This window comes from Phragmites australis, chromosome 7 (assembly GCF_958298935.1).
Source record: "Phragmites australis chromosome 7, lpPhrAust1.1, whole genome shotgun sequence".
NCBI classification, from domain to species: domain Eukaryota; kingdom Viridiplantae; phylum Streptophyta; class Magnoliopsida; order Poales; family Poaceae; genus Phragmites; species Phragmites australis.
In genome coordinates, this window is record NC_084927.1 from 14,718,845 (window position 1) to 14,790,933 (window position 72,089).

The window sequence follows — 72,089 nt, forward strand, 5'->3', positions numbered from 1 at the left end:
GGATTCAAGGTAGCCATATTTCGGTGCCGTTGGGTACATGGGACAAAAGGCATCACTAATGACAAGTTTGGATTCATTAGCGTTGATCTCAAACATGTCGGATACAAGTCTAAACCCTTTGTACTCACTAAAGATGTTTGCCAAGTTTTTGATGTGACTGACACAACAAAGAAGAAATGTCATGTGGTTCTCACTGGGAAAAGACACATCGTAGGAGTTATAAATGTCGTTGATGAGGAGTTCAATCAATTCAAGGAAGTTCCACCTTTTGCTACTGCAATTGTGCCACACCTTTCGCTGACCGAGAAAACTCCATACCTACGCTCCGACCATAATGAAGGGATCTATGCCAAGAAAGCACAAAAATGGTGAATTTGAATGTGAGTGTCAAATCTGTAATATTAATGTCAAATTTGAATTTGTATATATTAAATTTGTAATTTTAATGTCAAATTTGTAATATTATTGTCAAATTTATAATATTAATGTCAAATTTGAATTTTAGGTTTCAAGTTATTTGAATTTGTAACATTAATGTCAAATTTGAATTTGTATATATTAAATTTGTAATATTAAAGTCAAATTTGTAATATTAATGTCAAATTTGTAATATTATTGTTAAATTTGTATTTTAGGTATCAAGTTATTTGAATTTTAGTTCAGCAAAATCTTTTTCTCTTTACCAGATGGTCTCGCGCTCTCTTTTTCCTCCTTAGTGGATCATCTGTCATTCAGATCTCTAGCAGCTCTCTCTGATATCTTGAAAATCGTCTGGCGAGTTCAATTTTATCATCATCGGATTATCTAGCATTCAGAACTCCATGGTCTGCTCAAATTGGTCCAGCGTGATCTCTGACGCTTAGTCGTGTTTGCAGTGGATCATCGGATACTGTCATAGGTGATGGGTGATACTCTTCATCCATCACCTATGAATTATTATAAGTAATGAGCGATGATCTTAGGTGACGAGTGACAGGCTTTACCCATCACCTATGACCATTATATAGTCCAAACCCTCCTCTGTGGCATTTTGCCTAAGTCCTAGCCCTAACTGGTGCCACTGTCTCCAGCCCCCTCGTCCGTGAGCCTCCTCCAAACACCAGGCTACCGGCCTCCGCCCTCCCCTTGCCGTCGCCATTCGCCCTCCACCGCATCGAGTTGCGCCTCCTCCATCGACCCCCCACACTGCCGCCACACCAAGGAGGAAGATGACCGCCGCCCGCCTCCTCGTCCCCGAGCCACCTCCGAGCACTAGGCCGCCGGCCTTTCCCCTCCCCCATGCCATCGTAGATTGGAGCCACAAGAGGATGTCACTACCGGGAGCTCCGCTGACCACCATCCACTGAGGAAGGCCGAGCTGGCTACCATCTTCTTCCTCTCTGTGGCTGGCAACCACCCCTAAGCTCCACCCATCGCCCTCGTCTCCCTGCTCCAGTCCACCTCGATCCCAGCACCATTCTCCTTGAGCTCCACCACCACATGGTGAGGCTCGTCATCCATTCCTATTCCTCCATCTCCCTTGTAATTATAGGAAAAATACATGTTCATGTGAACCACATCATTAACCTTCTTTTACATGCAATCTTTAGAGAAGCCAATTAATTTGGATGACTCCTACATGGCGTGACTATTAGAGCAAGATTTAAAATGTTACTACTCCATAAATTACCACTGAAATTAAGTTTAATTTTCATATTTTAAGAATGGTTTGTCTTTGCAGTTGTGCTATGTCCATGGTGGAGTACCAAATTTTCATTTATGTCCACTCACTAAATATTTTTCTTTCCATATATCTGATGCTTGTTATAGTATTTCCAAACCTTTGTATGTTATTTTCATGGTTGATGTTTCTTTGTACTGCTAGGAGCATACCAAGTATACTAAAATGTATATATAGACATCTTAATGAAAATTAATGTCAACCAAGTGATTGGTGAAGAATAGACTAGCCTTCTGGTATTTGTACGCTTGTGATTATATAGGAACTAATCATACTCAACCAAACCGAGCCAGAACTAAAGACAATGGAAAGTGTTTTGATTAGGATTGGATGTAAAGGAAACCAGACATGGTACTATTATAATCTTCTTTGTGCATAATATCTTGCGGGGAAAGTATGGTTCAGTTAATCCTATTCGACATAACTATTGTTCCTTATGCATTTATTTGCAGAAAAATGAATTCAGAACTGTGATTGTGGAATATGGATTAATTCAGTGGGATTATGTTGCATTCCTGAATGTAATAAATTATCTCACTATTTCAATCATGAGGATGCTATATATTTCAAGGACTTAAAAATGATGGGCATGAATCTGTGAGAATATTGTTGATTGTAGTTAAAGCATGCATATATGGGAATCCATTTAGCCAGATTGTTTATAAATTCTTAGTTTTTTCTAGGCAAACAATAATCTAGTAGTCGATTAAGTACCATAGGGAAGAATAGGACATGCACCCCTAAGAAACCACAAGCACAGATGATGTCACACAACATGGGGCGGATGCAAGCAGGAGGTCGAATAGGAACCCAAGCCCGCCCCCGTTGTCCTCCTTCGATAGCAGCGAAAGTGAGCGCTCGTGGCACAACCTGAGCCCTATTCCGTGAGAGAGGGAGAGCCAACATCGGGTAAGTAGCCCCAACTACGATCCCGTCAAAGAGGTATTGAGATGAGTCAATGCAATCATTGTTGGAATGCTTGGCTCATGCGAGCAAGCAACATTCTGTCCCATCTTCGTTGCATGTCCTGTCATCTTCAACGTTTTGTTTAAATTTTGGTGCTATCACTTTGTTCCAATTTGAATGATTCCTATTCTATTGCACTCTTGGCATCATTTACTCTTATCTACTAATTTGTATGGCATCCTATTCTACCTATATCCTTATCTCTTTTCTCTCTCTCTTTCTTTTTTTAGATGTCTGCCAACGCATCTTTGATGGCATCCTCTGTCCCATCACATGGCTATGAGGAAGCGTACTCTCCAAGTCAGACAACTGGTAGTGGTGCACGAGCCTGAAAGCCAAGGACACAAACACAGTGATCGATAGACAAGGTTACCATCACTGGAATCGATGTGGACGGGCTGCCTACAGATGAAAAGGCCTTGAATAGATTCCGGAGGGTCGCTGGGCTCATTGCTCGGGAGAGGGTGCCAATAACAACTAAGTTCAATGATCTCAGTGGCGAAGCAAAGAGGGACTTGTTCGATATTGTCATCAAGGAGTATCTGGAGTACCCTGAAAATATGAGTGAGCGTCAAATGAATGTTGCGATCAAGGCATCAATGAAAGCGACCATGAAACTTCACCAAAGCTTTAAGAGCAAGCTTGTTAATCAGTACTTCGCTAAAGGGGTGGCGCCCTTCGAGAGCTACAAACACTTGAAAGAGGAATATTGGGAAGCTCTTGTGCAGATCAAGAACTCAGAGCAATTCAAAAAGGAGAGTGAGGAGAAGAAGCAGCTTCGGGTTAGGAACAAGCACAACCACAGGACCGGCCCAACTGGGTATGTGGGCGAAATGGTAGGCAAAGGATGGAAAGTTAGCCAAAGAAGGCCGCGAGAATCTTTTGTCACAATTCTTGGGACAATCGCAGTCATATTTGCGTGCAAGGGGTGAGCTGTCCGAAAGCGGAGAAATCACATTTAGAAACAGTAAAATCCAGTAAATTGTAGAAAAAGGGAAAGAAAAGGCAGTCGAAGCTAGCCAAGGTTCTTTCACCAGGTTCTGGGAACTTGATGTTCTGTCAGCTGCGCTGGGAATCCTGGAGCATCCAGGTTGAGCGCGAGGTGTATCTAGTTCCTAGTACTGGAAATACGGCTTTCCCGAAGACCTTGGAATGTATAAGAAGAGAAAGTGGTCGGGTGCAATGGACGTGGATGCATTGACACAAGACAACACCTGGAAAGTTTATGCAAACATCATGCAAACGCTTGCAGCACGGGAAATAGATATTTCCATCCAATGGCAGCGAGCCTCAGAACTACACTGCACCGAAGGGTAGCTGCGCCTCCAAGGAGGTCGATCAACCAATAGCTGACGTGACTAAGCTGGATACAATGGATCTACTAGAAGGGTTCATGCCCTGCAGCCTTGTAATCAAGCATGGTGGGTATCAAATGGAGGTTGCAAGGGGCCAGGTGCTTCTAGACGTCTATATCTTACATACGGTCCTGATACGTGCTGGATATATCATGGTTACGGTGGACATGGTACATAGCAATGCCACCCATCACGTGTTGGAGCTCCCCCCCCCCCCCCATGATGAAATCACAACTCTGGGTAAAGCTCTTCATCAAAGGATTTAGTGTAAGAGGGGCGACATCATGGTCTCCAGTGCATCTTAGTCCCAAAGAAGAAGGAAAAGGGAGCCAGGAAGAAAGGTTCTAAGAAGCACCTACTGAAGAGTCGATGGCCATTGTACCGGCAAAGAAGTCCACAGACATTGGAGAAGCGTGAACTAGTGCCCACAGGAAATTCCAATATGGGAAGCCCTTGATGACGATAGGTAATGTAACAAGGGCGGGACAAGCACGTGTGGACCTGCATAATTATTACATGCAGACTTGTAGAGACACTAAGGCTCAATCAATAGTCGTACAGTACAAACCACATCACTTCTTAGCTGACGACGGCTATTTCCTTGTAGGTTTCAATGACTTATATGACCTCTTCAACTTTGATGCCATGGATGTATCATTATTACGGATCTTCACAGTGTAAGTCCTTTGAAACAGGACATTCATTAATTAATACCACTAAGTCTTGAATCTAACTATTTTCTTATCTGTAGACACTTGATCAAAGAAACAAAGAATAAGGAGCCCATCGGATTTCTTGGCCCTGAGGCCATTTCAGTCTCGGTCGTCAAAACGCATGGTGACTATGTTGTGGACTATGTGGCCAGGACAATACACCACTATTCCAAAATGGACTACCTGTTGGGCACCCACAACACCAGTGGTCATTGGATCTTACTAGTTATTTGCCTCAAGTGGAACTTGGTGTCGTATCTCGACTCATCAAGACTAGTAGGACCAAAAGGCAAACCTGGAGAGCATGATTACACTGCTGTAAAAGGACTCCTTGACGCATAAGTTCTGCCTAACTTAGTTTACATATTTAACTTTTCTAGTATTCAAATGTTCCCTAATCAATCCCTCTTTACGCAGGGCTTTTCACAAGTACCTTCGAGCTGATCCTGACTACATGAAAGATAGTTGTAGACTGACACACAAGACCGGGTTCGCGGTAAATACTATCAAACAGATTACCAAATGCTCTCTGTTGCTATTTTTTCATTTTGATATAACAGTAAAAAAATTCGCAGTGCTACCAACAACCACCGGGTAACGTCTGCAGATTCTATGTTGTGTACAACATGCTCCTACTCACGATCCGAGTAAAGGATATCAAATCCTCCGATGTAAGTTCAATACAAGATTATTTATAACTAATTTTAGTAATTAGTTTAATTCCATGATAACATGAATTTGGTTACGCGTCAAATTATGCAGGATTATGAGGCTTATTTTTTCGACGACGGTGCACTCCTGGGGATTCGATAACGGATCACTGAATGTCTGAAGTCATCAACCCACACGGTGAGTTCCACTGTAGAAACCCTAGGTTGTGAGGTCTTATGTAATACGAAGTGATTATAACTTTATAACTTGTGATTCTATGATGAATTGATTGGAACTTTGTAAACCTTTGCGATTCTGTAATGAAGTGAGTTCTTATATAAGTGTGTTTGTCGATATGGATATGGATGCATTGTTGTTATTTGTAGGGAGAAGACGGCTGTCAAATCCTGACAATGCTCCAGGATGCAGCATAAAAATAGGAGAAACCTGCAGGGGGCGTGGTCAATAGTGATGGGTTAAAACCATTACCCGTCACTTATGACCTACACATAAGTGTTGAGTAACCTAGACACCCGTCACTGATGTGGCCCCCAGCACATGGGAGACACACATCAGTGACAAGTGAAAACCATTAACCGTCACTTATGACCTACACATAAGTTACGGAAAACCCCATAACCCGTCAGAGATATGTTTATCCCCAGCACATGGGAGATGCACGTCAATGACGGGTTATGACCTGTCACTAATGACCTCTCATTAGTGACGCGTTCGGGGTGACTGGTGTGTTACCTTTCACTAATGACGGTTACCACTCGTCACTAATGTGCTTTTTTCACGTAGTGATTCTACATCCTGGTGCAAGTAGTGTTCTTGCTGTCATTGGATGACAGACTAAGGGCCTATTTGTTTGGGTTTCTGTTGACTTCTGCTTTTCAGAAACTAGAAGCCCAAACAAAGGGGATTGGTGAAAAGTGGTTTCTGGAGAAACCAAAAGCCTGCTTCTGAGGAAATGAACTAGAAGCTAAGAAGCTGGTTGAGGAGAGTTTTTTTAGCTTTTGGTGTGCTGAGAAGTTAAAAATTTGTTGTAAAAACCAACAGTTAAAATCCAAAAATAGTTTTTCAGAAAAGCCAAAAGTAGTTTTTCAATAAGAAGCCAAAAGCAGAAGCACGAACAAACATGTCCTAAGAATTGCTACAAAACCTGCAACCTGCAAGAGATCTCTTTTATTCTGCTAGATTCAATCTCTACTGCTCAAGTTTCAAACTTTGACACTTTTAGATCAAACACATGTTGTTAAAAATGTCCAAGGCACACATTTGGGTACTTAGATCCAAACTGTTACCATATTGGTCAACTAAACGAAGGAGGCGTATATAGTTTGGGGGTGGTACTTGTGGTACCATGTACAATACATAGTCCTTGTGTCCTCTATTCTGATATGTTATTGTAATGGAAGTTTAGCAGTTCATAACATGCATATCACTACTACAGAAACTATTTCTAGAGGCGGTTCGTAACCAGTTTTCACAGGCATTTAGCGCAACCGCCTGTGATCGAAGGCCTGTGAAAATGAACCATTTCCACAGGCGCAAAATAGACCACCTGCGGAAATTGATTTCCACAGGAAGTTATCTTAAGTAATTTCCTGTGAAAAACCGCCTGCGGAAATAGATTTCCACAGGAAGTTATCTTAAGTAATTGCTGTGAAAAACCAATACCACAGGCGGTTACTTAAATGAACCGCCTGTGGAAATATTCCACAGGCAACGCACTTTAGCGTCCGCCTATAAATAGATAAACTTCCACAAGCGGGTGACATAAGGACCCGCCTGTGGTATGTATTTCATTTAAAATTAATAATGAGCATATATTTTATTCCCTCCAGATTTCACCACATTTTTAAGATAGATTTTAACAATATTTGAATCAACACAAGTCTAATATTTAACACAAATACAACAATATTCATAAGTACAGTATATTTACGTCACAAGTCTATTTACATCACAAGCCAAATATTCAAGACAACTATTCATTCATCTCCCACTCACAAAGCCTCGGATGGCTAGCCAATTCCCCTTCGAGGTCAAAGAACGTGCCACTATTGTGAATGACTTCGTGCATGATGAACCGACACATGTCACATTGGACGTTTTGGATATCTTCGCCTTTGAGTGAGGTGTGGGTACATTCAATCATCTGTGCCTAAAATAAAAATACAACTAAAAGAGCTAAAATACTACTGACAACAGAAACATAACCAAATAAGAATGTGCAAGCGCAATGATGACTTATGTCCTCAGGGTTCGTTGTGTACCCCCGTTTACCCTAAGAAACTGGCAAACATAATATCCACAAAGAATGGTGTCGAAACCTTGCTTGTGGCATTTCAAATAAAAACACAACGTATTCGTTAGTTAAATAAGACTCTTAGTCATAAATAGTGAGATACAAGCATTAGAAGTGTGTTATTACCGAAAAGTGTGTACGGACCGTCATCGCATCCAGCTTGGCCATATCGTGTACCCCACCTTTCGTTATGTACCACTTGTAGGCCCTATTCAATGCCATATCCAGATTGATGTCTAGTTTGTCGCGGTGGAACAAAGCGTGCATGTCCTTAAAATCCACCATGAGATAGGAGTCTCCGCTTAGAAAAATGTTAGCGGGGACAGAAGCAGTGATTATGGAGAACCCCACGCGACATGCCCTCATGTACCATTCGTGGAATCTCCTCATCTCCCATGGACCTTCTTGGAGTTGAAAGAATGGCAGAAATGGCTTGCCATTCTCATATTTCTCAAGAACATCCACTCTAGGCAAGAAATCTAACTGACAGGTACTTAATGTTTTGCCGGTCTCTTTCGCAAGATCGCCCTTCGCTGGAGATTTCGGAGTGGATGATGCCTTTGCTTTGGAGGACAAAAGCTGCCTCTTCATCGGAGATGTTAGAGTCTTTCCGTATGGGGTAACCATGATAGAGACTCTTCGTGCTCAGGTGAAGGTGCCGGAGGTATAGATGCTGGAGGCGGAGATGCCAGAGTCGCAGACGCTGGAGGCGGAGGCTCCGGAGTTGCAAACGGTGAAGCATGATGTGAAGATGCCTATGGCGAAGATAATAGGTTCGGAGGCAAAGGTGCCTGAGGCGGAGATAATGGGCGCGGGGGTGAAGGTGCCTGAGGCGGAGAGGCTTGGCTCTGGCGCGGAGGTGCATGAGGCAGAGATGCTAGGTGCGAGTGTGGCCATGACGCTGGCGATTGTGACTTCTGATGGCTAAAGATGATATCCCATCTGGGCCATAGAATGAAGTTGCCAATATCCTCATCAAGAATCTCGATACCCTTAGGTGTGTTGATGTCTAACTTATACTTCATGAAAAGTGGTTGTACCGAGTCCACTTGTACCTTGGCGTAACCAGCTGGAATGACTTATTGTGAAACATACAGCTTGGAATGGCTTGGCCCGTGGTAGCCTCGATAGTGAAGTCTCCCTTGCCGATCGGAACATGTAGCATGCAAGGGGTAGCCTCTGTGATATCATCCATATGATATCTTTGGTTATCGATCTACGTGGATCCGACGCTGCTCCAAAAGCCTGGGCTGGTTGGTTGCTCTATCATCACCAATGTCGCCCTTTCCTTCACCTTTTCATTCTACATTTTCATGAACTGGACCTTAACTTATTCTTGTATCTCTTATGCTAAGGTCTTATTATATCTATTACGGGTCTTAACTGGCTCGCGGCGTCTTGGAACACATGCTTCCAGCCCACTTTTGATCCGATGCCTCGAGTGCGACCCAAGTGTTCCTTGATCCCCAAGGCCTTGGTAAGCAGATCATTCTCCCTATCGGGCTCTAGAGACCCTTCGTTAGCAATCCCTTGAATAGTCTGGGTCACTTCCATGGTCTCGGGGCTTTTGAAAGCTAAGTCTCTAGACTCGGTTTGTTCTGACCGAGTGTAGACCCAGTTCCTGCTTCGCTCATCACAATTTTTCAAAGGGTTGGGTTTCCTAGCCTGGGCAACCTCTTCTTCTTGTCTCCTCCATTCAGAAATTTTGGAGACGTACCCAGATGAGCCCAGGTGATGGTGGTACTTGTTCTTCTTTGCAAGTTGCTTGAACGATTCACCCAGTTTGATGGCCTCAGGTGTGGTCTTGTGCCTAAGAAACTCCGCCCATTGGACTAACGTAATCCTTCCGTATTTATTAAAGGGTACCAAGTTCTTCTTCACAAAGTCCTTATTCAGCTCACTCTTCCAGCCCTGGAAGCTCTTTGCCATAGTTTTCAATGCATTCTGTTTGGCGACTTCCTCTATTCCCAAGGGGAATCAGATGGTTCTCTGCAATGTTGCCCATAGGAACTCCTTCATCTCATCTGGCAGCAACCGCCAATCAGTTAATGTGATTGGGATGTACTCCTTAACAAGAATCCGCAACTATTGCGGAATTTGGCGCATGCCTCACGAGGTGCAACAAGCTCCCCTTCAACACCAACTTGCGTTATTGTATAAGTGTCGGACGGCAACTTGTTTATGCTTTGCTCGCCTCATCTTCGTTTCAGCGTACCCTTAGAGGGACCCGAAGTTTCGAGCACAGAGGGAGCGGAAGGTTTTGGCGCGGAAGGTTGTGGTGCAGATGATCGACGCGAAGATCTTTGCACCCTCACCATCTAGAGAGAAAAAAAGGAGAGTTGACATAAACAAAAACTATTCATCCATTTAATTAAGAAGTATAAAATGCATTGACTCAGCTAAATACCTCTTCGGCGGGATCGTAGTCGTTGTCACTTTCCCGGTGTCGGCTCTCCTGCTCGCACGAACAGGACTCGGGCTATGATACGAGCCCGAGCTTTCGCTGCTATTGGAGGTGGATGGCTGGTGCGGGCTGGGCTCCTATCCGACCTCCTTCTTGCATCCACCCCGTCTTGTGCCAGGACGAGCTCTATTGGGAGCAGCCTCTGTGTCGGGGAGGCCTCTATTGCGAGCGTCCTCTGAACCGGGGCGCCCTCTATTGCGAGCTACCTCTGCCAGAGAGGCCTCTATTGTGAGTGTCCTCTATACCGGGGCACCCTCTATTGCGAGTGGGCTTGGGCTCCTATCCGACCTCCTGCTTCCTTCTGGTTTTTTAGGGTAACTATCCTCTTCTGCCCCTTGGTACTTACTCGACCACTGGATTATTGTTACCTAGAAAAAACTGACAAGTATGTAATAGTTCGTCAATGAAATTTCTCGTTCCAATATGCCATTGTGAAGCAAGATGCAGTAAAGATCAAATTGCAATGAGTAATATTATTTTAGAGGAAAGAAAATGAATCAAGGTATGCGTTTTAAACTTTTCATATGGTATATTATTTTAGAGGAAAGAAAAGAAATTAAGATGCAATAAAGATCAAATTGCAATGCTAGATGAGTAGCATATCTCCTGGTATGTCTGAAAAAAGCATCAGCAGCATTTGATGCCATCACTTATGTGAAAAATTCACCTTATCTATTGACAGCAAGCGTTTAGCCATAGATTTTCTTTCTGTAAAGCTTAAAATTTCTACTTGGTTAACATATTATGTGAAATTATAGCTTTCAGTAACTGTAGCTTTTTTTGGACAGTTGGTCGGTGCCTCTAATGCAATATTCATGATGGGAGAAAAACAATATACATGCTAAATGGCATTAGAAATTAGCAAATGATTTGTCAGTGCGACTCAAAAGCTTTACTTAATAAGTTGAACATAAAAAATTAGGCAAGCATAACTCAACGTGGCCTTCGAACATGGCAATGTCATGTATCCATTCTTCTGAATCACAGGAATCGCCATTGACATTGATGTCACTAGTCGAAACTTTGCTTAATGTATGACCTGATATTCTCCAAAACTGTATGCCATTATACACAGAAAGGCTGAAACTGACTAAAAATTACTTTCAGGTCCACGCATAGACGAGAAAAGATTGACACTAGAACTCAGAATGTATCCTGAACAAGGAATTCTATTATATTTCACTTCAAAATGTACCCTGAAAGTCCGAATAGTACTGGGACAACCTTGTTCAAAGAATAAAACTGAAACTGGCACACACAGAATGATTTTTCAAGAGAAAAAGTAAACCTTAAGTTCCAAAGTGGCCTTGTCAAGCAAGATTAAAATGTTAACTAGGATAACTGAAATGTAAACATGAATATAGCTCTTAGAGTCACGATCACAAAAAACTGGACGAGAAGAACCATAATTGGCCATGATGCCTTATTATTATTTAGTTAAAAGTGCCCAATAAAAATAAGCATCCTCAAAGCGTCAGCTAGGAAAGAGGTCAACACCAGAACAATTTTGAGTTATAAGAAAGGTACAAGTGATATAGATTTCTTTATCCATAGAAATGCACAGCACGAGCATTGAACTAGTTATGTTTGTCAGGCAAAAGAGGATCCAAGGATCACTCTCACAATCTTTTCAAACTACTGTAAGAACAAGAGCACACCATACCTCTCAACCTTGATGCAACTCAGGATATTGCTGTTGCCCGTAATTCTTCCAGAAGTTTTAGCTCCTAATTTCATTTGCATGTTTGTTTTACCATTTTGTTAGCTATATGAACAACCTAGTGCACTGAAACTGTATCACTCAAATATTTTCAGTTCCAAGTGTAGATACTGAAACTACATTCATGCATGGAAGTAAATGATACTAAAACTAAATCATCCAGGTTCATTTTTCAGGGGGGAAAGGTGTATTTAATCAATCAGTTCAAAGTGGGATTGCCAAACATGAAATGAACATTTACTCACTCATATAATGTAGTTTCGAAGTGTACTGAAACTAAACTATTACTCATATACTGCATCTGAACAACCTAGTGGCTAGTGTACTGAAACTGGACTATCACTGATATACTGTTAATTCTAAGCATATGCCTGGATAGATAATGAAACCAAATTCAGGGATGGAAGTGAAAGTATACTAAAAAACCACACAGGTTCGTTTTTCAGGAAAATGGGACTGATTCAATTTCATGTAGGCACGCCAAAATCATGTCCCTTGCTGCCTGTCGTTGCTTTGTTTTCTAGGAAGAACCACACAACTTCGATGCACAAAACGGCTCTCGGCCGAGAAATGGCGATGGCAGCCACGTTCACAGTGACCACGGTGGCACGATGGCCGGACATCACACACAGAAGAAGGACCACGGGTATATACAGAGAGAGGAGGGGATGGCTACTGACCACGGCGGCGAGGTGGACAGTGTGCCTGTGCGACGAGGTGGACGGCGTGTCGGCTGTGAGTTGAATGCAAGGACCAAAGGAGGGACGCCGGACTAGGCGTGACGGGGACGGCGGCGTGAGCGGCTCCCCCTCAGGGGCGGCAGCGGCGCAGGTCGGCTCCTCTTTCGTGGGGGGCGTCGGCGGCGCAGGGTGGCCCTCCTCATCGAGGGTGGCGGCATCGCGGGGCTACCCCACTCCTCATTGGCCGTCGGCGTCGAACTCTAGGACGGCGTCAGCAGCGGACTCCGAGATGGCGTCATCGTCGGCGTCTGCGTGGGCGGTGGTGGCGGAATGGAGTCCGGAGGGAGAGAGCACGCCGCTCGGAGGAGGACTAGGGTTCGACGTCAGAAGGGGCGCAGCGCACTCCGGGACGGCGTTGGCGGTGGCGGACGGTGGTGGAACAGTGGCTGGAGGTAGAGGGCTCTACGGTGAAACGGAGGACGAAAGGGCGCGGCGGCGAAATGAGGCAGCCAGACGGCGTGGGCGCGTGGCGATGTGTTCGTCAATGGGACTATGGTTTCGGGGGCCTCGCGCTACTATATATATAGAATGCATTTCTATAGGCGGTTCATTAAGCCAACCGCCTGTGGAAATTATTTCTACAAGCGGTTTCTTAAGCCAACCATCTGTAGAAATAATTTCGGCAGGCGGTTCACGTGAAAATCGTTTTAAATATGTTTTTTTTATTTTTTCCCAGGTAAAATTATTTAGATGCATATATTTAATACATATCCTTAATACAATCCCGTATATTAATTAAAGCATTTTAGTACTCCATACATGCCCTCGGTATTAAGTTACATAACATGTATGTCACATTGGAAAAGAAATTGCATGACATGAAAATCACACTGGAAACTAAGTTACTTAGCATGACACTATTTGCCTTGAACTGTTTTTCCTACTCCATCAAGGCGCATGTGGGGCATCACAGATCTATCGAAGGTTGCTTCTACAAGTTTGATCTTTTTCAGGATCTCCGAAAGGCAGCACGTCGTCAAACTGATTGTATTATTCCTCATTCTCCACATTCTCAACTCTCACAATTCTTTGTTTTCCATCGACAACTATGTGTTTCTTTTCATTCGTGGGGTCATTTATATAGAAAACTTGTGCGACATGATCAACGAGTACCCACGGGTCATCTTTGTGGCCTACAATGCTGAGGTCGAAAGTTGTGAACCCATAGTTGTCCACCACCACGCCATTTGGGTGTTTGACCCATTTGCACCAAAAGACAGGGATATACAGATTCACTCCATAGTTGAGTTCCCAGATTTCATCTATGAACCCATAGTAGGTGATCTTTTTCTCCCATGCTGTTTCATAGGTTTTTATCCGAACGCCACTATTTTGGACCATGCTCTTCTTGTCCTTTGCTTTGGTATAAAACGTGTACCTATTAATATCATACACTTGCCATGACATAACTAAACTTCATGGGTCACAAGACAATATTTTCACTTTTTTTTTATCTACGGATTCACCATCTGGAAGGTTTTGGTTCTTGAACCATGTGGTGAAGCGACGCTTGTGCTCTTTCATAATCCAATCATGTGAGTGGCCTTGATTTTCGGTGTGAAGCTCATTCTGGTGTTGCTCGACGTACGATGCCACTATCTGGAGCTGTTGCAAGATGGTGAAATGTGCTTCTTCCACTATTTTGTAATCATGATCGATGAATCTTTTCTTTCCATTGGTCCCTCTCCCAGACAACCTCCCCTCATGTCGAGATACAGGTACATCAATCAGTTTAGCATCTTTAATGTAATCAATGCAACACTCAATGACTTCCTCAGTACTATAGCCCTCGATCATGGAACCCTCTGGGTGAGTACGATTCCATACATAGCCCTTGAGAATGCCCATGTACCACTCAAATACATACATCTGATGTAAGAATACAGGGCCCAATGCAATTATCTCATTCATGATGTGAAGCAAGAGGTGTACCATGACATCGAAAAAGGATGGAGGGAGGCACATCTCAAGTTGGCATAGAGTCTCTACCAAGTAACTATATAGAGCACCCAGTGTTTCAGCATCGATCACCTTTTGAGCAATTGCGTTAAAGAAGTGACACAACCGTGTGATGACCACATTTATGTATCCTAGCTTGATACCCCTAATTGCAATAGGGAGCATCTGCATCATCATCACATGACAATCGTGAGAATTCATGCCGATTAGTTTTAAATCTTTCATCGAGACTAGTTTCTTGATGTTGGATGAGTAAACAGTCGGGACTCTCACACTACGTAAGCACTTGCATAATGCATTTTTCTCCTTAGGTGTCAGAGAGTAGCTAGCCGGGGGAAGATAATATTTCCCAGTTGGTCTATTTTTGGGGTGTAGCTCTGGCCTGATTCCAAAATGCACCAAGTCCTTACGTGACTTGAATCCATCCTTTATCTTGCCCGGTATGTCCAGTAAGAGGCCAAGGATGCTATCACACACATTCTTCTTAACGTGCATGACATCGATGCAGTGGTGAACATCCAAGTCCTTCCAGTAGGGCAAATACTTAAAGAAAATCAGCATCTTCTTCCACAGCATGCCGATCGGTGTCTCACTTTTCTTCCTCTTTTTACCATTCAGCGGCTTCCCAAAAACAACCTTGATGCTCCTGACCATTTCAAACACTAGTGCCCCACTGCGAGGTTTTGGGCCAGTACCTTGCTCAATTGTGTTGTCAAAATGTATCTTCATCTTGCAGTATCTGTGAGTTTTGAGTAAATACTGTCAGTATCGTGTGTACACTACCTTCTGTGAGTCCGGAAGGTACACAAATGTGATTTCATCCAAACACTCTATACATCCTTGCTTCCCTTTAGCCTGTCTCGATAGGGAAAAAAGGGCGGAATAATCATTGATGGTAATGAAAATCATGGCTTTCAGCATGAAGTACTGTCGTCGGAACTCATCCCACACCCGGACCCCATCATTCCATAGTTTCTCCATATCTTCCATCAGTGGTTTCAGAAACACATCTATATCATTGACAGGTTGTTTCGGTCCTTAGATAAGAATGGACAGCATAAGGTACTTCCGCTTCATGTATAGCCATGGAGGAAGGTTGTAGATGGCCAGGACCACTGGCCAAGTGCTATGTGAGGTGCTCATGTCATCGAAAGGATTCATTCCATTGGTACTCAACGCGAACCTTACATTTCTTGGTTCTTCAGCAAAATCTGGATACATGGCATCAAACTTTCTCCATTGGCTAGCATCAGCGGGGTGTCAAAGCTTAGTTCCATCCTTCTTGCACTTATCGAAATGCCAACGCATAAGAGTCCCTAGGGTTCGAGTACAAATGCTGCAAGTGGGAGATCACTGGTAGGTACCACATCAGTATGGCAGGACTTTTTCTCTTCTTCTTCGCATCGGAAGAATTGTCTTCTTTGTCATGACCAGCATTACTCTTTGTCTTCTTCGCGTTGGCGGAAGCATCTTCGTTCTCACAATCATCATTCCACTTGTACCGACTCGCATTGCATACTGGGCATCTATCTATGGCTTCGTACTCTTTACGGTAAAGGATACAGTGGTTCGGACACGCGTGTATTTTTTTTAACATCCAATGACAATGGGCAGATAAGCTTCTTCGCCTGATAAGTGATGGTGGGCAAGGAGTTAGGCTTCGGAAGCATATTTGCCAAGAGACTCAACAGATCCGAGAAACTCTTGTTGGACCATCCATTGCTGGCCTTCAACCTTAGAAGTTCAAGCACCAAATGCAACACCGTAAACTCCTTATCATAACCCTTCGATTCCTTATACAAAAGTCCCTTCGATGCCTTCTGTAATGCCTCAAAATTATCTAAACCTCTCGTGTCCCTTAAAACATGCGGTTCTGTATGGCGCAACATTTCCTCCAAATCGAAATCAGTATCATCATCCACCATAACATCAATGTGACCTTCGACTCTCTCATCATCACCATCCACTTGATCAGCAACGATGTCGTCATTTGGTTCGCTTGTACGTTGTTCGCTGTGATTGTACCAACATGTGTAATCCTCGACAAAAACCTCTCAAGATCAAGTGTGATTTGATTATGCTTGATTTGACCCATAATTTTTAGTTCTTATAGTCAGAACATAAACAATATATTTCCTTTGTCTTCTTAGTTAAAGCGCCCTTCTCGGCAGCTTCAATAAAAACAGAAAGTCCTTTGATGTAAATTTCTCCATATCTTGGCGCATCGTACATCCATACTTTGTCCATCTTTAACTTCAACCACAAAATTAGATACATAAATAAATAAATTAATAATAAAATCATAATTAAAAAGATTTTTTTTAAATATAGAAAAAATTGGGCATGTTATGATTGTAATATGTCTATGCAATTGAATCTACATTGGCGCAAATTTATGGCTCAAAACAATGTGGATTCATTACTCTCTCTCCTCTACATCTAGATCCAGATCTAGATAAAAAAAATCCCCATTCATGATAAAACCTCCTAAAGGCTTAAAAAATCAAATTAAAGCTATATTTTTGAAATATAATGCTAGAATCATGTGAATCTACACAATGAAATCAACATTGCCACAAATTTTAGCTAATTTAAGAATCTAAATGGCTAGAAACATGAGCACTCTAGAACATATTCAAACCCTAAATAAGCCATAAATCTAAATCTATACTTAAAAAGATACTACCTTGAGATGAGATACTCTTACCTTAGATGTCTCCTTTAAAGAATTCAAAAACAAAACCTTCCACCTTTGTTTTCAAATTTCGCGGCCGCCTCTTGAGCTATACTGTTCGAACAACAGTGAGCTCGGTCTGAATCGAGCTCCCCACAGACAGATACTATTTATGGAGATATTTCCACAGGCTCTAATGTGAACCGCCCATTTCCACAGACGGTTACTTATGTGAACCGCCTATGAAAACAGATGGTTCATATCCACACGGAGACGCAGCTGAGTATTTAAATGGTTTGTCATATGAACCGTTTGTAAAAATGAAATCTAGGTATTTTAAAAATTAGTTTTTATAGTAGTGTATGCTTTTATTATTTGTATTTAGGTTATCTGTTATCAATAGGAAGGCCATGTGACATATTTATAGTAGTGTATGCTTTTATTATTCGTATTTAGGTTATCTGTTATCAGTAGGGAGGCCATGTGACATATTTATAGTAGTGTATGCTTTTATTATTCGTATTTAGGTTATCTGTTATCAATTCGAGTAACAATGGCTAGCTTTCATGGTCTTCCTCCCCCCCCCCCCATCCCCCACATCCGGAACATTGTTAATATGATTCGAAAGAGGAAAGCCATACATAGTTATGTAAATGTTGTTATCATGAAAGATGCACATGCAATCCACAATTAGAGTACTCTACATATGACTATCAGGTGTCATGTAAGGTCCACAGCACAATAAGCTAAACAAAAAATAACTAAACATACCTTGATCCTAACCAAGAAGAGAACGGAAGCCGCACACACCTATTCCATCTCCATACCACACCATTCCGATGCAACCCATGGATGATGGTTGCACTGGGTAATCAGTCATCGTCCAGCAAGAAGAGCGAATCTGCAACTGTCACCGCGAACGGCAAGAAGCCAGGAGAGAAAGTAAGAGCAACTTCAGTTGATTCTTTAAATCTCACTCTTTATATATTTATATTAAAAACATCTTTAAAAGATTCATTTTCTATTGCTCTATACGATCCAACCGATTCTCTAAATTACACTTCTAAATTCCACTCAATTATATTTTATTAATATCCTATAAATAAAAAATATTTTTAACAGCTATATTTTCAACAACTATATTTACAACAGCTATATTTTTTAATCTATATATACGAGACTTCTGGTTCTTTCTCTAAGCCATTTGTATTATTGTTTTTCCTTATCATAGTAAAATGAGTCGTCAATCTTCCTTTGAATTCGTTGTCATCATCGACGAACCTATTGTAGCAGTACTACACCTGACACATAATTAATATAAGCTAAGAAATACTCCACAACATGATAATTGTGTGCTGGACGTCAAGTAATTCATCGTAATAGATAAACTAGGCATGGGCAGTGGTGCTCGTGGCGAGGCTGCGATGGGCCCGCATCCCCCAAGGGGCGGCCCTGCTACATGAACGAACGGTCCTACCCGGCCAGAGAGAGCAGGTGCGGGAGGGAGAACGGGGAAGTGCGGTGGCGAAGTGACGAGGAACGTGGGCGGCGAGGATGGGGAGCTGACCAGCGCCCGGGCGGTGGATCCGATTGATAGCTGACTGTCACACCTGGAGCCATGGAAACCAACTGACATTGGGCCTGGAGCAAGTCGAAGATGATGACATGTGGGGCCATGGTTGGTTCTCAGTGCACGTATGCTCTATGTTGTGGCCCTACCAGGCAGTGTGCTGCTCACTTTGTTGCTCCTGTTTTTCATGCTAGCCCATGGACCGTTCGTCTGCACGGGATAATAATTTTTTAAAACATTAACAGTAGAAGTTTGTGCAGTACGTATTTAAATTTTTTTAGATACGATGAATGGATTGGACATGATCATTAGTTTCGATGTTCAACTTTATTCACACATGCTCGACCAAATAAAACAATTTTGTTCTTACGAAACTACCTGAGTTTTGGGAGGGTCTTCACGTGTTCGTTTCGGATGCATCTTATCATCTGGTTGAACCCTGCTATACATACGAAAGTTTTGTGCAAAAACATTTATGCAAGCCGGTCATCACGTCACCCATGGCGACTCCGTGGCTGGACCTTACGCCACAGGCCTATTCACCTCTCTGACCCTGTTCGCTCTCACCAGCCTACGATTCTTCAAGTTTACCGAGTTTTTCGTTTACGAAAAAGCTTACCAGGTGTTGCCGCCTTTTCCTTCTAGAGCTGGATAGGACAGATCAATCACTTCGTCATGTTATTTTAGTAATAGAATACACAAGCATATCGAGATCTCCACATCTTAAGATGCGCACAACCGTCAATTATTATATCGTTTGAGCCATAGGCTAAATGAAGCATGCTAACAAAACGAATGATCGAAGGTTGATCGAGCAACATCAAGCATTGCTAAACATTCATTCATGTTTGATGAAGATTTTCATGACAGTAGCCTTCGAAGTACAGCATGTCACTTCATTTTCTCCTTTTGAAGCAACGACCAGTAACAGATCTAACAGTTCCCCTGAAGGTTCCCTTCCAATTTCGTTTGACGGATAGAAGTCGAATTGATTTGCTAGTCTAGGATCTAAGATTATGCTCATGTGTATAGGATTATGAGGAAGAGAGAAGAGCGTAAGTAGGTATAGTAGTTCTTTTTCAGAGGGAATCGCGTGGGCATTGGACACTGTTGGTGTGACCAGGTAAACATGCAGATTTGCATAAATGTATAATTGAACCCGGATTAGTTTAGGGCTCAATTATTATCTGATTATGAGAAGGAGATGTGTCAGGCTTGAGGTTGCCTATGCGGCTCACGTGAGGACTCATTTTCCTAGTTGTTTCGTAGCAAGCTGTTCCTGTGCACAGATGTGTTCTCCTCGATTAGGACTCTTATGCAAAGTTCTATTCTATTTCTTGTCTCTCACCGATGCATGTCTCCATCCCGTATACGATTACATATTACAGTGCAAGATCCATCGGTTAGATTTTTTTTTAACTCTATTGCTCTATCCAAACCGGACATTTTCTTGTCCATCCTCACCCGGTTTTTGGTGTCTCGGATTTATGACAAGATTTGTGCTTTCGGGATTATGGTTATATGAGGCAAGAAAAATTCATACGTTTTTGGCAACCCAACATCTAAATTTTAGTTTACTGTTAGTTTATATTGAAGTTATAGTAATTTTTTATTGGAGTTGCAATCACTTTTTGTTTTAATTTTCATATAATCTTAGTGTAAATCAAAATTTGGGTGTTGGAGTCCTTGAAAATGCCCGAATTTTCACTACTACCAAGTTAGATCTAATCTGAGTCTATGATCTTAATTTTGTTTGGTTAGAAATTTGAGTGTTGGCTCCTAAAACAACCAGGTGTGCTATCACTACGTGAAAAATAGACACGGTGACGGTACAGTAACCGTCACTCCAAACGTATCACTGATGATGAGTCATTAGTGACGGGTATGCAACTGTCACCAATGATAAAAAAAAATGATAGGTAATAACGGTTACCCGTCACCTATGAACATCTCCCATGTGCTGGGGAGAAATATAGAAGTGACGGGTGACCTCTTAACCCGTCACTTATATCGTATAATAAGTGACGGGTAACCTACCCGTCACTTATAGCTTTCACCCATGTACTGGAGAGAAACATATAGGTGACGGGTGACCTCTTCACCCGTTACTTATATCATCTAATAAGTGACGGGTAACTAGGTTACCCATCACTTATAGCTTTCACCCATGAACTGGAGAAATACATAAGGCTTTTACCTATGAACTAGGTTACTCGTCACTTATAGCTTTCACAAGTGACGGGTAGGCAGTTTACTCGTCACTTATGTGTCTCTTGTCCCGTAGGAATGAGCTGTTTCCTGGTTGCATCCTGGAACGTAGCCAGGATTTGGCAGGCGTCTTCTCCCTTCAAACAATAGCAACGCATCCAAATACATATCAACAAACACACTTGTATAAGAACTCGCTTCATCACAGAATTACAAATATTACAAAGTTCAAATGAATTCATTACAGAATCACAAATGTTACAAAGTTCCGATTAACTTATAATTATATAAGACTTCACAACCTAGGGCTTCTATAGTGGAACTCGCCCTATAGGCTGATGACTTCAGACACCATGAACTTAGTGATCCGTCATCGAATATCCGGGAGTGCACCTGCGTCGAGAAACATACACTTGTATTTCTGCATAATTTAACCTGTAACCAACGTTATCATGGAACTAAACTAATTACCGAAATTAGTTACAAACAATCTTGTATTGAACTTACATCGGGGGATTTGATATTCTTTGCTCGGAGCGTGAGGAGCATGTTCCACGCAGTATAGAATCCGCAGGTGTTGCCCGGTGGTTGTTGGTGGCACTATTGAAAAGAAACTTTACTATTAGATGAATAGAAAAAAACAGCAACAGAGAATATTTGGTAATCTATTTGGTAGCACTTACCTTGTACCCGGTCTTGTGTGTCAGCCTGCGGCTGGCTTTCGCGTCGTAGTCTGGTTGAGCTCGAAGGTACTTGTCAAAAGCCCTGCATAAAGAGGGATCCATTATGGAGCCTTTGAATGTTAGAAAAGTTTAATATGTGAACTAAGACAGGTAGAACTTACGTGTCGAGGAGTTGTTTTACAACGCTGTAATCACGCGATCTAAGTTTGCCTTTTGCAGATGTTGGTCTTGACGAGTCGACGTAGAACACAATGTCCCGCTCAAGGCAAATGTTAAGTAAGATCCAATGGCCACCAGTGTTGTGGGCGCCCATTAGGTACTTCACTTTTGAGTATTGTTGCATTGCCCTGGCCACATGATTCACAGCGTAGTCGGGATGAAGTTGGATGACCGATATTGTAATGGCCTCAGGGTCAAGAAATGCGACATGATCCTTGTTCTTCATTGTTTCTTTCATCAAGTGTCTACAGTATAAGAACACAGTTAGATTCAAAACTTAATGGTATTTATTAATGAATATCCAGTATCAAGGGACTTACAATGTGAAGACCCATAGTAATGATACGTCCCGGCTATCAAGGTTGAACAGGTCGTATAAGTCATTGAAACCCACAATGAAGTAGCCGTCTTTATCACATAAGAAGTGTTGTTGTTTATACTGTACGACTATGGATTGATCATTGCTGTCTCTACAAGCCTGTACATAGTAATTATGCAGGTCGATACATGCTTTTCCCGCCCTTGCTAGCTCATCTACTGTCATCAAGGGCTTCCCATATTTGAATTTCATGTTGGCCTGAGTCCACACTGGAGCAATGTTCATGGACTTCTTCACCGGTACAATGGACTTTTACTTCGCCGGTACAATGGCCTTCGACATCTCCGGCAAGGGCTTCTTAGAGCCTTTCTTCTTGACCTCCTTTTCCTTCTTCTTTTTTGGGCCCTCTAGAGGAGACGGTATTGGGTCTGGAAGCGAGGCTACCGGATGCGGAGGAGAATGTGGTGAAGCCAGTTTTTCTGGCGGAGGCGAAGGCAGTTAAGCTGCCTTCTCAGGAAGTGAGCGGTGCGACGGTGGTGCACTTGGAGCTCGTCCAGACTGAGATGCACTGGAGACCACGATGTCGCCCCTCTTCCACTGCATCCTTTGATGAATAGCTTCACCGAGAGTTATGACTTCCTCATTAGGGGGGGGGGACCTCCAACACGTGATCGGTGGCATTGCTATGTACCATATCCACCGTAACCACGGCATAGCCTGCACATATCAGGACTGTATGTAAGATACGGACGCCTAGAAGCACCTGGCCCATTGCAACCTCGATGTGATACCCGCCATGCCTGATTACAAGGCTGCAGGGCGTGGGCCCTTCCAACAGGTCAATTGTATCCGGCTCAGTCTTGGCAGTAGCTACTTGTTGCTCGACCTCCATGGAGGCGCAGCTATTCTTCCCTGCAGCTCTGAGGCTAAAATCTTGTGGCATGGAAATCTGTATTCCATTTGCTGCAAGCTGACCCATGATGCTTGAGTAAACTTTCTGGGTGATGTCCCATGTTAATGCATCCACGTACACTGCACCCGACCTCTTCCTCTTCTTGTACATCCTGATGTCTTCGAGGAAGCCATATTTCCAGCCCTGGGAACTTGATACACCTTGTACTCAACCTGGGTGCTCCGGGTTTCCCAGCGCTGCTGTGAGAACATCACGTTCCCTGACCCCGGTGAAAGAACCTTGGCTTGCTTCGGCTTCCTTTTCTTTGACTTTTTCTGCCACTGTCTGGGTTTCACTATTTCTGAATGTGATTTTTCCGCTATCGGACTGCTCACCCCTTGCACGCAAATATGATCACGATCGTCCCGGGAATTGATTCCAAGGATTCTCGCGGCCTTCTCTAGCTAATTTCTTGTCCTCTGCGTGCCATTTCATCATTTTCCCAGCGTACCCTGCTGCGCCGGTCCTGTGGTCATGCTTGTTCTTAGCCCAAAGCTGCTTCTTCTTCTCACTCTCCTTCTTGAACTGCTCTGAGCCTTTCATCTGCACAAAAGCATCCCAATCTTCCAGTTTCAAGTGCTTGTATCTCTCGAAGGGTGCCACCCCTTTTGCTAAATACCGATTCATAAGCTTGCTCTTAAAGCTTGGGTAAAGTTTCATAATCGCTTTCATTGCTGCATTGACCGCGGCATTTGACGCTCGCTCATGTTTCTAGGGTACTCCAGATACTCCATGATGACATTATTGAACAAGTCCCTCTTCACTTCGTCACTGAGGTCATCGAACTTAGTCGTTATCGGCACCCTCTCCCGAGAAATGAGCCCAAGGCCTTTTCATCCGTAGGCAGCCTGTCAGCATCGATTCTCGAGATGGTAACATTATCCGTCGGCCACTGTGTTTGTGTCCTTGGCTTTCGGGCTCGTGCAACACTACCAGCCGTCTAGCTTGGAGACTGCGCTGCCGCCATCTAGAGAGAAAAAGTGGAGTTGACATAAACAAAGAACATTCCTCCATTCAACAAGTATAAAATGTATTGACTCGCTCGCATCAATACCTCTTCGGCGGGATTGTATTCTTCGTCAATTGCCCAACGTCGGCTCTCCCGATTCGGTGATGGGTTAGGGCTCGGGCTGTGATACTGGCTTTCGCTGCTGCCGGAGGAGGACGCCGGGTGCAGGCTTGGGCTCCTATCCGCCCCATCTTGTGCCAGGGGGCCCTCTAGTGCTAGCGTCCTCTGTGCTTTTGGTTTCTCAGGGGTGACAGTCTTCTTCTGCCCCATGGAAATCAAGTGTAGTATATTCTGTTCTCAATAGAGGAAAGAAAAGGAATCAAGGCTAATGTCTAAAACAATGATTGAGCAGCAGGTTGATATTGCAAATGAATTGCTCTCAGAACACTATAGCTGGCCCCAGGACTCAGAGTTCCTGCTCCCTAGCTATTACATAGACATATCATCGACTAGGCATGCATCTAAGTTCTCAACTACTTTCCAAATCCTGAACATAGCTCTCTAGAGATAAAACATCATGGAAGCTCACGGGAGAATAAACTCAACATGATTTCTAGGTGCATAGACACACAACAAGTGAACACTACCAGTTCATCTCGAGGAGCTGCCAAAGCTAACTAAAACCTTAAGAGTAATCAGGCCAAAACTATTGTACTTAGCATGACATGCCCAATCTCATATCAACAATTCATCATCGAGTAATATAGTGCTCACAACCATACTGCTCAAATCGGAAATCAAGTTTAGTATATTATTTACACATGACATGGAAACAACATATGAAACATATATGAAATTGCTCAAAGATCTAACAGTAGGTATGAAACATATACGAAATTACTCCCAGACTATGTATAACAATTGGCCCCAAGACATTAAATGTCCTGCCCCCTAATTGTTCTGTTGAACTCATCACAATTGAGCTATTACCTAAGTTCTCAACTAACAAACAGAGCTTGGATAAAAATCAAAAGAGTGTCTGGACAATGCTGCTATGATCCAACAGAGGGCCCATAACTAAGCATACTTAGCCAAGACAAAACTGACAGTAGCATATATCGAAAACAAAACTGATAGAGCATCATCACAAGCCTATATCTGAGCCCAATTTTAGTTCAACTACATCATCACAGAGCAACACTCCAAAAAAAACTCAAAATGTATCACCAACACATGTCCAGAGCAACCACTCAGGGCTAAATGCTATTGTGCTTAGATAATGAGCTCAATTTTAGTTCAACTACATAATCACATAGCAGTACTCTAAAAACAACTCACAGAAGAGAGCACCATCACAGAGCATCATCACAGAAGAGAGAATCATCACAGAGCATCATTGTAAAGAGCATCACCACAGAGCATCATCGCAGAAGAGGAAAACTCACTGAGCGGGGAGGAGATGGCTGGGGAGGAGGTGGCTGGGGAGGAGGAGGTCAGCGCGTCGGAGAGGAGGTGGCCAGGGAGGGGGAGGCTGTGAGGACCAGACCAAACAGTATTCGAACTAATCATCAGGCGGATCATTAACATAATCACAACCTCGACGATTAATCAAAATACCACTCCGGCAGTCCTGGCACGTGTTTTGTGCCCAAGAATCGGAACACATGCCTTCCAACATATGCATCACAACATAGTTTAATAAAGCGCAGGTAATTAAACATTTATATTACAAGTCTTTAAACATGCAGCTGTTTCCACAATTTACATCAAAAGGAAACAACAACTACGCAGCGGAAGAAAACCATACAACAAAAGGGTATGGAGCCACATGCCCTTAGGCTCCACACCAAAAGCACCGAGTTCGGAGTAGAATGTGCTACTCCTGCCCGCCACCCTGATCGGCAGGCACCCAGTAGCCAAACACTGCCTCTTCCTCTCCATCCTGAGTAGTACCTGCATCAACTTAACGGTAGCACCCTGAGTACGAAGGTACTCGCAAGACTTACACAATATAGGTAGTATAATATCCCGATTCCAAGGATTATGCATTGAGCTGGTAGCAAGATCAGGCCACAAGGTTAAGTGAAACATATATGCGGTAAGCAACCTAGACATATATGTGTGAGCACCCGAACTTAACCAACAATAAGTACTTCTACCCTGCAATACTCAACTGAACATAAATACATCTAAAAAGTAAGTAAGCATAACTGTAACGAAATCATAACCACCTCGACCCAACTTGCCAACCATCTCGACCACTAACATCCACTCCCAACATACCACAACCATAATCCACAAGCGAGAACTCTATGACCGATACGGATGAAACAATAGCATGCTCATGACCGAGAGCGCGGCATTTCGAAATGTTTATACACCCTGTAGGGGGATACTCATGGACCCACACGACACGAGAACCATACGGCTTGTGCCACCCGCTAAAGTGCACACAAGGGGGTACTCGTGACAACCTTTCCCAACCAGCCCCAATCGTGTGCGACCTGCAACGCTCGGCATGGCAGTACTAGAACTACTCCCGGAGCAAACTAGTACCGCTTACAAGCTCGCCCGCTCACACCGTCGTTGTTCAGGCCCCACGAAGCCACATCTGCGAAGGTATTCAGCTCGCCTTACCATTAGATCAACATGTGGTGAGTAAAGTAAGTGCTAAAGCCAACAGTACCGATGGACGACTTTAAACGATGCAAGCGGTCTATGGTGCTCAGGTTTCCTCTCCTGACCTTCCCCCTGAACTTTCCACCGAGGCAGATGACACCCCTAACACCGCCCAAATCTCGTCTCATACTCACCACTCACCAACCAACATCATCGACCCAACATTGTAATCATTGTGAAGGTAATTAACCTATAGATCGCGAACGATGGGACGTTCCACCGCTCGACTTCTACCGAGGACCTATGCATTGCTAAGCATCTCACGTCACTTTTAAGTTAGACCTTAGCATGATTAAACCCTGGCTACAAGGATATGGATCATCAATACATCAAATTAGAGACAATGCAATTCAACATAGGATCTACCCATCAAAACCCAACATTGACTTCCTATACATGCAAACCTATACATAAGCATAATTTATTAATATTTAGACTTCATTCAATACGACAAATGTGCAATATGATAGATTGTTGCCTTGCTGCCCTGGATCAGAAAGGTGGGGTGCCTCCGGATCGCCCTCACTCATCGGAATCATCAGATCGGCGTTCTCTAAAAAGAATAACACGTGGAATGCCATAAGTATGGATGAAATGCAACAATGCATGCCATAAGATGCGCAAAACATGTTACAAGTGCAAACATACGAGCTAGAACAAAATTGGGATTTAATCCAATTTGAAAAGTTGCTGAAAGTGTGGAACCTCCAGACATATGCGGACTATCCGTAAAATTATGCGAAACAGCTGGACATTGTGCAACTTAGGGATTCTCTGGACCTTCCGCATTTATGCGGACCTTCTGGACACTCTGGACATTGACAGAAAATGTGTTTTCGCCGATTCGTTGATGATTCAACTTGAACACTAGACACACTCTACCTAAACATGGTCGTACACTATATAAGGGGTTTAGATTCAATTAATTATGAAATGTTAAAGATTGAAACCATTTCAATGACTCATTAAACCTCAGCGTGTATTTCATTAACCAACGGAATTCAAACACTCATCTCATGGCTCATAGTATTTTTAATGTGTATAGCATGTTAATACAAGACTAACAAAAGTGGTTTTATAATTTTAGGACATGGCAACAACTAACCGTGACCTAAACAAGACAAAACACATTTAATTAACTCACTAATTCTCAAAAATATTTTCTGGAGTTGCAACATTTTTAACACTTAGTTCACACTCATACAAAGCTAACGCAACTTGTCTCACGTCGTTTGGAGTTGGGATGAATTAAATATAAATTTTACAATCCTCAACGCGCCTGATGAATAGTAACTACGGACCCTCGGCACTTTTATGCGGAACCTCCGCATTTTGGCAGACTATCCGCACTTTTTCGCGGAGGTTACAAACTGCGGAACCTCTGGATAATTTTTTTGGAGGTTTCAGACTTTTCAGAACTACTCCTATTTGAGGGGAAACTTTGCCAAATTGATTTGCGATCTTTTTCACTCCAAAGGGGAATATGTTTGAGAAAGTTTAGAGAGTCTAGAACTTAACTAACCACCTAGCAACTCAATTCCTAAATCAAATCTCAACCAAATCCATAATTCACTCCTAATGCTCAAGAACGGATTGATTTCACAAAAATCGATCCAAACCAAAATCGATCATCCAAATGCGCGTTCATGCCATGGGAAGCATAAAGGACTCATCAAGGATGCTTTTGCCCCGCTTTGTGACCTTCGGGAAGAAACAAAAAGTCCAGGACAAAGAAGAACTCCGGTGCTCCAAACACTTCAACCTAAACACCGAAAGAGATCAACACCGGCTTGAATCCTTCAGAAAAACGAAAAAGGATTGGATGGATGAGTAGCTCTTGAACGTGTGGTCGCGTAGGTACCACATACGTACCTCGGTTTCACTTGTAGAGGCGGGAACCAAGGGGGAAAGGGAGGGAGCTAGAGAGAGAGGGGAGAGGGAGTGAGCTCCTGTGGGGTGGCTGGCCAACAAGAGAAAGAGAGCATGTAGGGAGTGGGAGGGAGAGAGAGAGGTGGCTGCCCCTTTTGAGTGAGATAGAGAGATCTTTTCCACTCAAATAGGCCCACATGCAAGTGATCAATCCCGAATTTGCTTCTAATTCAATTTTCTCCCTCATTTTCTTTTCTCCCTCATTAATCCAAATTGAGGTGCTATTGTGCTCCGAAAATCTACAAAATTTTTATGTCATGACTAAAATCCTTAGAAGTATCTGATCACAAATTCACAATTCAAATTTCAATCTGGCGATCGAAAGCGTTTCAAATTCGAACTTGAAGCTAATGACTCATGTTTAATATTAAACACGCCATTACGGATTTTGGGACATGACAGAGGCCAGGGAGGAGGACGCCGGCGCGTCTGGGAGTTGAAGACCGGGGAGGACGTGGCCGGGGAGGAGGAGGCCACCGCGGAGGAGAGCTCGAAGTCGGGGAGGCGCGGGGAGGAGAAGACTGGGGACAACGATGGTCACGGCGGCGGCGAACCCTAGCTCGCAAAACCAAAAACTTAGCCAACATGAGAGTGCGCACGCGCGGGGAAGAGCTAGGGTATATGTACATATAAGTCATAGGTGACGGGTAACAAATGTCACCTATCACCTTTTACTTCGACTCGGCCACATGGGCATAACTCATAGGTGACGGGTGACAAATGTCACCCGTCACCTATGAGTATGACCCATCAAATTTTGATATTAATATTTCAAATTCAAATTTGACATTAATATTATAAATTCAAATAACTTGAGACTTAAAATTCAAATTTGACATCGAAACAGGGCTACCTTCAATCCCAAGTAGTTCAGCACCCAGATCTCCTCTATTTGACCGTAGTATGTGCCCCTCTGCATGTCGTTGTCATAATCATCTATACGGACACCACTGTTCTGGTATAAGCTCTTCTCATCTTGGGCAACCGTGTAAAATGTGTATCCATTTATATCGTACCCTTGATATGTTATAATTGTGTATATAGAGCTCGATGCCAGTTTTTTTATCAGAGCACTTGTAGGAGTACTCGATTGTCTGATTCGATCTCGAAACCAAGTCGTGAACCTTCGCATATGTTGCCTCACAACCCAAGCTTCGGTCTGCCCTGGATTCTCTTCAAGCAGCATCTGTTTGTGCTCATCGACATATGGGCACACTTCGCTCATTTGTTGCAGCACAAGGAAATGAGCTTGGTCGTAAGCCTTCAGATCAGGAGTTATTGCCATCTTCCCCAGAACTCCCACACCTGTGAGCCTCCCCTCATGGAAAGACTTAGGCATGCCAATTGGGTTATTTGGGTCAATGTAATTAACAGACCACTCCAATGCCTCCTCCGTTGCGTAACCCTGCATGATGCATCCCTCAGGAAAGGCTCGATTCCTTAGGTACGACTTGAGAACGCCCATATATCTCTCGTATGGAAACTGTGATGCAGGAACACGGGGCCAAGGTAGTGTATCTCCTTCACAAGGTGAGTAGTGAGATGTATCATGATATCGAAAAAGGATGGTGGGAAATACACCTCAAGAATACATAGAGTCTCAATGTGTCTTTTTTCTATCTCCTCCAATGAGTCTGGATCGAGCACCTTTTGTTCAATTGCATTGAAGAAAAAGCACATGCTCAGGATAGCCTCGCAAACCTTTATTGGGAGGATGTTCCTAATAGCTACTACAAGTAGTGACATCATCATCACATGGCAATCATAGGACTTCATCATAGCGAAATTCATTTTTAGCTCTTTCACCCTGACAAGTCTTGTGATGTTAGAAAAGTAACTGGAGGGAACTTTCACATTGTGCAAGAACTCACAGAATTCTTTTTTCTCCTTCCTGGAGAGAGTGATAGCTATTGGGGGTAGGTGTTTTCCTTTGTCCGTATCTTGTGCATGGAGCTCCAGCCTTAAGCCCATTTCTTCAAGGTTAGCTCGTGCGTTCTCATGATCCTTTCCTTTTCCCTTCATTTGGAGCAATGTACCGATCAGACTCTTGCAGATATTCTTCTTTACATGCATGTTGTCGATAGAGTGGCTAACATCTAATTTTCCCAATACTCTAGCTTGAATAGTATTGATTTCTTGTTCCATATTCCTAACTGTTCATCATCATTAGAGGATTGATTTCTCTTGCCAAGGACAACATTGATATTCTTAACCTGATTGTGGACATCTTCCCCACTGAAATGCATCAGAGGTAACGCTTTCTGCCTTGTGTCATCGAACAGCTTGTCCATGTTTTGGTACGGGTGCTTCCTGGGAAGGAAACGTCGATGCCGCATGTACATTGTTTTCTTTGAGTAATTCAACCTCAAACTGCATGTGTCATCTAAGCAATGGGGGCAAGCTTCACCTTTTCTTTTGCTCTGACCTGACAAGTTACGAAGTGCTGGCAGATCATTGATGGTAACGAACAACATGGCGTGCAAGGTAAAGTACTCTTGCTTGTACTGATCCCAAACCTCAACATCTTCCGACCAGAGTTTCTTAAGATCATCAACTAAAGGCCTAAGGTACACATCTATATCGTTGCTAGATTGTTTCGGTCCTGATATCAAGATTGACAACATAATGTATTAACACTTGGTACAAAGCCAGGGTGGAAGGTTGTAGATCGACAATACAATAGGCTAGGTCCTATGTGAGGTACTCATGTTACCGAATGGATTCATGCCATCTGTGCTCATAGCAAACCTAATATTTCTCAATTCTTCGGCGAGCCAACCAAATGTGGAATCAACTATTCCCCACTGAGCGGAATCTGCCGAGTAGCATATCATTGCATCGTTCTTACGACCCTCCTTATTCCAACGCACCAATTGAGCATCCTTTCTGTTGGCAAACAGACGGTTCAGATGGGGAATTACAGGAAAATACCACACCACCTTCCTAGGACCACCTTTACTTTTCTTGCCCTCGTCCCTATCACCACCGTCATTTCTACGCTTATATTGATGGGTTCCACACACGGGGCATTGATCCAGCTCTGCATACTCTCCATGAAATAAGATACGATCCTGCTAACATGCATGTATTTTTTCTATTTTCAGTCCTAAAGGACAAATTATCTTCTTCGCGTCGTAGACGCCCTCAGGCACCAAGTTCCCCTCCGGTAGCATGTCCCTTAGCAGATCCAGCAATGCTTCGAAACTCTTGTCAGTCCAACCATGAGTTGCCTTCAGCTGTAGAAGCTTTATGTTCTCAAATATCTACGTGTACTTCTCCTTATAGTTGGGATAAAGGGCCGTCTTGGAATCCTGACAAATTCCTAGAATTTAGCAAACTCACTATTGTCATGCTCGTCGTGTCGCTCGACGTCCCACACCATCTGGTCCACATTCTCCACAAAATCCTCGTGATCCTTTTCATTCAAACCTAATATGTCCTCATCCCTGAGATCATGATCCATTTCACCGGGTGTAAGTCCTTGATCCACACTATCGGCATGGAGGGCCCGATCCATCTCTTCCTTGTTAAGGCCTTCTTCATCATGTTTGTTCCAACATGTATAATTCTCTTTAAATCCACGCATGACCAAGTGTGCATGGATATTGTCTGGTTTCAGGAACTTCTTTTCATTCCTGCAGTCGCGACACGGACAACACATTATCGTTTTACAACGATCTTTCAAATCCACCGAGGCAGCACTCATGAAATGCTTCACCCCCGCTCAGGTACTCCGAACAAGTCCGGGTCTTGAGGTACATCCAACTTTTGTCCGTCATCTACAAATAATGTTAAAACATTCATTCGTCATTAACAATGACCTTAATTTTGTGGTTAAGCACGCGATTAAAAATTCCCTACAAATACACTAGATCTATGACATCTCGCGGTACATTAGGCAAATTTAATATCAAATCTAACATAAATACAACTCACTTATTCTAAGATTTTGGATAAACATGCAAATTAGTCAATTACAACTCAAAGCACCACAAATCTACCAATTAGGGTTTAGAAGAGAGGAAATGAGGAGGAAAGGGGGGAGATGCGAACCTTCAAAGACCGAGCACCAATTCAAACTTCAAATATACAAGATATTAGATAATACTAGAGGAGCCGATGAAAATCGCCAGCTACTGTGCGGGCGGCACTGTGTAGTAACTGTTCAACCACACAGTGGCTGTCCAGCTCTTAAAACAGAGTTGAGTAATAGGTAATGGGTGATAAGGTTACCCGTCACCTATTAAGAGTCATAAGTGACCGGTTGAATTATAACCCGTCACTTATAATTGACTCAGGAAGACCCGTCACCTTTGCCAAGTTATAAGTGACGGGTCATATTACTGTTGTAGGATTACCTGTCATAACATGACCCGTCACTTATTACTGTTGCAGGGTTACCCGTCACCTATGACCAAATCATAAGTGACGGTTTAGTTATTACCCGTCACTTATGTTATTAGTGACCGGTAATATTATGACCTGTCACCTGTTATTTGGTATCAGTGACGGGTCTATAAATGGGCGCGACCTGAGGTGATATAAGTGACAGGTCGCGTAATGACCTGTCACTAAACTGTGTCTCCTATATCCGTTTTTCACGTAGTGTATAGATGGGACCTTTAACTAAACACACAAATCAAGGTTAGGTATTTTGTTTTTTTTTTTTTTGAGAATTTTCAGAATTTCTTCCTTTTTTTTAAGCATACGTCTTCTAAAGATTACCAAGGAGCTTTCGAAGGAGCCTCCAATTAGTTAATATAAGATGGTCTCAAATACAGTTTATGGACCTTTCTTTTCTAACTATACATGTTAGCAAATTGCTAAGGTCATGTTGGAAGAGTGGGTTGCTGTTAATTTTTTACTAATGGTTTCAGTCTCAATCCCCTATGCAAGCAAGCCTTAAAAGTACAATAAAATATATATGCAAAATACAAAACACAAAAAAGACACCCTCACTGGATTAAGCTTCAGTTTAATTTTATTTTTACATTAAAAAGGTACAATAATGATTGTGTGGCATCCTCTTTGTTTATAGATAACGATTTATACTGTTAGAAAATACGACATGCTAAAACCTGCAAAATGCGCAGGTGTTCAACTAGTCTCGTCTAGCACTTGTCAATATTTGCAACCACAGAAGTATTATCGTGTCCTGCTTAGTTTTGACAGTTACAGGCCAACACTGAGCAATGTACCATCTACCTAGGTTCCACATCTTCAATTTAAATTTGGATGTTTTATCATGTGGGACTCGTAGTAGGACAGCTAGAGATATAGTTGTTGTTTAAGATTGTTGAGATTCGGTTGAGATAGAGATAAGTTTGGCTAGAGATAGATTCGGTTGAGGTACGATAGGTAAGAGATAATTCGGTTTAGAAAAGTTTGGTAAGAGATAAATTGAGTTAGATATAGAGTTCAACTAAGAGATAGAATGGGTTTCAGTCATGGACTCTCCATGACCTGTTAAGAATCCTATTTATAGAGGACTAGCAACTGCACATGTGTTTCACACATGTGGAATCAATCCAGGATATAGTAATCCGAAAAAGTAAAAAAATATAGTATAATAAAAAAGAGATTTGTATATATGAAATTCACAATATGATCATGTAATTTTAGGAGGGAGGAAATGACGAGTACCTGGATAGTAGGGTGGTGGGGACCGTATCGTCCAGAGTTGGCCGTCCGTAGTAATGCTTTAAGGAAGATCAAGATGGTGACCGATTTTGTGAGGGAATGAAAATAATTCTAGCTTAGTACCTTGGTGTAAAGATAGCGCGACAGAGGCAACCTCCATAGTAGTTGGTGGTGGAGGCGATGTGCGGGCAGTGGCGCACCTTCTCTAGAAATCTAACACTATAGGCAAAGTACAGGAGGCGGCACACCCTCTGGAGAAACCCGACGTTGTAGACGAAGTGTGGGAAGCGGCGCATCCTCTAGGGAAACCCGACAACAAATGTATGGAAGAGAAATATTAGATGTCTAGGTATGAAAGGTAAATATTAGGAGATTGAATGTATTTTTTGGAATGTATGGAAGGCAAATATTGGACGTCTAGGTATAGAAGGTAAATAATAGGAGATTAAATGTATTTTAGGAGAAGGAACGGAGTACAACTTTGCACGGTGACTATTTGATCAACTCAGGTGGACGATAGAGATCGATATGATCTGTCATAACTCATGCATTTTATATGAGTATAGACTAACAATCAGTTAATACAATCAGAGAATTATCAATCTATTCCTGACTCTCTATCTCTCTACTTCCATCTATTGGTTCTCATCGACCCAGCGCCCTTCCCCTGTGTTGTTCCTCCTCTGCGACCATGGCACCAAGCCGGCAAGGCTATCGGCCAAAGCCTCCGTCTCCCACGACTACGCACTTCGGTGTAGCATATGTCGTGACATGTTTATTTCTTCTTAATGAAAAATTACCTAGTTGCTGCTAAGTTGAATCTCATTTTTATTAAGATTGTGGAACAAGTTATTTGAAATACAGGAATTTGTGCGATGCAATCAAATTCCTACAATATTATGGACTAATGTCTATATTCCATAAAGGGGCTGATTATGCGTTGGTCAGTCAAGAATCAAAACAAGGTACCCAGCTTGATAGGTGGAGAATTTTTTTCTCTTCTACAGCCAAGAGTTTAGATGTCCTATTTTTTGGGTAGAGTTTTTGTCACATAATTTAAATAGATGACTTCTGTAGATATTCATTATAAGACAGGCTGTCTGATCAATAATTTTGAGGGTATAACAGGGTTAGCTTTGTTTCCAGTTGGCTACATATATGTAAATTAATTTTGTGGATATAAAAAAAAATTCACTGAGAAACCGAGCTCAGCTCAGTTTGTAGAGCCGAGGCCGCACACCCAGGCTCAAACCTAGGCACGCGCATATCAGGTGGGCATTAAGCCCCCGCCGATCTCCTAAAAAAATCACTGGAAATTGAGGAAAAATTTCTTGTTATCCTAGAACTAGCTACGAAGAGACAAATGAAACCCAGAGGAAGATCTAGATCTGCTCCGCAGAGCATAATGGCTCTACGTGCAACTTGTACAGCCTATGGTTATGTATAAATTTGGAGTTTCTGCAACGACACATTTGGAACAATTCCTTCCATGCATGCAATGGGCTTCTGTATTTGCGCTTCTTCCTACGAGAGAAAGCAGCCTTGACGTCTGAATTCTGAACTTCGTATGGACATATATATCGAGAGTGACACTATACTGTCGGAAAATACAGAAATATTTGCATAACAATGTTTGACAATGCATTTGTGATCATTTGTTGTACTAAAATCCCCTCAAACTAAATGTAGGGCGACAGTACTTTGCAAACATTTCAATTTTCAATAAGAAAATAGTGATATCTGAAGTGTACAAGTACTCCAGATGAACCTGTGTCCCATCATTTACATTGCTCAAAGGATCAATGTTACAATTTTCTTTTTCTTCAAGATGTTTTGTCCAGTTATTTATTTAACATTAAGTAGGATTATCTCTCTGGGAACTTCTTTTGGGATTCAGATTTGTGACCTGCAGCTTCTTGTGGAGAAGTAAGCATTTATGCTACTGGAGAAAAGTTATTCTAGTCCAGCACTTCAGACCTGCAAAAAAGTAATCTAGATCCATGTAGTTCAAAGTTTCTTGCGACTTAGCCGGCCTGTGAAGACCTTGTTGCAAGATGAGCACATGGGAACTAGACTTGAACCACTGTGAGTGCTGTCAGGCAATTTCAGGTCAGGCTGGGAAACACTCGTCAGTTCTAGCAGCTTCCTCTTCAGTTTCTTGTTCTCCTTGATCAGCACTTCGGCCCTCTTCTTCAGGTTCTCGCAATCTTCCGTCATCTTCTTCTGCTTGCTCCTGAAATTTGGACAAATTATAGCACCCATCAGAAAAGGCACAATTTGATTTCCTGATGAACAGAGAAATAAATGCGGGTACCGGGCCCTTCTGTTCTGAAACCAGACTTCTACTTGGCGCGGTTTTAAATCCAGCTTCTCTGCCAGCCCTTGCTTCTGAGCCTAATTTTAGTTACGAGTATGATTCTCTTAAGCTAGGAACACAAGAGTTTTCATGCATCCAAATTCTCAGTAATACTATAACATGAACTTACTGGATCAAGATTGGTTTGCTCCTCATAGACGGTTTCGAGCACTGTTAACTGATCTTCGCTAAGCCGCAGCTTCTTCCTTGCATGACCGCTACTGTTGTCATTGCCCTCATGATCTGTCTCTACTTTCAACTGATCCGACAACTTGTCATGGAACCGCACTGGTGGTTTCGGTTTGCATCCGCTGCCTCTGATGGATTTGGAGTGCTCAGCAGTAGTTCCAGTGCCAAGGGAAAGGGCAGTCATCTCCATTTCTTCCATGTGAGGGTCGTCCTCTCTTGATTGGAACAAATTATAAGAGAAGCATGTATATATTGTGCAGGGTGTGTGTGGCAGTTTTATTTGTACTGATCTTATTCATGAGAGAGGTATATTTACTATTTAGCAGTCTGTCACAAATTCACATTGACTCCATTAGGGGAGCAAATTAAGACTGCAGTTACATTGTGATTACTGATCAGCATGGCGCCGATTAATTAGCATTGGGGGATTCTTCAGAACCCATCATGCTGAAAATTTCTAGACAGGATAAGTTGCAGGGTTTTATTGTCGTGTGCCTCTTTTAAGTGTTTTTTTTTTGGTATGCCAATGGGAATGTGCCACTTACCGTGAGTTACAGAAGAGAATTACTGCAAAATTTAGAGAGGAATTTGGTGGCTATTTGTTAGGGGAGCGGTTAAAGAAGTTTCAGTTACTGGGGACCCTCATAAGATGTACTTATTACCAGAAAAAGCGTTGATTACCAGTCACTCCTGCGTATTGCCCTATTTCTTTTGACTGAGTTTACTGTGGCTCAAAGCTTTAGAAAAAGAGTGCATACTGATCTTTTTTATATGGATATGTTGGCTATAACTCTTTTAATCCACATTTTTTTAATTTTCAATATTTAAAATTTGAATTTGGAATTTTAAGTCAAAATCAATGCTGAAACTTATATTATTTTGTGAATCTCAAACTATAAAATAATGAAACTTGACTGTTTTGGGGAAAATGATTTTGAGTTCTCAATATAGGAACGACTTTTAAAATGTATAATTTAGTTGCATGAGTCAATGATAAAATTAGAAAAAAAATCAAATATCAATCTTATTCAGTTAAATTCTATGTTTGGCGCCATATGTTTTCATACTCAAGGATAATAATGAGCACACGACAACATTTCAAATATAACAACACGATAAGAAAGAAGAGTATAAACAAAATGTAAAAAATGTGTTTACAAACTAAAAAATTATAGTGGCCATGTACGTGCTCAATCTACTATCTCTTTGATTTTGTATGTTATTTTAGAGTACAGGTCAGACGTACGCGCGCGCGCACACCACACGAACGTATATACACACACATATTCATGTTTTCTAACACACGTCTAAATTAGATTGAAGACCTAGCCTCATGTAGCGCCAGAACGCGCTTTGAGCACTAAACGCATTCATGGGTGCATATACTGTTTCTACCGGAATTAATTTCAGGGGATAAGTGAGCACTTGTACTAAGTTTGGACTCGAATCTGGGTGGGCAAGATCCACCACTAGGATCCTAACCAACTAAAGTGCTCTGGATTTTATATGTGGCTTTCAACATTTATTCATATTTATATATTATGGCTATTGTCCATTTTACTGAAATGTGGAAATATTCATATTATTGATGCATGTGACGGGGAATAATTCATCCGGAATTTCACTCGAGAAATTTATACTCTAGGTGCCATGGACTACTGTGCTAGAATACTGTAGATAAATTAATTGAGGTCAACTCTACTAGAATTTTTTAAGTATATACGAGTGTTTTTCCCTAGTACAGCACATGACAAAATAGATAGGTTTATTTTGCAGGATGGACTCTACAAGCTGCTGGCCACATGATCATATTGGAACTTATCTCATATATACATTCTGATCACAGTGCATAAATCATATATGTATGCTACAGACTAATATTAGTTTTGAACTCACCTAATTGGCTTGTCTGATCGTGGTTGGTGATATGGTTTAGGTGTCTCACGATTTTTCTGAAAACAGATAGAATATTTGTAACAACTGAAAGAAGAGTCTATAAATATGTCCCTAACTTGTAGCCTTAATATGCATTATGAGCGGCACCAAATTTCTTATGTATAATAATTAATATTTCCAAAATTTTAATAGTAGTAAATGGTGGAGAAAATTTCTGAAACTAGGTAGGATGTTTTCTAAAACAGCGTCCACACAGGGACACTCTTCGTAACCGCGTCCGAGTCTGGATGCTATTCGCGGTCGCATCCCTCTCTTGGTCAAGCCGCGCTAGCCGCTCAGAGACCGATTGCTACGTCAAGGCCCTAGGCGCAATGATGTCGCCGCCGCCCTACTTCTATGTGGCCTCAGTTGGAACTTAAGTCCCCAAATAAGGAAGGCCTTCGTCTGGAGAGGAAGCCGAATGCTTCAGGGTGTGACACATATTTAGAGGGTGAAATAATCTTAATGCCTCTATCACCTCAGTTACAGTATGACTCTATTTATAGCCCGTACTCAACTACTCCACGCTAGGACTATGCAGCCTTCGACGTCCATCAGGCGCCTTCAGCTAGTCCCGGCACTGCACCGCGGGTCACCCTTCGGTCTCCACCCGAAGGTTCACCACGATCTTCGTCTATCCTAACCCCCGGCGCCGTGGGACGACCTTCGGCCTCTGGCCGAAGGCACGCCAGAGCCTTCGCCTACACTGGCATGTGAAGTCGTGGATCGACCTTCGGCCTTCGACCGAAGGCTCGCCAGAGCCTTCGCCTGGACTTCCTGAAACACAATTGCAACATTCATCAGTGCTCAGCTACCGGTGGACTTCGACTTTCCATCCGAAGGGGTACAGGAGATCATCCCCCAAAACTAGCCACCTATAGGTAAGGTTCATCTTCGAGGGGCCAAGCCTGTAAATCGGACGATATAGCTCAATGTCGTCCCATTCGGCCCGTCGAAGGCTCGCAGGGGCTAGGTTAACTTTTTAGCAGATTGCCCCCTCATGTCGTTCATTTTGACTATTGTTATTTTTATTTTTTGTTTGTATTTGTGTTGGTATGACCATCCTGCCCGTGCACAACCATCGGATCAAGGACGTTAAATGTCTTTGCTGCATGCTGAAACATCTTTTCCTGCTACAGTTCAACTTCCGACGCGTCTCGTTTTAACTGCCGTTACCCCCTGTTTTCACCGCTATAAATATGCTCCACGTGGTGGTTTAATTTTTATCACGTGAACTCACTGAAGCCGTAGCTCTCGTACGAAGTCTCTCGTGGTCTCTTAGCTTCCAAAGTCTCTTGCAGTCTCTTAGCTTCTGAAGCTCAACGCAATGGCTCCGAAGGTCAAGGCAAACCGCCTGAAGACTTATTAGATCGGACAGTCTAAGGTGGATGACAAGGTATTGGTGGGGCTTGTAAGGGAGGTCTTGATCAGTGATGTCTCGAAGGTTTGGCTCCCGGGGAGCCATGAGACGCCAGAGCCCGAAGATGACGAAGCTATCATCTTCGTCGACTACTTTCGTGCGGGTCTCTGCTTTCCATGCGACGAGATGGTCACGAAGGTTTTGAAATTTTTTGAAGTCTACCTGCATCAGCTCACGCCAAACGCTATTGTACGGCTTGGCCTGTTCGCTTGGGCAGCCCGTTCTGAAGGAGCGAAGGTGTCAGTCAGGGCCTTTGCCGCCGCCCACTGGCTCCACCATCAGCCGAAGCCGATCTTCGCCCGGAGCGTGCAGAGCGAAGCCCATTATGGATGCTTAAACTTTACTTACCGCGCTGGCCTGAGCCCGCCAGCCATGGTATACAAAAATAAGTGGCCGAAGGACTGGGCACAGTGGTGGTTCTACCGCAAAGTGGATTGGAAAGATTTTTCTTGTTTCCAAATGTGAAGAAGTGAAGGGGAACCGTGCCCCCGATGTGCAGTTGAAGGCCTCTCAACGGCCGGCACTTGAGGCCTTCTCCAGGTGTGCAAAGTATCTGTCAACTCGCGATCTTGTAGAAGAATTCGTGGCAGCCAGAGTATGGCCCCTTAGCTGGGACTGGAGCATCCCAGAGTTTTGAGGCAAAGGGCCGGAGGGGCTCTACCGTCCCCACCCTGCTCTGCAAGGTTTCACATGTATTTTCTTTTATCACGTTCCTAAGTGCATCTTGGTTGTCATTTTCTTACACTTCTTGCTCTGTGGCAGACCTAACATTGGTCGAAGTCGAGGTCAAGGCCATGATGCTACTCAGGAAGTGCACCCAGGGTGAAGCTCAAGTATGCGCTGAGCAAGGTGTCGGCCGATGGCTCAACCGGATTTTTGAGTTTCGGGGTCTTGTCTACAAGGACAGACCGAAAGTGAGAACGCCCTTACGGGTCAAAGCGAAGAGGGCTCCCCGGCCGCCGACATTGGCAGAGAACCTTCCGCTGGCAGCCAGAGGAAGCGAAGAAATGCGAACCCCTCACCGCAGGGGGGCAAAAAGAAGAAAGCACTCGCCCTAAGGAAGAGACCTCGTGAAGTGGCCTTCGACGACCTTCACGAGGAATTGACTCCCGAGGGCTCACTGGCCCTCCGAGCTGTACCCCTTCGACAGGAGCCGCCGGAGGGCACACAGGACCCTTGCTTCTCTTCGCCGAAGTCGTCCTTTTGCACGCGCGTGGACCTTCCGACACTAATCCTTAGCGACGATGAGGAGGAGCCTTCGGATCCGCATACAACCGCTGAGCCAGCGGTAGGGGAAGCTGAGGTCAAAGGGGTTGAGAATATTGAGGCAATAGCCGACTCGTCGTCCTCCTCTTCGTCCTCGAGTTCCTCCTCTGACAAGTCATCCATGGCCACAAAGCCACAAAGATGGAAGAGGAATCTTCGCCACCCATGCCCCGCCGTGGCTGGAAGGGGCTTATGAGTCTTGGTGGCTTAATCGACGCGAAGGCTATTGAATCCGAAGCGTTCAAGACTTCATCATTTGAGCCAAGCTCGGGGGAGGTTAGTGATGTGAAGAAGATTTTTAGCACCTTTGTCCTACCCGAGCTTGAGATTTCCCTCGCGCGAAAGCCTGCTACTGAACTCATCGACGCTTCAAACGTGGCCATTGCGAAGGTATTTGTATATATTTTATTATGTTTATTTATTTATTATCGCGTTGCATTGTTTCCTTTTTTACTCATTCTCATACCCCCATGCTGTCGCAGGCTATCCTTATCTCATGCGCTCAGCGCAAGCAGGCGGAGAATTTTGAAGCCCAAGCAAGAAATGCAGAGGCGCAGAGGAACATGTTTCAAGCCCGGGCGGAAAAAGCCGAAGCCCAAAAACATGAATTCACACAATGAGCGAGGGAGGTTGAGCTGTGCTTGTAGCAGAATGAGAAAGGAAGTGAGCTCCCTTCGCTCAGGCAAACAAAGCACTGAGGAAGAGGTCATGTGCCTCCAGCAAAATCTAATGGCATCCAAAGGTCAAGTTTCGGAGCTGCAATAACTCTGCACCGCTGAAACAGGTAAAACGCAGCGGCTGCGCGAAGAGCTGGGTGAGGCTAAGGTGCTATCTGAAGATGCCCTCATTGCGCTTGGAGAGCTGGAGCTGAAGGCCATTGCGGCCTGTGAAGCCATTAGCAATACCTTTGACGGGATCGGTGCTTCAGTCGTGCCTCCAATGCTTGATATTGTCGGACTGGGTGGACTTATAGGATGGATCAGCGAAACCAGCGGAAGCCTTCTGCCTACGGCCCAGTTGTACGGTGACTTCTGCGCCATGGTCTCAGCCCGGAGTTTAGTGCAGTCAATTGAAATAACTGGCTGTGACCATCATATCGCACTTCAAAAGCACACCTTCCGCTACCCGACGGACATGTCGACTTCGGCCGTGTCGAGGGAGTTGAAGGCCACTGCGCGGTCATTCACCACTAATTATTGGTGTAAACATGGTCACGAGCTCGCCTTCCGGGAAGCGGAATTCAATCACCAGCGAGTACGTGTTTTGTCTATATTTTATATATATATATTTGCCATCTGCACATACATTAAACCTTTTTGCTGCAGGCGAAGGTGAAGGAGGACCCTTCGGCTAAGGTGATGTCACACCCGGTTTTAACGGCCAAAACGAGATGCGGCTTATGTGTGCCCAGGATGTTCAACACACATAAGGACGTCACAGGTGAAGTAACAAAAGCAATACTTTTATTAAATAAACGTTAAACTCTTACAACAATTGACATATATTGTCTTATATGATGATATCTGCAGCGGAACAGAAGCACTGGTGCCCAACAACACTGCAGGCAACTGACCGGGAGACACACGCCTAGAACTCCACAACCTCATCTTGATAGTCTTCAACATCATCACTCACTGAGCAGCAGCATACATGTCGTATGGTATAGGGAAAATAGCAAGTGTGAGCACATAGAGTACACAGCAAGTGGGGGAAAGATAATGATATGCAGGCTTATGTCAAGAATAGGCTAACACATGGTATATTTGCGTAAATGCGAGTAATGAAAACATATTTGGACTCAAAAGCATTTAGCAGTTATTAAGTTAAAGTAACCCATACGGTCCAACACCTAGCATACAAGGCTCCTCATCTTGCATACCATAACCGTCTAGTACTCTCTGTACTATAACCAAAACCATTTAGTACTCCCTATACCAGAACCATAGCCACAACCATCTAGTACCCCCTGTACCAAAATCATAACCACAACCATCTAGTACTCCCTGTACCAGAACCATAATCACAACCAAACTCATAACCACAACTCTCATATCCGTGAGCACGGCTGTTATAACAGTTTTATACTCTATAGAGGTTGTCCAGCGTTCCCCACGAGTCAGCGAATTCCATGTTGCCGTGTTCGCGAAACACTTAACACACGCCAGTGGTGTGCCGCCAAGAATCACTGTATGACACTTTCCACTAACCAGAGACTAATCCAGTATGTATCTGCCCACTAGATTTCACCGCCAGGCTTTACGCAAGCAAAGCTCCTACCCAGAAGCCCCCTTTTGTGCTGACCCAACACACACTGGACATACTCTAATCAGTATACCACATCTTACCCATATCAACCTCGTGGTTGGTACGTTATTTCTTGGGTTGTCGCTCCACGAACCGATCCTTACTTAGGTTACTTGAGCAAACACTAAACCAACATCATAACCATGACAACCATCAAAACTACTTTGCTCAAGGCCTAAGGTTCCATGTTGCTAAACCATTAACAAATTAATGACCATTGTGGTATATATTCATTAGTCAAGATTATGACACTTCTTAACATCCCAAAAGCATGGCTAAGCAATCTACCCATAAAAGACACCTAACCATCAACCATCTAGGTTCCAAGGGATGATAAGGGAAAATCTAGGGAAAACCCTGACATAGGTGACTACCCATCATATTGACACTGCATGCAATTTTATAAAATAAAACATTTAAAAACATAAGTTCAAAATGATCAAGAACACTTGCCTTTTTCCCAATGCTGCTCAGTGTTGTCAAAATCTTGGTCTTGAAGTCCTTCAAACTGCTCCGAAATGTTATCGACTAATCGCGAGAACTACCGACAAACAACACAAAGGAAAACACTAAGAACAATATACCAAATATCATTAAAACACTTTAAAAACACTATGGTTGTATAGGGATAATTTTAGAAATATTTAGATGCAAGAATCACCTAAATCGAAGTTAAGATGAAAAGAGAACAGCTTTCGGAAGATGGATTAGACTGAAAAGGAAATGCTGATTTTCTTGAACTATCTTCCTATGGAAAAATTTTTATTGCACAATCACTGTGTCAGGTTTGACAACATCATTGCGCAAGATTCAAGAAGTGTAGGGCAGACTAGACTTCACTAGCTAGGCTAAGGAGAATGATGTGGCGTTGACTTGGCATACTATGCAGGTACCGTCTTGGATTAAAGAAGGGATACGCTGAGGTCTAGTATCGACCACCTATGATGGATCAAAAAGGCTGAAGGTTGCACTTCTAGGTTAAGAATATTACTGGTCACTCTATGTAGCAGTGGTCGTTCGGGTTTCGTCAGAGATGGCGATCGGGCATGTGGCCACAAACATCGATGTTGGCTTCAGAGGTGTTTCAGTGAAATGAGGGAAACATGGTGTAGAACGCGGAAAGACTAACTCAGCGGTATGGTTGGTTTTGGAAGGGGTCATCCGAGGTAGCGGCAAAACAACGATGACTGCTTCTAGGTTTGGTGGCGACCGCGAACAGATGCAAGAACGAAGACGCTCGCGTTCCAGGAGATTGGCTATGAAATTTGAGAAACCGTTTGAACAAGGATGTTCATATAACCCGGGAACACAATGCTATGGCATGGGTTTTGGTAGATTATCCACTGAGAGGAAGAACGATTAACAGAGATGAGACGGGTGATGGTTGCGACATGCTGTGGTTGGCAAGGGCATCCTGGTCGTGTTGCTACACAAACGGGGATGGGCTCCTAGGGTAACGTAGAAGACTCCATGGGTCACATATTGACATGGTTGGTGCATCCATACGGCTTTCGGATTGACAGGGAACGCGAATGCAAATCCGGTGCGCGCGCAGAACGCGTCCAGAAACTGGACAGCGGGTATGTCGACCTTGATTTCGATAGTTTGGCTAATCTACTGGCCAACCGGTTGGTGAGTGCGTGCGGAACATCATGGGACATGTACCGGTGAAAGGGCTTGGTGATTTGACCTCTGGTCGGTCGGGAACATCGATGCCAATCGGCTACAGCGCGGCTATCTTGCGGCTGTCCGCGACGGCGACGACCGTGCCGGCGTAGATCGGGCTTTGGCCGGGGCTAGAGCTTGGCTAAGGACTTAGTATGATGCTAAAACAGTAGTAAGGGAGGATAAGAAGGGGTCCTCACCTTGCTTTGATGGTCGAGGAAGGAGGATTCGCGGAGAAGACGATGTAGCGCATCACGGCGGCGGCGGCTGCGGCGAACGACGGCAATCCGGCGACGCACGGGCATGGCAGCAGCGACTTCTAGGGCTTGGGGACATGGAATAGGGTAGGAGAGGGCGTGCAACTCATATATATAGGGCTAGGGGCGGCTGGTTGAGGTGGAGTCCAAACCGAACACGAATCGGATTCGAGTTCGATTCGGTTACGATTTCCTTTTTCGCACCTCTGTATTCCGAGGATGATATATCCATCGTCCGGACTCCAAATTGGAAGTTTCTTGATTCTAAACTGTAGTAATAGAAAATATCTACAACTTTGGTAGTCATTGGAACTTCTGAAAACGTCATCTTGATTTCCAAAAATGCACCACAAGATAAATTATTTGAACTCGGGTTTCTCTACGCAGCACTGATTTCGGGGGCTATAACTCCTAGGTCCTTTATCCAAAAGGGGACTTTCATAGGTTCAAATAGAAGCTCTCGACGAGACCTACAACTTTTGTATAGTCAAGATTTGCATTTGAGGCCGTTTTCAACTCCGAAACGTCATGCGAATATGAGGCTGTCCAGGACTACGCGAAAATTTACAGATTTCGTGGATCATTTGTTGGGCCATCTAGAAGACTTGGCTAAGAGTTTAAAATTGAGCAAGATTGAGCCCAAAGACACTTTAGGTATATCTGGGGTTTAGAAAAGAAACTTTGGCAGAAAAATTTGAATAGATTTTGAATTTGAATTGAGTTCGGAGTGAATTTAAGAGAAATAAAAAATAAGGTTGAACAAGAATAGGAGTAGATAGGGAATTTGAATTTGGATTTGGGTAGAATTTTGAGAAAGAGGAGTGATTGACTTTAAACAAGAATTTGGTTAAGATTTGAATTGAGCTGGAGAAAGATCACGTATGATCAAGGATTGAATAGATGATGAATTCAAGGACTTCGAATTCCAACCATTAAGATCCTTAACTTATTCACTACTAAGTTTTATAAAAACCTTTTCAAAATCTTTTTCACTCAAAACACCAAATAGAAAGAAAAGAAAAGAACTCTAATGCATTTACCTAGCTCCTTACAAAACTCAGCATGCAATGCACACAAAATAATAACCTATATTGATTGATTGATTAAGAAAATAGGTTTTAAATCTATACTACTGTTGAAGCTATTCAATAATCTTGAAATTTTTTAGAAATTTGAGAAATCTGAAAATTAGGGTGTTACAGGTGACGACCGCGGCGGTTGAAGAACCCGCGAAGGTGTGACGAAAAAAGCACGAAGCGTCGTGTTGGGTTTTGAACATTTTGTTATCGACTGAGGCATTCTGTAATATATATATACAATTTTTGTTTGTTGTTAAATGTTTTGACTATCTTCGTTCCCTGTGCAGGTCCTCCCCTTGGACATTGTGTAGGTAGCCGAAGATGCTATTCCCATCACTATGATGCGGGATAATTTTTTCATGTCCTAGTCTTGCTGGGACTCCTTCCACCGCCGCCATCCAGCTATCGATTTCGAGAGGTATTGGAGGGCGAAGTGTAGGGCTTATGACGCGATGAATGCCAGATCCAAAGCGTTTTGAGAGTCTTTTAGCCCTTCGGGTTTAGATACCCGTAGGGCTGAGCGTGAGTCCTGTCGGATTGCCCGCAGAGACATTGAGCCTTCGCATATTCTCATCAACCCGAAGGCCGAGCTAGAAAACAACAACGATGGGCTCCTGCCCTGCCAGTTTCAATTTTGTTACCGCCGGGGGCCTTCTACGCAAATAGTGCGACATACAGAAGGCGGGAGCACTCCGATGTATCTTCGTCCACCACTTCATCTTCTTACGTTGGATCCCCATTGGACCCAACGTTGCCTTTTCATGCCAGCCAAAGCATAGCCTTTCAATTTGGCTTTAGTCAATGGTATAAGGATTTTGTTGATCCTGATGTTGATGATTTTGCGGAATTAAGGATGTTGAGACGATTACTATGTTTTGTTATTATACTTGTGCTTATCAAGTTGGGTTTTCGGCAGCACCGCGCACGAAGTGTGATCTCGACAATGCCGTCTCGCCCAACTATAAAGCCTTAGGGACGTTAAGCAGCAACGCAAGCGAAGCATCGTTCGGGAAACGCCGTCCCCCCCCCCCCCCCCCCGACTTTGGAGCCGTAGGGACCTTCGGCAGCAACGCAAGTGAAGCATCATTCGGAAAACGCCCCCCCCCCCCGACATTGGGACCTTCGGCAGCAACACGAGTGAAGCATCTTTCGGAAAACACCGTCGCCCCCCCCCCCCGACTTTGAAGCCGTAGGGTGCTTCGGTAGTAGGGACTTTGCTATTAATGGCCCGGTAGTGCATAACTTGATTTCGTGTTGTAATTGCTATTTTTCTTCCGAAGGTTTGTTTCTCCTTTGATGCGGGGGTAGGCACTCTTAGCCCCCGACTTAGCCGAGGTGCGCAGCCTTCTTTTAGGTATAGCAGCATTTTGGCTTTTTTTTCTTTCGAATGTTTGTTTTTCCTATGGTGCGGGGGCAGGCACTCTTAGCCCCCGACTTAGATGAGACGTGTGCCGCCTTCTTTTAGGTCGAGTAGCACTTCGGCTTCCTTTTTTTCTTTCAAAGTTTGTTTTTCCTTCAGTGCGAGGGCAGACACTCTTAACCCTCGACTTAGCCGAGAGGTGCGCCGCCTTCTTTTAGGTCGAGCAGCACTTCGGCTTTTTTTTGAAGGATTACAGACATTCATAACTCGATCGTAATTAATTTGCCATAGAGGCGTGGATGCCATAGAAAGAAATTTTTTTACAATGTGGACAACTTCGAAGCAACCCATGATCAAAATTTCTCCGCGGGTTTATGCCCGTCCGAGGTCAAAGGGTAAGGTGTCTTTCTTTGACACTTTGCACCTTGAGTTTTATAGCGGGTTCTTGGCGCGCTTCTTGTCAATTGGTGTGCTTCCTTGTTTTGAAGGCCTGCAACACTTCAACGATGAGTTATGCATACTCAACAAAAGTACACGCTTTCTTGGGGGTATTTTCATATATATTAATGTTTACAAAGGTCACTGCCTCATTAAAAACCTCACGCCCTAACGAAGGGTTCCCCTGTGAGGAAAATAGTACAACGCCCGTACACTATTTTGATTACATGAAAGGAAATCAAAATTACATAAATGTTGTATTGGTTCATGTGCTTCGCCCATTGATGCAAAGACTTCCTCGGTTACTACACATAGAACTTGCGAAGGTTATCCACATTCCAAGTATGTGAGAGCTCATCACCCTCTATAGTACCAAGTGATAAGAACCGGGCCTTAATGACCTCTTCACCAAAAAGGGGCCGTCCCATTAGCTTTGCAGTTTTCCCATGGTTGAAGCAGTGTTGAGTCTTCGTAGTACCAAATCCCCAGGGGCGAAGTCCTTTGGGGACACTTTCTTGTCTCTCCACCTTCTAGACTCCTCCTGGTATTTGGTCAAGTTTTTGGCGGCCTATATTCTCATTTCCTCAAGCGCATCTTTTGATGTAAATTCTTCACTTTGTGCCGATTCATTTGCGACTCAAAATGATCTATTTTTATACTCCTCTAGAGTCATTGCCTCTTCTTCGAAGAGCAGACGAAATGGTGTGAAACCAGTTGGTCTTGTTACCGTTGTTCTTACAGACCTTAAGAACTTCAGCAACTCTTCCACCCACTTTCCTTTCAGTAGGTCTTGCAGACGTCTTGCGACACCAGCAAAAACGATGCCGTTTGCCCTTTCCACAGCTCCATTTGGCTGTGGGTGAAACACAGACGTGAAGTGGACTTTGTTTCCCAGGTCTTCGCAGAATTGCCTGAATCCGTCGCTATCAAATTGCATGCCGTTATCAATGGTCACTTCGTGTGGGACTCCGAAGCGGCACATGATGTTCTGCAACAAGAATTTTTGGATATTTCTTGATGTTATATTCACCAGTGCCATTGCCTCCACCCACTTGGAGAAGTACTCTACTGCGACGACAGTGTAACGCAAGTTTCACGGGGCGGCTGGTAACTGGCTGACAATGTCAATTCCCCACCGTGTTAATGGCCAGATTGGTGGTATGAGCTGTGTCTTTGTCGAAGGCCTGTTTGATCCCTTCCCCAAGTACTAGCACTGAGTACAACTTCGGACTATATACTCCGCATCGTTGACCACCTTCGGCCAAAAAAATCCTTGCCCGAATGCTTTTCCAACGAGGGCTCGAGTGCCTACAAGCGAGCCACACAGTCCTCCATGTATTTCTCTCAGCAAGTTTTGCCCTTCTGCCTGGGATATACATTGCAGCATAGGTTCACAGACTCTCATCTTGTACAAGTCGTCCCCCACAATTTTGTAGTTCCTGGTTCTCTGGGCCATGCGCTTCGCCTCAACATTATCTTCGGGCTCATAGTAGCCGCGAAGATAAGCCATTATGGGAGAGCACCAATCTTCGCTCTCAATTATAGCGACTGAGCGTGCCTTCTGTGAAGGGACCTCTACAGCTGGCATCCTCAACTTCTGATAGAACACATCTGGCGGTATTGGCAGATTTTGTGCCGCAGCCTTTGGAGGTATTTTGTGCCGCAGCCTTTGGAGGTCATTTGCCTCGAAGTTGTCATTTCTTGATATACTCTTGACAGTGAATCCTAGGAAGTGCTTTTCCATGCTTCGAACCGCTGCCATGTATTTAACAAGCTCTAGCTCTTTTGTCTGAAATGTCTTGTCAATTTGGCTTGCTATTACTTTAGAGTCCATCTTTATCAATACCCTTTGGGCATCCAAAGCTCGCGCCTTGCAAAGGCAAAGGAGGGCTGCTTCGTACTCCGCGATGTTGTTTGTCGATCGAAACTCGAGTATGGCAGTATATCTCAACTTTACTCCCGAAGGCAAAGATAGTACTACCTCCGCACCTGCACCCGAAGCCCCCCAGGCTCCGTCACAATATGCGATCTAGACCGGGTCTAACGGTGCTTCTGCTGGAGCTTCGGCCTACGGCGTCCAATCTGCTATGAAGTCTACTAATGCCGAGACTTCATCGCTGTTCTTGCAACGAAAACTACTATAAATGGTGTGATCTCTGTAGCCCATTTTGCAATCCTCCCTGTAGCTTCACTATTTTCAAACATATCGCGAAGGGGTAGGGAGGTGGGCACTGTAATCTTGTGAGCCATAAAGTAATGGTGAAGCTTCTGCAATGCCATTACTACTGCGTAGGCCACCTTTTTAGCCCGCCAAAACCTCCAACATGTAGTATACTAGAAATTGTTGTAACTTGTTACTTTCTTGCCTTTCTTGCACAAGTACGACACTTATTGTCGAAGGGGTAGCAACAACTCAGCCTCAGGATTGGGGCTGGACAGGGCCGTGAGCTTCGTTAGATATTTCTTCAAGTCGTCGTAGGCTTCTTGCTGCTCTGCACCCCATTTTGGGTTAGAGCCTTTTAGCATTTTGAAGAAAAGTAGGCTTCACTTGGCTGATTTTGCAATGAATTGGTTTAGCGCTGCCAACCTGCCCGCCAAGCGCTATGCTTGTTTCCTGCTTTGCGGAGATCTCATGTCAATTATTGCCTGAATTTTTTGGGGTTCCACCTTGATGCCCCTTTTCGAGACTAAGAAGCCCAACAGCCTTCCAGACTGCACCCCAAACGCGCATTTTTTGGGGTACAACTTTAGGCCTGCGCTTCATAGTTTTTAGAAAGTTCCCGAAGATCTTCAAGGTAGTGGTCCTTTCTGATGCTTTTGACCACTATGTCGTTGACATATGCCAAGAAATTTCACCCTAGCTGTGAATTCAGCATTGTTTGCACCAACCTAGCGAAGGTGGCGCCAGCATTCCAAAGGCCAAAGGCCATCCTTACAAAGCAATATATGTCAAAGGAGGTTCTTAAACTTGTTGTTCCCTCATCCTCCTTCACCATCCAAACCTGGTGGTATCCAGAGTACGCATCTAGAAAACCCAACATCTCACAGCTAGCAGCGGAATCTACCAGCTGATCAATTCTTGGTAGAGGGAAGTCGTCCTTCAGAAAAGTTCTGTTTAGGTTTGTGAAATCTACACACATTCTCCACTTGCCATTACTTTTCTTAACTAGCGCCGGGTTTGCCAGCCACTACGAATGTAATACATCACACATCACGCCGGCGTCAAGCAACTTCTTCACTTCAGCCTTAGCTGCTTCTTCCCTCTCTTTTGAAGCCTTTTGAAGCTTTTTCTTCTTTGGCTTTGCATTTGGGTCAACATTTAAAGTGTGTTGAATGATTTCTCTACTGACTCCTTGCAAATCCTTCGGAGACCAGGTGAAGATATCCTCGTTGTTGCGAAGGAACATTATCAATCTTCACTGATCTTCTTCTGTGATTTCTACCCTGATAATGACTTTTTTGTCTGGCCTATCTGGACACAGTAGCACTTTCTTGGTCTTCCCTTTTGGTACATCCTTCGCATTTTGTGTACCTTCGGTTGCTCTTCACACTCCCCAAGATCCATCGAAGGTCCAGCCACTACGTGAACATTTTGCCGGCCTGGAGTAATTCCCACTTCAATCCTACAGGCCACCTGTTGATCTCCGATCACCATTATGACACCTCCGAGACCAGGCATCTTCATACACAAATATGCATGGTGTGGTATTGCTCCGAATGTATTCAGGACTCCTCGCCCAAATATTGCATTATAGGGATAGTAGATATCGACCACATCGAAGGTAATGTCCTCCGTCCGGAAGTTTGACCCTTCGCCAAATGACACCGGGATTTCTATCTTCCCCAAAGCATTGATTGTGTTTCCCCCGAAGCCTAGTAGTGGGGACCCAACCTGGTGAAGGTCACTTCGCTGCAAACCCATTCTGTCGAAAGCATTGGTAAAGATGATATCTGTCGAGCTTCCACCATCTATCAGAATTCTGTGCACTTCATTTCCTAAAATGTTTGTCATAACCACGAAGGCGTCCGTGTGTGGGTAATCTAGAACCCTCATGTCCTCCTATGAGAAGGTATTGGGCACATTGGACCATCTTTAGTGAACATAAGTTGGCCCTACACCAACGTGGTTAACCCTTCGCACATATTCTTTTCGCTGCCTCTTCGATTATGTTTCCTGATTGGATCCTCCAGAGATTACCAACACAACATTGTATCCACGGTTTACTGTGCTCACCGATCTGCTGGTCTCCGGGGGGCTTCGATCCCTGGTCTTGGTGGAGGCGGAGGTAGCTCTCCTTGGAAAGCCAACTGGCCAGCTGTCTAGTCTGGCTGGGCCAAAGTTACAGGAATATATTGTTGTGCCGGCGCAACCATTGGTCGCCACTGGTTAGCGAACATTGTGCTTGGGTTGCGGTTCTGATTGTTTTCCCACGCTTCGCCATGCCTGAACTGTGTGGCATGATGCATGATTCTTGCATGATCGAAGGATTGCTTTGCTAAGCTTTCTTTCATGGCCATGACTTGTGGGCACTGCTTAGTCCTATGACCAGCACCTTTGCCATGTAACTCATAGTAGAATGTGGCCGAGTCCTACGGAGCCCGTCCACCTCGGCCTCCTCGGCCTCGGCCTCTGACACTCCGGCCTCCTTGAGTAGCCCCACCTTGCACTTCGCTTACCGCCTAGGCGACTTCGACTGGTCCGGAGTCTATCTAGTTGACTTCTTTTTGCTTCGATGTGTACTTGAATGCTTTGGTTTTTCTGACTTGCTTCGATCTGTCTCTAGAGTGTCTAATGCTTGCTTCCCTAGCTGATGTATTTGTCTTTAGCGCTTTTGAAGCTGCAATCTCATTCTTCCTCTGAAGGTGATCTAGCTTGGACCTCGCGTACCCTCCCATCTTATTGAGGAGCTCTTGTACACTCCCTGACCTCTTACGTGTAAGCTTTCCTACTAGAAGGCCTCCTTTGATGCCCTGTATAGCGGCATCAATGATGGTGTCTTTGCTTAAGCCTTCGCTTGGCAGCGAATGTGTACAAAGCGACGCATATAACTCTGCAATGTCTCCGTTGGTTGTTGCTTCAGTGCGAAGAGGTCGCTAGCGGTAACCTTGTCCGCTCGATTTTCTTGGAAATTGCTATATAGGACATTGCGCAGTTTCTCCCATGAATAAATGGATCTTGGAGGCAACGCGGAGTACCACGACCTTGCTATCCCTTTGACGGACAATACAAAGGCCTTCGCCAGTGTCACGTCGTCTCCTCAAGCGGATTCGACTACCACCTCGAAACTCATTACAAACTCTCTAGGACCTGACTCTATGTCAAACATTACCACTCCAGGAACCTTGAAGCCTGAAGGCCATGGCTGGTTCTGCAAAACAATGAAGAGCGGTGACTCTGGATCACCAGCGCACGACCGTCACCGAAGGTCCTGCGCCGGTCGTGTTATGACTTATGACGGAGTCATGTGGCGAGCCGTTTCATTTGCACGATGCAGCATGTCAATCTCTTCTTACATTTTCTCTAGTGTTTTTCTGGCATCTTCTTCTCGCCAGCGATATTCCGCAGCCTTCCGACTTGCTGCCAAGCAATTCAGCATGCGCTTTTACTATGCAATCTGCCTCTCCAATTCTTCGGCTTCTAGCCTGGCTGTTCTTTCCTCTTCTGTTTCATCTTTGTCTTCATATTCTCCGAAGTTACCTAGGTCATCCCACTCTTCTTCAATGTGCGCCTTTGTTCGCTCTTCTACCGAAGCCTCGAAGCGGGCGCGAACATTAGCTTCTACACCCCGCACTGCTCCTGCTTCGTCTTCCTGGATGGCCTCTTCATGGCTGCCTTTGTTATCGCCCGGGGGTGCCACATCGACACCATCATGTTGCTGGCGGTCACCGAAGGCTCCTCCGGTCAAAGCATTGCTCGGGCTCAGCACCGCTAAAGGAGGTGTTTCGATCGAAGCCCCGGTTGGAGCCGGGTGCTCCGGCAATGTCTCTGATGCACCGAGTGGCTTCGTCTTCTTTTTAGGTGGCATAACTTCGCTCTGTTCAATCCCCACAGACGACGTCAACTGTTGGAACCTAAGTCCCCAAACAAGGAAGGCCTTCGCCTGGAGGGGAAGCTGAAGGCTTCAGGGTGTGACATGTGTTTAGAGGGTGAAATAATCTTAATTCCTCTGTCACCTCAGTTACAGTATGACCCTATTTATAGCCCGTACTCAACCACTCCACGCTAGGATTTACAGTTTCACCCCCTCAACTGCCACATTCCTGGCATATTCGGAGGCATTATGGTACTACCAAGTACATCTGCATAATTACAACTATACCCTGAGCGACTATGCAGGCTTCGACGTACACCAGGCGCCTTTGGCCAGTCCCAGCACTGCACCGCGGGTCACCCTTCGGTCTCCACCCAAAGGTTCGCTAGGATCTTCGCCTATCCTGACCCCCGGCACCGCGGGTCGACCTTCGGGCTCCGGCTGAAGGCACGCCAGAGCCTTTGCCTACACTTGCAGGTGAAATTGTGGATCGACCTTCGGCCTCCGACCGAAGGCCCACTAGAGCCTTCGCCTGGACTTCCTGAAACACAACTACAACATTCATCAGTGCTCAGCTACCGACAGACTTCGACTTACCATCCGAAGGGGTACGGAAGATCATCCCCCAACAGCCTCTAATGCCTTAACAGAGGAAACACCGCCGGCACATCCACTCTATGCCAGTGGTGCCCCCGCCCCTGCCGTACGCGCGCTCAGCACGGCTGTCCCACCGCCTTCCCTGTTTGCCGCAGATGCCCTTCGCAAGGCCATGACCTCCGCCCCTTCCTCGTCTGGTGGCCACCGCCACCATCCTCTCCTAGTGGCTGCCACAGCCGCCATCCTCCTCACATCATCGCTTGCACCGCATGCCTGGAGACGCTGCCGACCTCCGCGTGTTGGTCCTGCGAGCAAGGAGGCTGCCGTGTCCTATCTGTTTCACTCATATGTGGTAAGCGCCATCCGTAGCATGTGTGTCCTTTTTTTAATGAAATAACAAAGAAGTACAAAAAAGCAAAAAGAAAAATGCCCACGAGATGTGTTTTTAGAAAGAAAAAAAAAACAAGCCTACTCTCGCTGAATCAGGCGGTCTAAATTCCTCGCTCCTACAACTACTATACATCGGCCTCGGGCTTGATCTTTTGGGCAACAGAGAAGGATGGGTGCTCGATTGAATTAAAAACTATATTATTCCGCTCCTTCCATATTTCCCATGTGACAAGGATGATGAAAGATTTTAGCTCCTTTTTAGGAATGCCAAGGCACATTGCCATGTTTGTCCACCACTGGATGGTGGAAGATGGAGGCCAAGAAGTTGGCCGCAGCGCAAGTTGCGATTTCCATTGCGCAAGGTTGGCTCAGACGCGTCTAGAGAACCTGCACGACATGAACAAGTGATAGCTTGACTCCTGTTCCTTACAAAGGGGACAAAGCGGGGTGTGTGGCCATCCTCTGGCGGCCCGTCTATTCGAGGTCCAAAGCCTATTTTGGATTACAAGCCAGACAAAAAATTTGTATTTTTACGGAGGCCAAGCCTTCCAGATGAGAGATGGGTGTTTCCATTGATCTCGCAAATTGAGCTTTGCAGACCGATGATGCTGAGTAGTCCCCATTAGCTGATAATTTCGAAGAGATGTTGTCTTGGGTGTCGGGTCGTAGCTCCACCTGGTTCACGACGCTCTAGAGTTTAACAAATTCATCAATGAATTGGCTTGTGACGGCTGACTGGGAAACGAGGGCAGGCATCCAGGTCCTATTTGTGATTACATCATGAAGGGAGCATTGCTTGTCACACGATGCAGTGTAAATCCTTGGTGCGACGTCTTTTGGTTGTTGCCCATGGAGCCATGTTGAGTGCTAGGAGACCTTGCCCCCGTCACCTATATGTATGCTGGTACAAGCCACGAAGAGGAGTATGTCAGCATCGTTACATGGAAGATCCGATTTTATCCATGGTTTGTGCGGGGCCTTCCAATTTTGGCAGAGCCAACGTAGTCTCAGTGCTTGCAGAGAGATCGCAAGGTTGAGAATGACCAAATCTCCTTCTTTTATAGGTTTGTAGATGCACTTTTCACCTTGCACTTTCCACTCGTTAGGCTCTCCATTTCGGACTACAGGAAACGCCTTCTTAAGTTGTCAATCGACTTTAGGGTCTGTTTTGGGGCATTTATGACAATGAGGTAGTAGACCATGTGGAAGGTGAGCACCGACTTGACAAGAGTTAATCTCCCACTTGGGGCTAAATAGACCTTTCCAGCCTGCAAAGGTGGCAGCCGCTTTGTCAACTATTGGTTGTAGATCGGCCCATTTGAGGCTTCGGATTGAAAGGGGGTAGGTTGAGGTATTTGAGCAGAAATCTTGCGCAAACAGCCGGCAATACTAAGAGGACAGTTTAAAGGTCAATCCCTTGACACCTTATTGGTGCCACAAGCGATTTGTTGAAGTTTATCCTCAGCCCAGTTGCCTCACTAAAACGGTTTAAATTTTTTGCCAGAGCTGTGACCTCATCCCTTTTCGAGGAGAGGAAGATGATCGCATCGTCAGCGTATAGGGATATGTGCATTGTCGTGGTGCCCCATTAGATGGCTGAGCATCCCTTCTTCGGTATCAATCTTGAGGATGCACTGCAAAGGGTCGATAGCCATGACGAATAACAGTGAGGAGAGTGGGTCACCCTGTCAAAGACCTCACCTATGTTGAAGCAGCATACTTGGGACACCATTCATGACGATTCTTGAGGATGCGGTGCCGAGCAGCATTGTTATCCAATCTCACCAACGCGCCGGGAAGCTGAGCCGTTGGAATAGCGTAAAGAGGTACTCCCAACAAACTAAGTCAAAAGCTTTGGCGATGTCCAGTTTAAGAAGCAGAACTGGAGTTTTGTTTTGGTGAAAAGGCCTCACCAAGTTTCGCACTGCTATGTAGTTGTCATGAATGATGCGTTGTTTGATGAAGGCACTCTGTAAATGCGAGACCAAAACATTCATGTGGGGGGCAAGCTGCAGGGCCAAGGTTTTGGAGATGATTTTTGCCACTAAGTGAATTAGGCTTATTGGCCTGAAACATGTTAGTCGTGTTCAGAAGATAGAAACCACCATTTCGAAGATCATAGAAGTGTGTTCTTTTTTGTTTGATATCTAAGTAAATCTGTTAATTTACTTGAAAATAGTGAAGCCTTTTGGTTCAAATGTGAACAGACAAGTTTAATTTGACTAATTTTTTTGGAAAACAAGTTAGGTGTGGCATTGAATCAGATTTGGGGTGCTGTCCCATAGAAATTCAAAGCCTTAAAATTAATTGTGCAAGCACTTGTATATAGCAGATACTTTTATTGCAGCTAGTGAGCTACGTAATTTGTGACCCATCCATTTTATGTTGCTTACCAACTTTCTTTTTCATTACCTTTGCCGTTCTTGCGTTTCGCTCGGTACGTATGTTATAGTGAAAGTTCTTGCAGGCTCAAAGAATGGTTGTAGATGAGCGTTTCAGAGAGTTGTTATGAATGCCACATAGCCAGCACAAAATATCCGAACTATGGGAATGTGTGAGTATTTTTAATATTTTCTTTACTTTGTCATCTTGCTGCATGCGACAAGTTAATTTAGCCTCAGTGGCTCGTATCACTGATTGTTTTTCGTTGATACAGCTCAATAATGCCATGAGCATATGACATCACCGTATTGGCATCCCTTAGAGCATCTCTAACAGATCTTCCATCTCACTCTCTATCTCATCCGATAGTCAAATCAAACAAAAATCCATCTCCAACAGAGCCTTCATCCTCCACGCTATTATAACAGGCACGCTATCTCCTTCCTCCCGCACGCTAGATGTGGCGTGTCTCTCCACCCATGCCATTCTTCAACTGTCGCTCCCGCCACCATCCGGACGCCCATCCTCCCCACCGTTGTTGTTGCTGCTCCTCCTTCTCCTCCCGTCGTCCCCTCTCCAGGCACCTCTCCCTCTCGAGGCTCGGCAGCGCGTCGGGCTGCAATGAAGTGGTCCGCGGCTGCAGCCTGCCCCAGAGAGGGAGGAGCCAGCGGATGAGGGTAGGAGGGAGAGGCAGTGGCACCGGCGGAGGGTGCGGAGGAAGTGGTAGCAGTAGCAGGAGGAAGGGGAGGGTGCCGAGGACGGTGGCAGAGATGCTGCGGTGCCATCCGCAATGGCGAAGGGGAGGGAGGGGAGTTCTTCTCCACGTGCGCCAACTGGTCCGAACCGCCTCCGCTACCAAATCCGAGCAACTTGCTGAGCCAACTCGATTCCCCTTGTGCATGTCCCCTAATCAAGCTTGAACACCTCTGCAACCTCATCTTGGCCCGTTTCCTAGGAGGGCTGGGACGCCATTATTGTTTCCGGCGACTGGCCACCGCCGCGCGGGTCTTCACTGCTGACAACACAATGCAGGGCCTCTTCGACCAAGCCGAGGCCATCACAAGCTCCATCGTGCTACCCTGAGCCTCGCGCATGTTGTTTCCTCCTTCCCCATCCCTAGCCGCGCCGCCTCCCTGTCCACGCCAAGCTCTATCGCCGTCGTGAACACCTTACCGTCGACAGGGCCACTCCGACCACCTATGCTAGAGACGAAACGCCGAGGAGCTCTTCCATGATCTATTGATGCCGACACGCGCACCGATTTTGCCTTGGCCCATCGCCGGCGCGGACCACCTCGGAGCTCCGAGCGCCACCGCGCTAGGCGCCTGTCGCCGGCCTTGCTCTGGCTAGGCCCTCCGGTTGAGGCTGCTGCTGCTAGATCCACCAGGGAGAGCTGGACGTCGTGAGCTTGCTCACGGGCTACCTCTCGCCATTGTTCATCGCCGACAGACTGTGCAGCGCCGTCGTATTCCCTCTGCCCTGCTCCGGTTGGCCGAGATCACCGATTTTGATGCGGTCAACATGGGAGTTGTAGAATACTATTAAAATGGGAGAGAGAATATGGAGGATGAAATATAGATGTGATGTTAGGGGGGTGAAGTAATATATAGAGAGAATCTTTATAGATAGTAATCCATATGAGAATATGAATGATGTATTATAGATAATCTGTTAGAATTGCTCTTACCACCAATTGTGACTCTAAATCTGCGCCAACCATGCGGCCGCTGCCACCCCACATGGGCCTGTCAGTGGCCATCATAGCCAGTCGGCCAATGCTGCCCTCACCACCTCTTTTTGCTCATAGCTCTGATTTAGGCAATCTCCGCGCTGAAATGTTTGTAGCGACGTGTAGAATCTTTTTATAGGGTTTTTACCTAGATTTAGTTCTGTTTGGTGTATTGTCCTTAGAAGATTCTTTTGTGTGCTTTTTCGGTCTGTCGTCTAGAAGGTGTGTAGTTCGGGAATCTTCAAGAGCAAGCTTTCAAAGACTTTGATCAAGCCTCCACTGAAGGCAAGTGTCCTTGAACATTTTGCCCCTGTTTTAGGATTTCATGTGTAGTTTTATCCTTCAAGTGCATGCTTGTCTAAATGGAGTCCCACTTTAGGGTTTTCTAGTTTTGTATGGCATTTCATTGTAGCCTTTGATGGATCATGGGATAAAATGGGTAGTTTTCGCTAGTGTAGTCATAAGTTGGGGAAATGTTAATATTGACTAATGAACTATGCAACAAGAAAAATTGGGTGAAGGCAATCTTGTAGGAACATGGTATAGGGATCCTACAGGATGGTTGGTTTGAGGTGGTGCTTTACAGCATGTGTGTGATTGTTCCTGTGTGGGGTCCTAAGGACTGGTTCTTGAACATGTAACCAAGTGAATCCACACAACCACGAGGCCTATATGGGTACGACCTGGCCAACTAATTAGCCACCCCTCTAACTCTTTGGGCACCATCGGACAGTTAAGTGGCACAAGAGAGGGCTTCTGTAGCGATGTAATCGTCTGTTAGCGATGAAACCTCAGTGGGTGCCTGCAAGTTGGCGGGAGCTTTGTAAAGGCCTTGTAGTGAGACCCCGACTCCACACCCTGGAAATGTGAAGCAACACAGGAATCACAACTTATTGGGAAAGCTGTGCAGACTTTGCAGAGTACCTATCTGGTCAATCAGCTGTGCTCACAAATAAGAGCGAACTTGGACTTCTTCAGGATTAGATGGGATCAAGTTTTGGTATGGTTAGTTGGGTAGCCAGGTAATAGAATTACCTGGTGAGTCTTGGTAGTCGGATGGAATCCGATGAGTCAATCCTTTTGTTTTAGTTGAGTGTTCTCACCTAGTAAATAGGTTGCCTGTTGTTGAAGTCATAGGTCATAGTTGATTAGTGCAGTTAACCTGTGTCTATCCTTTCCTTGACTTGAGCCCCATAGCATGTTTTCCCTTCACTTGCAGAGTACATTTTTGTACTCACACCTATTGTCCCTTCTCTTGCAATTCCCCTTTGCTTATCAGAAGCTGTCAATGAAGCTGCTACCTTCGAAGAGGACGACTTCTACCCAGAGTTGTTGTTCTAGGCTGGTGTGCCCTCGATCGACGCCTGTGGCTGATGGATGTCCCGCTGGCGCTGAAGATCTCTTTTGTTTCACTGTGTTTTCTTTAGACCCTCGGGTCCTTTTGTAATAAGTTAATACCGTTGTAATAATGGCACTGTGATGAGACATGATGATGTAGCACATGTATGGAAACTTGATCCTGGCATACATGTGTTGTGCCCAGTTTTGTTCCTTTAAAATTGGGTGTTATAGAGCCGTGTTGACCGTAGGACGCAGTCTAGATAGAAAGGACGTGCTAAGGACCTATGTTTGGACAAACTAATTTTGTAAAATTGTTTCCCGTTCAGTTTTCCTTTCTCTATCTAGTGCTCTTTATAAAATTGTTATTAATTTTTTGTCTTTTTCAAAATTTTAGATGGCCCGCTCAAAGATCACCCCGCGTAAGCGTGTGCTGGTTCCCGAGCTGGAGGTCCCCGCTGGTGCTATCTGGGCGCACCAACCCCCTACTGAGTTCTACTCAAACGGACAGCTCACTGACTACTTCGCCCGCACGTTGTGGTACCTGCTTCAGGGTCTGGGCTACCACGACGCTCCACTCTACAAGGGAGTCAGAGTTTCGCTTGGAGGTCATGGTTACTCCTGGTTAGTGGAGGTGACCATGTTCGAGAAGCCCACCGACGACGGTCTTCGCTGAGTTCGTCGAGTCCACACCGCCGTCACCCCTAGAGCTACCTTCGAGGCTGGGATCGAGGACGCCGCCCACTAGGCTCTGGTAGTTCTCTGCAGGGAGAATAGAGAGGACCTCCGCTTCACTCAGTTCGGGAAGTTCCCGCAGCGCCCGTCTAGCAGCCTGGAGGTCATCTTCCCGCCCGTCAACAACGAGCCAGATCTTCATCTACGAGAGCAGGTCTGCCTCACCGCCGCCTTATACGCCGAGCTTGACAGAGCCCTCAATGAGCTGGAGGATATGCATCAGCGTCACGCATAGCAGGAGCAGAGTATCCGTGAGCTACAGATTCTGTTGGAGGACACAAACTAGTTTCCCGAGGAGGCTCCCGTGGCACCGGTGGCTGGACCACCCTGTTCCCCTCCGCGCAAGAAGCTTCGTCTGGTAGATGCAGGCAGGTCCTTCAGGCACAGCAGGCGAGGAGTAGAGTCGAGCTAGGAGGATGTCCCTAGCTGAATAAATCGTTTAGTCTCGTGGGTCCTAGTTGTCTTGTGTCGTTTGTGATAGTGAGTGCTTGTGCTTGAGTCTATAGTGTGAACCTTGTAATGAGTTGGATCTTTGCTTGAGTTCTGGTGTCGTGTGGGGGTTTCCCCTCTACGTTGCAATCAATTAATATTATAATAATAGTTGGCAGTCCCTTTCTTTCTTTCGTGCTATAGTTATTCCTTTCCATTCTTATCTTGTTATCTACCCTTGCTTTTCCCTTATGTTCCCTGCTTAAACCTTGGCTACCAATAGATGGTGAACAACAGACGTAACAACAACGTCAACGACAACATCAACAACAACGTCAACAACAACATCAACAACAATGTCAATGATAACACCAATGACAACACCGCCAACTAGCGCAATCTTCCACCCCCGCCACCTCTGATGGATGCCAATCAAGTGATGACCGTTCTCCAAGGTTTGGTTCAGGCTATCAACTAGCGACCCCAAGAGCAACAAGCATCGCTGCAACAGCCACAGTCCAGGCTCAGAACATTCTCGAACACTCAACCACCCACCTTCTCTCAGGCAGTTGAGCCCATGGAGGCAGATGACTAGCTGAAGACCATAGAAAGCAAGCTACAGATAGCTCAGTGTAATGGAAGAGAGAAAGTTCTCTTCACATCCCATCAACTTATTGGACCAGCTTAAGAGTGGTGGACAGCTTACACTACCGCTCATGAGGATCCCTAGGAAATCACTTGGGCAGAGTTCCGGAATAACTTCCGTGCACACCATGTCCCCACCGGTGAAGTGAAGCTGAAGAGGAGGAAGTTCCTTAGTCTAAAGCAAGGACCCATGTCAGTAAGGTAATACCTCACCAAGTTCACCTAGCTCTCCCTCTACGCCCCCAATGATGTGGATACTGATGAAAACAAACAAGATTGCTTCCTGGAGGGTCTCAACGCTAGCTTACAGTATGCCCTCTTAGCCAATGCATACCCCAGTTTCCAGAAGCTGGTGGACTGAGCGTTCATCATGGAGAAGAAACGTCAGAACCTAGGAGAAGAGCGCAAGCATAGTCTGCAGGGTCAATTCTGAGGAACCATCTAAATAATATTCTAATTAATCATCAGGAGGATCATTATTCATAATCACAACCTCGATGATTAACCAGAATATCATCCCGGTAGTCCCGGCACGTGTTTTGTGACCAAGATCAAAACACAAGCCTTCCAACATTTAGCACCACAACATAGCTTAACAAAGAGCAAGTAATTAGCATTTATATTACAAGTCTTTAACATGCAACCATTTCCAACAATTTACAACAAAAGGCAACAACACTTACGCAGCAGAAACATAAACCTATACAACAAAAGATAGTGGAGCCACATGCCCTTAGGCTCCACCCCAAAAGCACGACCTCCGAGAGTAGGATGCACTAATCTTGGCTGCCACCCTGATCGGCAGGCACGAAGTAGTCAAACACCGGCTCTTCCTCACTAGCAGCATCTAAAAATGCAGGCATGATTATGAAGGTACTCGCAAGACTTAAACCATAGAGAGCACATATACATAGCTCGACTCTAAGGATTATGCATTGATCCATTAGCAAGGAAAAGCCACATGGTTAAGTTAAACATAAGCAGTAAGCAACCTAGACACATAGATGTGAGCAACTAACTTAACCAACAACAACATAACTCTACCCTACCATAACCAACTGAACATAAATAATTGGAACCATTACGAACATACATGTAACAAAGACCAACTCAACCATCTCCCACATATCCAACCATCAACCATAAGCGAAAACTCTACGACCGATGCAGATGGACAGAAGCATGCTCATGACTGAGAGCGTGGCATTTTGAAATGTTTTTACACACTGCAGGGGATACTCCTGGACCCACACGACTTGAGGACCATACGGCTTGCATGACCACATAGATCCATACAAGGGGGTATTCATCTCAACCTTTCCCAATAAGCCCCAACCATTTGGATCATGCATCTCTCGGCGCGGAGGTACTAGAAATACTCCCGGAGCAAACTAGCACCTCTTACAAGCCCGCCCACTCACACTATCGATGTTCACGCCCAAATGATCACAGCTACAGAGGTATTTGGCTCGCCTTACCATTAGATCGGCATATGGTGAGTAAGATAAGTGCTAAAGCCAACTACACCAATGATCGGTGCTTAAATGATGCAAGCGGTCTATGGTGTCCGGGATCCTCTCCCCGCCCCCAGGACTTTCCTCCGGAGCAGATAACACCCCTAGCATCGCCCACATCTCGTCTCATACTCACCACTCGTCTAACATCATCAGGATGTGTGTGATATTGACTAATGAACTATGCAACAAGAAAAATCGGGTAAAGGCAATCTTGTAGCAACATGGTATAGGGATCCTACAGGGTGGTTGGTTTGAGGTGGTGCTTTACAGCATGTGTGTGATTGTTCGTGTGTGGGGTCCTAAGGATTGGTTCTTGAACATGTAACCAAGCGAATCCGCACAACCACGAGGCCTATATGCGTACGTCCTGGCCAACTATTTAGCCACCCCTCTAACTCTGTGGGCATCATCAGACGGTTAAGTGGCACAAGAGAGGGCTTCTACAGTGATATAATCATCTGTTAGCGGTGAAACCTTAGTGGGTGCCTGCATGTTGGCAGGAGCTTTGTAAATGCCTTGTAATTAGACCCCGTCTCCACACCCCAGAAGTGTGAAGCAACACAGGAATCACGACTCGTGGAAAAAGCTATGCAGACTCTGTAGAGTACCTATCTAGTCGATCAGTCATGCTCACGAACAAGAGCGAACTTGGACTTATTTAGGATTAGATGGGATCAGGGTTTGGTATGGTTGGTTGGGTAGCCGGGTAATGGAATTACCTGGTGAGTCTTGGTAGTCGGATGGAATCTGATGAGTCAATCCTTTTGTTTCAGTTGAGTCTTCTCACCTAGTAAATAGGTTGCATGTTGTTGAAGTCATAGGTCATAGTTGCTTAGTGCAGTTAACCTGTGTCTATCCTTTCCTTGACTTAAGCCTCATAGCATGTTTTCCCTTCACTTGCAGAGTACATTTTTGTACTCACATCCATTGTCCCTTCTCTTGCAATTCCCCTTTGCTGATAAGAAGCCGTCAATGAAGCTGCTACTTTCGAAGAGAACAACTTCGACCCGGAGTTGTTGTTCTAGGCTTGTGTGCCCCCGGTTGATGCCTGGCGCTGAAAATCTCTTTTGTTCCGCTGTGTTTTCTTTAGACCCTCGGGTCCTTTTGTAATAAGTTAATACCATTGTAATAATGGCACTTTGATGATACACTGATGATGTAGCACATGTATGAAAACTTGATCTTGGCATACATGTGTTGTGCCCAGTTTTGTTCCTTTAAAACTGGGTGTTACAATCACCAAAGACCACATCGGCGACTTGGTCGATGATCTTTTTGAGATCCTCACAGCCTCCATCCTCCTCCTGCACAGCCTGTGTCGCCTGCTCCTGCGCAGCCCGCTCCGCAGCATCGATGTCGAGGAAGGATTGGAGGTGCTAAGTGAAGGGTCGATGACCTCCGATGGACTTTCTTCACCCTCTCCTATGCTCCTCTCTCAACTCATCCTCATCAAAGGAGACGATGATGACTCCCGACAGAACCATGGTGAGAGGATTTGGGGAGAAAGATTCTACTTCCCCATTTTCCTGGCATTGCATGGGAGATTGCGGTGGAGTGGAGGCTATGGTTTCAAGATCTAGAAGCACTACTGAGCAAAGGAAGATGGGAGGAGATGGGGTGAAAAATAGACGGCCTTGGGTCCTCCATATTTATAGTCATGGGAATAGGTCAGACTATGGAGATGGAACCGTCAAGATCCGATAATGTTGGTTGCGATTTCGAGGTCGCCTCAGTTGCACGCCAGGCGGAAGCTGAGGCATCACCGGGAAATTATGGTGCATCCAATCCTTCTACAGCAGGATGCTATGAGATTATGGAACGTCAAATCAAGGGTTGCGGTAAAAAATGAGCACGAACAGGAGTGCTCGAGATAATCCATATACAGCATCATCCACATAGGGCATTACTCCAATCGGGGGTCCGAACTTATCTACATCGTGTGTCTTATTTCCTGCTCGATTACTAATCTCGAAGATACCCTTATTTAATTACATATATATTGTCGGACACAATCTTCGACAACCGCTCCTGCGGCAGTGAGCTTGTGGAGGCCACCATCGAGAGTATCCATTTTTAACCTCTCACGTGTAGCTATTTTTTCTTTTCTTTTTTTATGCTAGATTGGAACAATATTGATTATTATGACACTATGAGGCTCACATGGGTGCACAGAGCCGTTTACAAGTTTGAAGGATAACATCTAAAGACCCAAGCCTGGTCCAACTTTAGAAAAGCAAAGTCCAAAAAAAATTGACATTGCTAGTGTGTATCAAAATTCTCAGTAAGGATCCGCAAGAATGAAATTTTTGCAAGGTGCTTGGCTGTTGTTTAAAAGAACTAAGAAAAAATATGTTAGTAAGTAATGACCAACTAATGTATTACAAAACAGAAAATACTTACCCTTCATTGATCAGATTCTAAGCCACATTATATAGTACAGTATGTGAGAGCCCTAGTTTGCACAACGTAGAGGAAAGATTCTCCCTCGTCGGCACCAGCGGCGACGGCATCTGGAAATCCACCGACATCTGCGTGCAACAGTTCATCATCTGATCAAAATGGCAAGCAAGAAACGGTCGATCAAATTAAGATGAAAAATCGATCTTTTGCTAACTACCAGCTACAGCGTGCTGTTGTAGTTGCCAGCACTACTATAAAATTGCTTTCACTGTTGGCTCCAAAACCCCCTTCACTGCTAGTTTTAGAGCCGACAGTGGGTAAAGAGCAGTAATAGTCCCCGACTATCACTGCTAGCCCAGTAATTAGGTTAGATCCCAGATAATTGTACATTGTGATAACTTGTACGCCAAGCTACGCACAGCCCTATAAATAGGAGCTCTGGTCGCCTAGGCAAGAGAGGGGAAGGAAAACAGTGGTGAAAAAACACCAAGTCACGCTGTGATACACCCCCCGGATCGATCTATTTTTTCTACCATCAATACATTCGTGGTGTTCCTTCCTCTTAAACTTCGTCTCTAAGCTTAAGTCTCCTCTTAGAAGAAACTCTTGCCGTACTTGCTGGGGCAAGATGAATTCTTGCTCCAACAGTAGCACCGTTCATGGGGATTTCGAACACAGAAGTGCTAAGAGAGGTAGGATGCCACCCAAGAAGAAGACCACCAAGGCCGCATCGACGGTGGACGACCCCCCAGTCATGTTTGCGCGGCAGTCCAGCCATCTATACGCAGGCGGCACTGACGACGACCCCCCAGCCGGGGGGAACAGGAACCTTACGGCCACCGCTGACCCAACCATAACCATAGCTGCGGGCAGCATCGAAGGGTTCTCTACCTTGGAGACCTAGCAGCAGCAAGGCGAGGTCCCCGTTGTGCCCCTAGGGGCTGCAGCCGGCGCTGCTGCCGAAAACACCTTTCCGCCAGAGCGGCAATCACGCTTGGCGGCACTCCTGGCCCAGATGGAGGAACTACAGACAACCCTACGGGTCGAGTAGCAAGCTGCCCACACCTTCACCTTCGCCACCGCTCCCAGGATGGCTGGCGCGGTTCCAACCCAAGCCCCACGAACCAACGAACCCTTTGGCACAGGGGACGTGGCTTGTTCGGTCTCCGAAGCCTCAGAGCCGGCATCGTGAGGACCCCCTGCAAGACCACAACTCTCCCCTGCAGGCTGACCTGCAGGCCACGCCCTTCCCAAAGGGTTTTTGGACCCCAAAGTTGCCCAAGTTTAAAGGCGATTCGGACCCTGACGAGTTCGTCCGATCCTACACCCTAGCCATAGAGGCCAGCGGGGGCACACCGACCACCATGGCTAAATGCTCCCCCCTCGCCTTAGAAGGGATGGCCTTACGCTGGTTTCGGGCACTGGACCCTGGCACCATTCTCACCTGGTCCCAACTCTGAGACCTCTTCCGCAGCAACTTCCAGGGCACCTTCGTCAAGCTAGTAACCTCCGGCAGCCTGTTCACTATCAGGCAGGAGCCAGACGAAACCCTCCGGGACTACTTCTGAAGGTTCTCCCAAACTAAGACCCAGATTAGGGGCATATCGGACTCTTTGGTCATCGACACTGCAACCCAGGGCCTGTACGATCGGCTGAACTGACGTTCAAAACACACAGAAGAAGTCCTCATGAGCAAATTCGAGGAGTATGTGCGGGCGGAGGAGGAAAAGCTCCACCAGAGGCGCTCACAAGCTAGCGAGGCTTCCCGTGCCAATTCCAAGAGGCCGCACTCGCAGGCCGGATTGTCACACGCCCCAGCTCCTCCAACAAAAAGGGGCTTCAAGGAGGCTCTTACCGCCGGGTCCCAAAGGGGGCGGCAGCGACAACGCCAAAACATCAGCAATATCAGCCTAGGCCGTAGGGCTCCAAACCAAAGCCACCCCAAGGGACATGGCCGGGGATGCTTCGGAGGCCTCCCGGAGCGAAGCCATGCTCCAAACCAGCATTCCGAGAACGAATCCTAGTGCACTCTACACGGAGCATGGTGAGGACATAATACCGACAACTGTCAAACCCTCACCACCTTCCGAGAGGAGTACCTCGGGAGGCAGGTAGCCTTCACCTCAACTTATGGGGCCACCAAGGGGCGGTCATAAGATCGCAGGCCATCAGCCAACCGACGGGTCGACCATCTGGCCCTGTAGAATCCTCCGCAGCTGGCCCTAACTTCGCCACCCCAATCATCACTAGAGTGGTACAACGATGAAAGGGCGCAGGGCAGGGCCAACAGATCGTCCTCGCCATAACCTGCGAAGGGAGCTCCGGTTGCACTTTGAAACGACAGCGATGAGACTACGCATGCAGGATACACCACATCAAAGTGACTAGCACCCATCGACAGACCCACAAATGGGCCGACACCCCCGTGGCGTTCACCATCGACGACTCCATGGGGGTGAAATTTCCCCACTCGGATGCCCTGGTCATCTCAACCAACATCGCCGAAGTCGAGGTCTGAAGAATACTGGCCGACGGAGGTAGCTCAACGGACCTCTTATTTGTGCATGCCTTCGACCAGCTCCGAATTCCATGAAGCCGACTCTCACCAAGCAGCAGACCCCTCCAGAGATTCAATGGGGGCCCCCTCGACGCCCTAGGCCAGATGGAACTCTCGATCATCTTTGGTGAGGGCTCCGCATCATGATCCAAGGTAATCACCTTTGACGCCGTGGACATACTGTACGCCTACAATGCCATCCTGGGATGGGGAACTCTAAACAGATTCAGAGCTGTACCCCATCACAATTACCTCTGCCTGAAAATGCCCAGACCCCAGGGGCTAATAACCGTCCACGGTGACCAAGACCTGGCTAGACGCATCAAGTATGGGCACCCTGCTCCGCTCCCTAGTCGCCACATCCACGCTATGACATAGGAGAACTCAGAGGACCCTTCGTCGGTGCATCCCAAGCACCGCTGCCCTCTGAGGCCACAACCGGAGGGGGACATAAAGCTGGTCCCCATACACCAAGACCAACCAAACCGGACCTTCTGAATAGGGGCGGACCTCACCTCCAGGCAAGAAGCCCAACTTTTGGCTGTCTTACAGGGTAACCTCGACACCTTCGTATGGTCCCCACAGGACCTCCCAGGAGTCGACCGCAGCATTATCGAGCACTCACTTTAGATCAACCCGAAGGCAAGGCCTATACGCCAGGGGCTTCGCAAGCTCTCTCTGGAGCGGGTAGAAGCCACAAAGGAAGAAGTCCAGAAGCTACTAAAAGCCGGTGTTATCCGAGAGGTCATCCACTATGATTGGCTCTCCAACCCCGTCCTGGTCAAGAAACACAGCCAAAAAATGCGTATGTGCATCGATTTCACATCACTGAACAAAGTATGCCCCTGGGATCCGTACCCCCTTCCTCGCATCGACCAGCTAGTGGATTCCACCACTGGCTGCGAACTGCTGACCTTCCTCGACGCCTACTCCGGGTACCACCGAGTGTGGATGGCAACGAAGGATGAGAGCAAGACCAACTTCATTACCCCCTTCGGAGTGTAATGCTACGTCCGGATGCCCTTCAGTCTTCGGAATGCTGGGGCCACCTTCTCTCACCTAGTGCACAAGGTGTTGCAGTGGTAGTTGGGCCACAACATCGAGGCCTACGTAGAAGATATCGTGGTAAAAAACCAATTAGAAGCCAACCATGCTGCCGACCTGCAAGAAACGTTCAACAGCCTCTGGGCCGCAAGCGTGCAGCTGAACCCAAAGAAGTGCGTCTTTGGCGCTAGGGGTGGAAAGGTGCTGGGATATCTCATATCCCGAAGAGGCATCGAGGCCAATCTGGGCAAGATCTTTGCCATCGCAAAAATGTCGCCTCCCACCAATCCGAAAGAAGTACAACGCCTGGCTGGACTCCTTACGGCCCTCAGCCACTTCCTCGCAAAATCTGCTGAGCACAGCCTCCCCTTCTTCAAAATGCTAAGGGGCTCCGAACCATTTCGCTAGACGCTGGGATGCCAGGTGGCATTCGAGGCCCTCAAGGCACATCTTTCCCACCTCGAAACACTCTCGATGCCCCTCCCCAGTGAAGGACTACTACTATACTTATCCGTCTCTGCGTCTACCGTCAGCGCCACCCTGGTACGGGAGGAAACGAGTAACGGTCGCTCCACTCAAAGGGTTGTATACTACGTCTCGGAGGCCTTAGCCGGGGCCAATACACGCTACACCGAGCTCAAAAAAATAGCCTACGCCCTGTTGATGGCCTCACGCAAGCTCCGGCACTACTTCCTTGCCTGCGACATCACTGTCCCAACCTCGTACCCACTTGGTGACATGTTTCACAACCGGAAGGCGATGGGATGCATCAGCAAGTGGGTAGTAGAGTTAGCCCCCTCTGTGTTAAGGTTTGTGGCCCGCACCACCATCAAATCCCAAATCTTAGCAGACTTCATCGACGAATGGACTCCAGTACCCACTGAACCCACCACTACACCCTCCCAAGACATCTAGACTATCTACACAGTTAGGCAAACGCCCTAGCAAAGGCCACAGCCACGAGCAAAGACCCACCGATAGCCACCAAGCCTGCAGGACGAAAAGAAACTCCACACAAAACCCACGAAGACCCTCTGTCACTCTGAAGGCGTAAGTCTCCGTGCTGGACAGGCATTTCGTCCGCCATCTTTAAGGTCTTGCTAACCTACGTGGCGAATAGGCAAAGATCGCTCTAGCATCTTGAAGGCGTAGGTCTCCGTGCTGGACAGCCATTCCGTCTGCCATCTTTAAGGTCTCGCTAACTTACGTGGCAAATAGTCAAAGACCGCTCCAGCATCTTGAAGGTGTAAGTCTCCGTGCTGGACAGGCATTCTATCCGCCTTCTTTAAGGTCTAGCTAACCTACGTGGCTGTCGGAGGGTGAACTCCTGTCGCAGGGATCCCGAGAGACCCCTTTTTAGAGATTCGGCCGGGGGGATGATCCTGGAAAAGCTTGTTTGGGAAATAAGCGGGAACGGAAACAAATGCGATGGCTGGCGGGAGATGATTGCCCTAATGCGAGGAAAAGATGGGTGCACCGGGGTTTAGACAGGTTCGGGCCGCACGGAGGCGTAACACCCTACTCCTGTGTGAGCGCTATATTTATCCTTGAAGGGAATTCTTCAAGGATGTATCTGGTTCTAAGGGGAGAGCCGTTTACAA

At 45.3% G+C, this 72,089-nt stretch overlaps 1 protein-coding gene across 1 annotated transcript; it reads right to left on the reverse strand.

Annotated features, from left to right (window-relative positions):
* Positions 1–25,559: 25,559 nt before the first annotated feature.
* On the reverse strand, positions 25,560–37,168 carry LOC133925408 (homeobox-leucine zipper protein HOX15-like). Its single transcript, XM_062371344.1, has 5 exons — positions 36,911–37,168; positions 36,739–36,818; positions 36,468–36,657; positions 34,548–34,723; positions 25,560–25,707 (listed from the first exon to the last, which is right to left on the reverse strand). The coding sequence occupies exons 1-5, from the start codon at positions 37,166–37,168 to the stop codon at positions 25,560–25,562; spliced, it is 852 nt and encodes a 283-aa protein (XP_062227328.1).
* Between the last annotated feature and the right edge of the window lie 34,921 nt (positions 37,169–72,089).

Coding starts and splice junctions, on each gene's coding strand:
- LOC133925408 (XM_062371344.1), bottom strand. CDS start 37,168: ATGGAAGAAATGGAGATGACTGCCCTTTCCCTTGGCACTGGAACTACT. Junction 36,658..36,738: donor TTTCAGAACAGAAGGGCCCG/GTACCCGCATTT, acceptor TCCAAATTTCAG/GAGCAAGCAGAAGAAGATGA. Junction 34,724..36,467: donor TGTGCTCATCTTGCAACAAG/GTCTTCACAGGC, acceptor GGGTTTCCCTAG/AGGATGCGCCGCTTCCCACA.